The following is a 72,089-nucleotide window of genomic DNA, read 5'->3' on the forward strand; positions in this document are numbered from 1 at the left end:
GGGAGTTGGTAAACACATTCCCTTCCTGCAATGAGCTTACAGTCTACAGAAATAAGTCAGTCAATCAATGGCATTTATTGAGTGCTTATTGTGTGCAGAGCACTCCACCAAGCAGTTGGGAGAGTACAGTAGAACAGAGTTGGTTGATGCAATCCCCACCCACAAAGAGCTTACAGTCTATAGGGGGAGATGGACATTGAAATAAATTCCTGATAGGGGAAATGATCAGTTAGTCAATCATCAATCAAGTAATCCCTAAATCAACAGTATAAAAATCCACAACAAAAATAATCAATCAGTCGATGGTATTTAGTGAGCACTTACTGTGTTCCAAGTACTGTACCAAGTGTTGGGAAAAGTACAATACAAAAAAAGTTGATAGACATGATCCCTGCCCACAAAGAGTTTACAATCTAGAGGACAGCTGGGCAGGAGGAGAATAGGGAATGAGGACAGGATAGTGTATGAGAAGAGGGAGACGGACTATTCTGCCAACAAAGTAGTAGGGAAGATATGTCAATTTGCCTCACCTTGTGGCAAGATAATTTTCAGCCTTCAGGACGGATGATTGACCTCTTTCAGAAGAAAAGATCATTTTCTGTTAGAGAACCAATATGAGAAGGAGCATGATGTAGTGGATAGAGCACATGCTGTGGAGTCAGAGGTCATGGGTTCTAATCCCAGCTCTGCCACTTACTTACTGTGGGACCTTGGGAAAGTCCCTTCACTTCTCTGTGCCTCAGTTATCTCATCTGTAAAATGGGATTGAGACTGTGAGCCACACATGGGACCGGGACTATGCCTAACCCGATTTGCTTGTATCCACCCCGGCGCATAGTACAGTGTCTGTCACACAGTAAGCGCTTATTAGTATCGTTATTATTATCATTCTGGGCATAACATCCTCCCTAGAGCAGCTTTCATAGCCTGATTCCTCAAGCTGTAGATGACAGGGTTCAAAGCCGGGGGCACCATGGAATAGAAAATGGACAGAAGCAAGTCTAGACCTGATTGAAAATTGGAGGATGGAATTAGGTATTCAGAAACACCCGTGGAGATGAAGAAAATCACGACTATGATATGGGGCAGGCAAGTGGAGAAGGCTTTGGACCGGCCCTCTGCCGACGGCATCCTCAGCACAGCCAAGAAGATGCGGATGTATGAGATGACTACGTATGCGAAACAGACAGAAAAGGAACTGGCAGACAGGACAATGAGTGAATATTCACGTATGTTTCCTTGGGGACCAGAGAGCTTCAGAAGCTGGGGGATGCCACAGAAGAACTGGCGGATCACGATGGGCCCAGAGAAAGGTTCAGAGAAGGTGGCGACTGTGTGCATGAGACCGAAGAGGCCCCCCGCTGAGCCAGGAGGCGGCTGCCATCTTCCCACCAGGTCCTCTGTTCATGACCACCTCATAGTGCAAAGGGTGACAGATGGCAACGTAGCGGTTGTAGGACATCACCGTGAGCAGGGCAACCTCAGAGGCAAAAGTCAAAACAAAGAAAAACACTTGCAGAACGCAGCCCTGGAAAGAAATGGAATTGTTGTTGGTCACTGAATTGAAGAAAGATTTGGGGACGGTGATGGAGATGAGGCAGAGGTCGACGAAGGACAGGTTCCTGAGGAAGAAATACATGGGGGTGTGAAGGCGCTGGTCGAGGGTGGTGATGGCGACGAGAAGGAGATTTCCTGTCAGGGCCGCCAGGTTTACCAGCAGGAACAGTGTGGCATGGACCAACTGCAGCTCCCGGACCTCCGAGAAACCCAGGAGCAGGAATTCCATCACCTCGGTGCCATTGGCCACCTGAGTGAAATGAAGGTTTGGAGGAAACTTCAGTTTTGAGACACAACAAGAACATATAGTTTAATAAATGTTTGAAAACAGTTGTGACAAAGGTCCACATGTGGACAAAAGCTGCAAGGAAGCACAGGAGGTTTTGACAACTTTACTTCTCAAGCGCTTAGTACAGTGCTCTGCACACAGAAAGCGCTCAATAAATACGATTGATGATGATGATGATGACAAAGTTTGCCCTTCAATTTCCCCTTCCCATAACTCTCCTGATTAACCAGTTATTCTTCTTGGTCTCCTGGAGTGTAATACCTCTGGCCTCAGAGTCCTAGCACTAATAATAATAATTAAAATAATAATTGTGGCCTTTGTGAAGTGCTTACTATGTGTCAAGCACAGTCTTAGTGGTGGTTTAGATTCAAGATAATCAGGTCCCAACTGGGGCTCAAAGTCTAAGTAAGAGGGAGAGCAGGTATTGAATCCCCATTCTGGAAATGAGAGAACTGAGGCACAGAGAAATTAAGTGACTTGTTCGAGGTCACATAACAGGAGGTTTTGACAACTTTACTTCCCAAGCGCTTAGTACAGTGCTCTGCACACAGTAAGCGCTCAATAAATACGATTGAATAAATGAATGAATGAAAAGGAGCATAGAAAGGTACCACTGTTCCGGCTTAATATTCGCAAAATAGAACTTCCTCCATCTAGCTCCAAGCTAGATCCATCTAGCTCCAATCTAGCTTACTTTTTCCCTTCTGTTTGTCTAGAAAACCTACTTACTTCCGGTATAGTTAAGTAATGGTTTTAGAGAAATAGAAAATGCCTCCCAATACTAGTAGTTGATGCCTAGGATATCTAGTACAGTGCCTCGGCGCTTAGTTCTGTGCCTGGCACAAAGTAAGCGCTTTAACAACTGCCATTATTGTCCATAAGACGTTACTTTCTTTTGGGCCTGGTGGACACTGGTTTTGCCTACCTCAGTGTACCAAGAATGAGCTGTGAGGGTCATGCAGCTAGCCCCACATATAGAGGAAGTGGGAAGGAGGAACTAGGGAATTTGCTAAAAGACAAACTTTCTTCCTGACTTCTCGCTGAATCAAACAGTCAATGAGATTTGTTGATGCTTACTGTGTGTGGAGTGTGGTACTAAGCATTTGAGGAAATAATGGCAATAACTGGGGTATTCATAAAGCATTTACTATGTCCCAAGCACTGTACTGAGTGCTGGAACAGTTGGAAGAAAATCAGATTCTAATACAGTCCGACCTGATTTTCCTTTTTTTTCCTATTTAAGTGCTTACTATGTTCTAGGTACTGTACTAGCGCTGGGGTAGATACAAGTTTGGACACAGTCCATGTCTCACATGGGGCTCACATTGTTAATCCCCATTTTACAGATGAGGTAACTGAAACATAGAGGAGTAAAAGTGACTTGCTGTCCCAAGGTGAACCCAGGGTACCCATCACCTCAAGATCAAATACTATCTTGTGACTGCCCTAGTCAATCAATCAATCGTATTTATTGTGTGCTTACTGTGTGCAGAGCACTGTACTAAGCACTTGGGAAGTACAGGTTGGCAACATATAGAGACAGTCCCTACCCAACAGTGGGCTCACAGTCTAGAAGGGGGAGACAGAGAACAAAACCAAACATATTAACGGTACAAGTAAAATAAATAAATAAATACATAAATAAATAGAGTAATAAATACGTACAAACATATAAACATATATACAGGTGCTGTGGGGAAGGGAAAGAGGTAAGATGGGGGGGATGGAGAGGGGGACAAGTGGGGGAGAGGAAGGAGGTGGCTCAGTTTGGGAAGGCCTCCTGGAGGAGGTGAGCTATCAGTAGGGTCTTGAAGGGAGGAAGAGAGCTAGCCTGGCAGATGTTGGGAGGGAGGGCATTCCAGGCCAGGGGGATGACGTGGGCCTGGGGTCGACGGCGGGACAGGCGAGAATGAGGCACGGTGAGGAGATTAGCGGCAGAGGAGTGGAGGGTGCGGGCTGGGCTGTAGAAGGAGCCCAGCTTAATAGTCATTAAGGCAGAATTCAGAGGTGCGAGTGGGATACCGGCCCCTCAACCAAAACTGCTAGATTGACAGCCCAAATCGGGAGTACAGAAGGTGTTCCTCACCCCCGTGACAATCAAATTAGGTATGGAGGATGAGAGGGTGGCGGAGAGTGGATAAATTGATGCCAGAAGCTGGAATGGCCTAAGAGCACAGGTGAAAAATACTTGCAGCCTCTGACCTTCTGTGCAGAGCATCGAGACCTGCAACAGCCGGCTGCAGGTCACCTCTGCACAGAGCGTAAGAAGTGTGCTCTGCCTGCACCAAGTAAGGAGTTGTGGGATGGGTGAGTGTCCCATCCCACAGAACCCTCGTGGGGCTGGAAGCTAGGCACTTCGCCAAGGGTGGGTGATGCCTAAGTTTATTTATCCCAAGTGGGAAATGCATGTGGGTGGGAGCTAGTTGCCTCACCATGTGTGATCAAACCGTATGTGAATTCCTCTTGGGTGGGATCTGGTTGTTTTACCACGTGCGAGTAACATATACTTATATTCCTCCCGATAGGGAAGCTCTAATATCATTAAATGATCATATTCCTCCCAAAAGTGAGGTTCATTTCGCCGCGTCCAAGATGATCAAATAATTCAATTTGTCTCACTAAATAAAGTTTGTATAAAACTCAGCCTTTCCATCCCCGGTCTCTCTCACCAAGCTGATTCCTAAATGAACCCGTCCCAAGGCAAGGGGTGACACTTGCCCAAGGTCACACAGCAGACCAGTGGCAGGGCTGCGGTTAGAACCAAGTCCTTCTGATGCCCAGGGCCATGTCCTAACCACTAGGGCACGCTGTTTCTCCAGAACTATCTACCCCAGCTACCTACTGTATCTATCCCATCACTCAGTACAGTGCTTAACACATAGTAAATGCTTAACAGATACCATTATTCTATTATAACAAATACGATTATTATTATCATTACAAAAAGCCTCTATTCTTTCCATGTTTTTGATTATCTTGTATCTACCCTTAACACTTAGTCCAGTGCTTGACATGTAGGAATCGTTTAACAAATAACATTATTATATTATAACAACTATGATTATCATTACAAGACTGTCACTATTCTGTCCGTATGCTATTGGATGACAAATAGTTAACTTTATCAGTTTTCTGTCTTTGACTACTTTTCCCCATTCTGTTCCTACATATGGCAAGGGCCAAATTTGGGTCATCTTGGAACAAAAACCTTGAAATTATATTAATCAATCAGGTGAATCACTGGCCTTCAATGTCCACTCAATCACTCACTCAATCATGTTTACTGTGTCCAGAGTACTGTACTAAACACGGAAGAGTACAATATAATAGGATTGGTAGACATATTCCCTGCCTACAACGAGCTTGAAAGAGTTAAACAGAAGCAAGGTACATTTCTCTGACCTCAGGAGCCTTACTTCAGAGCTTAGCACAGTGTCTGGAACAATGTAGGCACTTAACAAATATCATATAAAAATCAAGGCACATGTTCCCTGCTCTCAAGGTTCTTTCAGTCTAATCTATTCATTCAATCAATCGTATTTATTGAGTGCATACTGTGTGCAGAACACTGTACTAAACTCTTGGGAAGTACAAGTCGGCAACATAAACAGACGATCCCTACCCAACAACGGGCTAACAGTCTAGAAGGGGGAGAAAGACAACAATACAAAACATGTAGACAGGTGTCAAAATCGTCAGAACAAATAGAATTATAGCTATAATGCACATCATTAACAAAATTAATACAATAGTAAATATGTACAAGTAAAATAAATAGAGTAATAAATCTGTACAAATATATATAAGTGCTGTTGAGGTTGGGGGGATGGGGAGGAGGAGAGGAAAAAGGGGACTTAGTCTGGGAAGTCATCCTGGAGGAGGTGAGTCTTCAGTAGGGCTTTGAAGGGAGGAAGAGAGCTAGCTTGGCGGATATGTGGAGGGAGGGCATTTTAGGCCAGGGGAAGGACGTGGGCCTGGGGTTAACTGTGGGACAGGCGAGAACGAGGCATAGTGAGGAGGCTAGCAGCAGAGTAGCAGAGGGTGTGGGCTGGGCTGTAGAAGGAGAGAAGGAGGGGAGGTAGGAGGCGGCGACGTGATGGAGAGTCTTGAAGCCGAGAGTGAGGAGTTTTTGTTTGATTAGTAGGTTGACAGGCAGCCACTGGAGATTTTGAGGACGGGAGTAACATGCCCAGAGCGTTTCTGTACAAAGATAATCCGGAGCAGAGTGAAGTATAGACTGAAGCGGGCAGCGAGGAGGCTGATGCAGTAATCCAGTTGGGATAGGATGAGAAATTGAAGCAGCAAGGTAGTGGTTTGGATGGAGAGGAAAGGCGGGACCTTGGCGATGTTGTGGAGGTGAGATCAGCAGGATTCCGTGACGGATTGGGTGTGTGGGGTGAACGAGAGAGCGGAGTCTAGGATGACACCAATGTTGTGGGCTTGTGAGATGGGAAGGATGGTAGTGCCGTCTATAGTGATGGGAAATCTAGGAGAGGACAGGGTTTGGGAGGGAAGATGAGATGTTCAGTCTTGGACATATTGAGTTTTAGATGGCGGGCAGATATCCAGATGGAGATGTTCTGAAGGCAGGGTCTGGAGTCTGGAGGGAGGGAGAGAGAGCAGGGGCGGAGATGTAGATTTGGATGTCGTCAGCGTAGAGATGATAGTTGAAGCCGTGGGAGCGAATGAGTTCACCAAGGGAGTGAGTGTAGATAGAGAACAGAAGGGGACCGAGAACTGACCCTCTAGAAACCCCTACAGTAAATGGATGGGAGGGGGGAGGGGACCGCAAAGGAGACTGAGAATGAACGGCCGGAGAGATGAGAGGAGAACCAGGAGAGGACGGAGTCTAAGCCAAGGTTGGATAGCGGTTTGTGGAGAAGGGGGTGATCCACAGTTTCGGAGGCAGCTGAGAGGTCGAGGAGGATTAGGATAGAGTAGAAGCCATTGGATTTGGCAAGAAGGAGGTCATTAGTGACCTTTGAGAGGGCGGTTTCGGTGAAGCGCAGGGGACGAAAGCCAGATTGGAGGGGGTCAAGAAGAGAGTTGGCGGTGAGGAATTCGAGACAGCGAGTGCAGATGACTAGTTCTAGGAGTTTGGAAAGGAATGGTAGGAGGGAGGTACTGCGATAACTAGCAGGGGAGGTGGGGTCAAGATAGTGGTTTTTTTAGGATGGGGGAGACATGGGCATGTATGAAGGCAGAGGGGAAAGAATCAGTGGAGAGTGAGCGGTTGAAAATGGAGGTTAAGGAGGGGAACAGGGAAGGGCCTAGAGATTTCATAAGATGAGAGGGAATGGGGTCTGAAGCACAGGTGGATGGAGTAGCACTTCAGAGGAGGGAGGAGATCTCATCTGAAGATACTTCTGGGAAGGATGGGAAAGTAGCGGAGAGGGTTCAGAGCGGGGATATGGAGAAGGGGGAGGGGTGACCTTGGGGACCTCAGACCTGATGGAGACAAACATTTTAGTCCCAAATGGAGATTTAGATCCTTTCCTGCTCTACCCCACCAGGATAATTATACCAAAGGCCACTGAATCTGTTTGAGTTCACAAACTCATCGCAGTCCCTTGACGCTTACCATATGGAAATGCAGATTTTTTTCTGAGACAAGGGCAGTCTGGAAGGATGACTGTCAGACAGGTGGAACAGGTTAATTTGAAATCCTATCCCAGCTCTTTTGCTGACTCGCTGGGAGACCCGGGCCAAGTATCAGCTTCTCCCTGTGCCTCAGGATCGTCATGGAAATGAAGAGGGTGGAGAGTGGAAGGAAGTTGTTTACAGGATCAGATCACCCAGCCTGAGGGATATTCTCCATCCATGAGGTGGTCAGTGTTTCATATCTTCTGCTGTCATTAAAACACCCTGAGACCCACAACGACACTCAAATGTGTGTCTGAAATGCTCTGACGCACAAATCCGTTTCATCATATCTCAGTGTATCAGAGGGACACTGGTGATATTTAATGACCTGAGGTGACTTTTGGAAGTGAGGTGACATTTAGGGAGATGAAGTCCCCGTGGGCACTGTTGTGGAGATGTAGTCTGCTGGGACAGGGAGAGGAGAAAGGAGGAGGCAAAACAGAATTTTAGTGCTGTTAGAAGTTCATATTTCTAGATTGTGAGCCCGTTGTTGGGTAGGGATTGTCTCTGTTGCTGAACTGTAAATTCCAAGCGCTTAGTACAGTACTCTGCACACAGTAAGCGCTCAATAAATATGACTGAATGAATATTTGCAGAGGCACAATTTTTGTTTAGTGGAAAAAGCATAGGTCTGGGTACTGGAGGTCCTGGGCTCTAATCCCAGCACTGCCACCTGCCTGTTGTGTTAGCACGGGCAAGTCACTCAACTTCTCTGTGCCTCAGTTTCCTCAGCTGTAAAATGGGGATTCAATACCTGTTCTCCCTCATACCGAGACTATGAGTTCCATGTGGGGCTACTTGTGAGGAGCAGCGTGGTCTAGTGGGAAGCGCATGGGACTGGGAGTCAGAAGACTCAGAGGCCATGTCCAAAACTGACCTTCGTATCTTCTCATCCAAACCTTGTCCACTCCCAGACTTTCCCATCACTGTAGATGGCACCACCATCCTTCCTGTCTCACAAGCCCATAACCTTGGCATTATCCTTGACTCCTCTTTCTCTTTCAACCCACATATTTAATCCATCACCGAATCTTGTCTGTCCCACCATCACAAAATCACTAATACCCACCCTTTCCTCTTCATCCAAACCGTTACCACGTTAATACAATCACTCATCCTATCCCCCTAGATTACTGAATCAGCCTTCTTACCAACCTCCCAACCCCCTGCCTCTCCCGACTCCAGTCCAGACTTCACTCTGCTGCCTGGATCATCTTTCTACCGAAACGTTCAAGACATGTCATCCCAACTCCTCAAAAATCTCCAGTGGTTGCCCATCCATCTCCTTATCATACAAAACTCCTCACCATTGGCTTTAAAACACTCCATCACCTTGCCTCTTCCCATCTCACCTCGTTTCTCTCCTACAACCCAGCCCACATACTTCACTCCTCTGGTGCTAAACTTCTCAGTGTGCCTCGATCTTGCCTGTCCCACTGTCGACCCCTGGCCAACATCCTACCTCTGGCCCGGAGCACCCTCCCTCCTTAAATCGACCAGACAATTACTTTCGCCAGCTTCAAAGCCTTACTGAATGCATATTTCCTCCAAGAGGCCTTTGCAGACTAAGCCCCACTTTTCCTCATCTCCCACTCCCTTCTCCATTTCCCTAACCTGTTCCCTTTGCTCTTCCCCCCTCTCTCAGCCCCACAGCATTTATGTGTATAAATGTAATTTTATTAATTTGTACTGATGTCTGTTCACTTTTACTATCTGTCTCACCCCTTCTAGACTGTAAGCTCGTTGTGAGCAGGGTTTGTCACTCTTTATTGTTGTATTGTACTTTCCCAAGCGCTTAGTACAGCGCTCTTCACACAGTGCGTGCTTAATAAATATGAATGAATGAATGAATGAATGAATGAATGAATGAATGAATGAGTCAAAGGACCTGGATTCTAATCCCGGCCCCGCCATTTGTCTGTGGAGTGATCTTGGGCAAGTCACTTTTTTTCTCTGTGCCTCAGTTCCTTTATCTGTAAAATGGGATTTAAGACTGTGAGTCCCATGTGGAACATGGACTAGGTCCAATCTGACGATCTTGTATTTGGAATCTTGAATCCAGCTCTTGGTACAGTGTCTGGCATGTGTAAATGCTTATCATCATCATCAATAGTATTTATTGAACACTTACCATATGCAGAGCACTGTACTAAGTGGTTGGGATAATTCAATGCAACAGACTTCGTAGACACATTCCCTGCCCACAACATGCTTACAGTCTAGAGAGGGAGAGAGACATTGACATAAATACATAATTCATAATGCTGATTGTATAGACATGTACGTATTTGCTTGGGGCTGAAGATGGGGTGAATACCAACTGACAATACCATAAAAAAGGGAATGGTGCCAACTTGATTAGCGTTTTAATCTACCCCAGGTCTTAGAACAGTGCTTGACAAGTAGTAAGTGCTTAAAAATTATCATTATTATTATTATCATTATTGTCATAATCAGTTCACATCTTCCAGAGTAGGGATAATACCACTTTGGTCTGACACTCTATGAAGCTGACTCAAATTCTCTCGAAGTCTATTGTCCTCAGCACTGGGATGATCTGAACTGTCTGGACCCTCATAGATCAAGGCCTTGGCCCAAACCACCCCCCAGGACTCCCCTGGGAGTAGACCAGGCTCAACGCCAGTGAGACAACTGTGCTCCCAAGGAGACCAGTCCCCTTCTGTGTGCAGGACACTGAACTAAGTACTTGGGAGGGTAAAATGCAACAGAGTTGTTGGCATGTTCCCTTGTCACAGTGACTCTATCTATTAATGGTATTTATTTATTAATTCATTCATTCATTCATATTTATTGAATGCTTACTGTAGGCAGATCACTGTACTAAGCGGTTGGAAAGTACAAGTAGACAGACATCAGTAGCATCAATATAAATAAATAGAATTATGGATATATTCACATAATTAATAAAATTAATAGAATAATAAAAATGTGCATATATATACAAGTGCTGTGAGGTGGGGAGGGGGGTAGAGTAGAGAAGGGAGTTGGAGTGAGGGGGGGAGGGGAGGGGGAGCAAAGGAAAAGGGGGGCTCAGTCTGGGAAGGCCTCCTGGAGGAGGTGAGCTCTCAGTAGGGCTTTGAAGGGGGAAAGTGTGCTAATTTGGCAGATGTGAGGAGGGAGGGCATTCCAGGCCAGAGGTAAGACATGGGCCAGGGTTCGGTGGTGGGACAGGCGAGAATGATGCCCAGTGAGGAGGTTAGTGGCAGAGGAGCAGAGTGTGTAGGCTAGGTTGTAGAAGGAGAGAAGGGAGGTGAGGTAGGAGGGGGCAAGGTGATGGAGAGCTTTAAAGCCAATTGTGAGGAGTTTTTTTCTGGATACGAAGATTGATGGGCAACCACTGGAGATTTTTGAGGAGGCGGGTGACATGCCCAGTGCGTTTCTCTATAAAGATAATCTTGGCAGCAGAGTGAAGTGTAGACTGAAGTGGGGAGAGACAGGAGGTTGGGAGATCAGAAAGGAGTACAGACCACTGTACTAAGAGCTTGGGAGAGTACAACAAAGCAGATTTGTTAGACATGCTTTCTGCCCATAATCAATCAATCAATCAATAATGTTTAATGAGTATTTACTCTGTGGAAGACACTGTACTAAGTGCTTGGGAGAATAAAACACAACTGTGCTATATATCATGTATTGTGTATATATATGCATATATATTCATTAAATCAAATGTATTGAGTTCTAACTGTGTACAGAGCACTGTACTAAGATCTTGGGGGAGTAAAATACAACAATAAACGGACAGATTCATACAATTGTATTTTTTCATTAATTCAATCGTATTCATTGAGCACTTACTATGTGCAGAACACTGAATAATAATGATGATGATAATAATAATAATAATGATAATGGTATTTGTTAAGCACTTACTATGTGCCAAGCACTGTTCTAAGCGCTGGGGTAGATACAAGCTAATCAGGTTGGAACACAATCCCTGTCCACATGAGACTCACACTCTTAAACCTCATTTTCCAGATGAGGTAACTGAGGCACAGAGAAGTTAAATGACTGGCCAAGGTCACCCAGCAGGCAAGTCGCAGAGCCAGAACTGGAACCCACGACCAAGCTCAGGCTCTTGCCATTAGGCCATGCTGCTTCCCAAGTGCAAGGAACAGTGTCCTGCACAAAGTAAGCCCTCAGTAAATACCACCAGTTGATGTATTATTGGGCGGGTAGGAAAAACCAGCAGCCCTCAGTTGTGGAGAGTCACGGGTTCTTAGTTGTGATTCCACTGCCCTCTGGCGTCTGATTGCAGGTTTTGCCCATGGCAACCGTAGCCTCCCCTGGGGTCTTCTTCCCAAGGAGACCGTTGTAATGATAATAACAATAATAATAGCAATAATAATAGTAATGGTATTTGTTAAGCGCTATGTGCCAAGCACTGTTTCTTATTTGTGACTCCACTGCCCTCTGGCGGCTGATCGGAGGTTTTGTCCCCGGGAAACTGTAACTCCCCACCGGTGTCTTCCTTTCAAGGTGACTCTTGCCATCATCATAATAATAATGATAATGGTATTTGCCCTGTCCACAATGAGCTTACAATCTAGAGGGTGTGAGAGAGATATTAATATAAATGAATAAATTACAAATATGGACATAAGTGTTGTAGGGTTGGGAGCAGGGATGGATAAAAGGAACAATTCAGGGTGACACAGAAGGGAGTGGAAGAAGAGGAAAGGGGGGCATAGTCAGGGAAGGCCTCTTGGAGGAGAAGTGCTCTCAGTAAGGTGGGGAAAGTTATTTTCTGTAGGGTGTAAGGAGGGAGGGCACTCCAGGCCAGAGCCAGGAAGTGGGTGAGGGTTCGCCGAGGTGATAAATGAGATAGAGGTACAGCGAGAAAGTTAGCATTAGAGGAGTAAACTGTGCATCACCAGGTTGGATTGTAGTAGGAGAGTAGAGAGGTGAGGTAGGAGGGACCAAGGTGATTGAGTGTTTTAAAGCCAATGGTATGGAGTTTTCATTTGATCTGGAGGTGGATGAGTGTCTACTGGAGTTTCTTGAGGAGTGGGGAAACATGTTCTGAACTTTTTTGTAGAAAAATGATCAGGGAATCAGAGTGAATTATGGACTTGAGTTGGGTGAGACAGGAGGTAGGGAGGTCAGCAAGGAGGCTGATGCAGTAATCCAGGAGGAATAAGATGAGTGATTGTATTAACGTGGTAGCAGTTTGAATGGAGGCGAAAGGGCTGGTTTTAGTGATGGTATGAAGGCGGGATCGACAGGATTTAGTGGTAGATTGAAAATGTGGGTTGAATGAGAGAGAGGGGTCAAGGATAACTCCAAGGTTACAAGCTTGTAAGACAAGAAGGATGGAGGTGCCATCTACAGTGATGGGAAAGTCAGGGAGAGGACAGGGTTTGGGAGGGAAGGAAAGGAAAAGAGTTCTGTTTTGGACATGTTAAGCTTGAGGTGATGAAAGTACATCCAAGTAGACATGTCTTGAAGGCAAGACGATATGCGAGCCTGCAGAGAGGGAGAGACATCAGGGCTGAAGATATGGATTTGGATGTCATCTGCATAGAGGTGGAAGTTGAAACCATGGGAGCAAATTTGTTCTCCAAGGGAGTGGGTGTCGGTGGACAATAGAAGGGAATCCAGAACTGAACCTTGAGGGATCCCTCCCCACAGTTAGGGGGTGAGAGGCAGAGGAGGAGCCAGAGAAGGACACTGAGAATCAGTGGACAGGGAGATAGGTGGAGAGCCAGGAGAGGACGGTGTCAGTGAAGCTGAGGTTGGATAATACTTCCAGGTGAAGGAGGTGGTCAACGGTGTCAAAGACATCCTAAAGTTAGTCAGTCAGTCAATTGCATCTATTGAGCACTTACATGTGCAGAGCACTGTACTAAGCATTTGGGAGAATACAATAGAATGATAAACAGACACATTCTCTGCCCACAGCGAACTTGCAGTCGAGGAAGATTAGGATGGAGTAGAGGCCACTAGATTTGTAAAGGAGATCATTGGTGACCTTTGAGAGGTCAGTTTCTGTAGAGTGAAGGGGATGGAAGCAGGATTGGGGGGGTCAGGGAGAGAATTGGAGGAGAGGAATTTGAGATAGCCGGTGTAGACAACTTGCTCAAGGAATTTGGAGAAGAATGGTAGGAGGGGAATGGGGCGGTAACTGAACAGAGACGCGGGGTCAAGAGAGGATTTGTTTAGGATAGGGGAGACATGGGCATGTTTGAAAGTAGTGAGAAAGAAGCCCTAGGCAAGAGAACAGTTGAAGACAGCTTTTAGGGAGGGAAGAAAGAGGGGCCAAGTGTTTTGATAAGCCACGAAGGAATGGGGTCGGACGTGCAGGTGGATTTTGAGAAGAGGCAGGAAATCTCCTCTAGAGATACTTCTGGGAAAGATACGATATGTATCTTTAAATTATATGTTATAAATGACATGTATTCATATTCATGTCTGCCTACATTTCTAGACTGCTACCTTATTATGAACAGGGTATGTGTCTGGAAATTCTTTTGTATTGTACTCTCCCAAGGGCTTAGTACAGTGTTCTGTACAATTGATTGATGGATAACTGAGTTGATAGTCACATTCCTTGCCCACAATGAGCTTACCGTCAAGAGGGCTATAAGCTATTTGGGTAACCCAGGCTCCACTTCCCCATTTGCTTCCAATTAATCCACCCAATGTATCTGGTGTCTATGGTGCTCAGAGCACTGTATTAAGCACTTAGGAGAGTATCAGAGTGATAATAAAAACATGATCCTTGCCGTTAAGAAGCTTACAGTCTAGTGAGGCTATCAGAAAGACATAACGTTGTTTTCAGTGAGGAGGTGATAGAGAGGTACAACTGGTGACAACAAAAAAATGGAAAGACAGGTAAGTGAATAAATGAGTGCTGAAATAGGAGAATGTATGTAAGTGGCTCTGAGGACGTAAGTGTTCATGTGACTATTTGGGGGACACAAAGAAAGTAGCATGGCCTAGTGGAAAAAGGACGGGCCTGGTAGTCAGGTGATCTGAGTTCTAATCCCTGATCCACTACTTGCCTGCTGTGTGAATTTGAGCAAGTCACTTCACCTTTCTGTGTTTCACTTATCTCATCCGTTAAATGGGGGTTCAATCAAAAAATCTATCATATTTATTGAGCACTTTCTATGTTCAGAGCAGTTTACTAGGAGAGTAATAATAATGACAATAGTTATTATTACTATGGCATTTGTTAAGTGCTTACTATATTCCAAGCACTGTTCTAAGTAATAGGTATCAGTTAATCAGTTTGGACACAGTTCCTGTCCCTCAGGGCTCGCAGTCTTGGTCCCTATTTTACAGATGAGTAACCAGAGACCCAGAGAACTTAAGTGACTTGCCCAAGGTCACACAGAATACACGGGCCAGATCCTTCTGACTCCCAGGCCCGTGTTCTATCCACTAAGCCACGCTGCTTCTCAGTATAACAGAGTACAATATAACAGATTTGGTAGACACATTATCTGCCCACAAGAAGCTTACAGTATAGAGGGGGAGACAGATGATAATATGAATAAGTAAATTAAAGTTATGTACATAATCAATCAATTGTATTTAGTGAGTGCTTACTGTGCAGAGCACTGTACCGAAGTGCTTGGGAGAGAACAACACATAATATAGACATATTTCCTGCCTCCAATGATCTTACAGTCCAGGGGTGTTGTGGGGCTGGGAGGTAGGGTGAATAAAGGGTTCAAGTGCAAGGGTGACAGAGAAGAGAGTGAGAGAAGAAGAAATGAGTGCTTAGTCGGGAAGGCCTCATGAAGGAGATGAGGTTTTAATAAGACTTTGAAGGTGGGGAGAGTGGTTGCTTTTTTGCTCTGTAGATGGACTAGCAAAGGGGTTAATCAAGTAATCAAGACTGAATGTATCTATTAAGTTCTTCCTCTCCTGGGATTCCAGGTTCTGATGCCAACTCTACCCATCCCCCTCCTACCTTGTCCTTATCAATCAATGGTATGCCTTGAGCGCTGACTGTGTGCAGAGCATTGTATTAAGTACTTGGGAGAGTACAATAGGTAGTCGGTCAATCGTATTTATAGAGATCTTATTGTGTGCAGAGCACTGTATTAAGTGCTTGGGAGAGTATAATGTACCAATAAGTGGACACGTTCCCTGCCCACAGTGAACTTATAGTCTAGAAGGAGAGACAGAGATTAATATAAATAAGTTACATATCTGTATGTAAGTGCTTTGGGGCTGGAGAGGGGATGAATAAAGGGAGTAAGTCAGAGTGTTGCAGAAGGGAGTGGGAGAAGAGTAGAGGAGGGCTTAGGGAAGGCCTTTTGGAGGAGATGTGACTTCAGTAAGGCTTTGAAGGTAGGGAGACTAGTTGTCTGTCGTATATGAGTCAGGAAGGCGTTCCAGCCCAGAGGCAGGATGTGGGCGAGAGATCGGTGCAGAGATATATGATAGAGTTGGTAGATATGATCCCTATCCATTGTGCAGCTCTATCCTGGTGAATATCACCACCGGTGTCTCTGGGGGCCACCCCAATCTCCAGAGGCGTCACCCGGAGAGGGAAAGCTTGTTAGAGCTCTCCCGTTGGAGTCATCCATACACTTCAAACTGTGATTTTTGGACACTTGATAGTCACCCCTACCCCAACCCCAGCACTTATGTATATATCTTTAAATTATGTATTACACATTACTCATTTATTCCTATTAATGTCAGTCTCCCCGTCTAAACTGTAAGGTCAGTATGGGCATGGATCATGTCTGCTACTTCTGTTGAATTATACTACCCTGAGCACGTAGTACAGTGCTCTGCATATAGTAAGTGCTCAAAAATACAATTGAGTGATTGATTAATCTACCCCAGTGCCTGATACTTAGTAAGCACTTAACAAATACTATTTTAAAAAATCAATCAATCGTATTTATTGAGCAACTTTGATTTAAAATTTACCTCTCATGCTTATTTTCTAGTGAGTTGTTACTTCTTTAGCATTTACTACTTATGCCTACTTACTCTACTTGTTGCTTTACAGAACAGTAGCACTGTGGTGTAGTAGATAGAACACAGGCCTGGAGGTCAGAAGGTCCTGGGTTCAAATCACTGTTCTGTATGCTGTGTGACCATGGGTAAGTCACTTCACTTCTCTGTGCCTCAGTTACCTCATCTGTAAAATGGGGATTAAGACTGTAAATCCCATGTAGAGCAAGGACTGTGTACAACTGTGTACAACCTGATTATCTTCTAGACTGTGAACCCATTGTTGGGTAAGGACCATCTCTACATGTTGCTGAGTTGTACTTCCCAAGCTCTTAGTACAGTGCTCTGCACACAGTAAGTGCTCAATAAATATGATTGAATGAATGAATTAGCTTGTATCTTCCCCAAAGCTTTGAACAGTGTCTAGCACATTGTCAGTGCTCACCAAATACCATAAAAAAGTTCTAGAGTTATCTTTTGGTTGGAAATGGTGCTGCCAGTGGTAAGAAGGATCTGTGGCTGTGAATGTATCCACCCCAAGGTTTAGAACAATGCTTGGCACATAGTAAGCACTTAACAAGTACCGTTCTTAATATTATTATTATTTTGAGAAGGAGAATGATGCTTTCTCAATAGAAGTTTTAGAAAGATGCTTTGAGCAGTAAAGAGTGGTCTGGACTGAAGACAGGAGAGAGATGGTGAATGAGATTCTGGTGGGGTCACTGGTGCCTGAAATAGCCTGAAATCCCCATGCCCCATAGTCTCTGGCAAAACTGCCAGACCACAGCTTTCTCCATCTTTAAAGCCTCCCATAATCAATCATGTTATTTGTTAAGCGGTTGGTGTGAGCAGAGTTCTATACTAAGCACTTGAGAAACTGCTATACAACAGAACTGGTAGACATGTTCCCTGCCCATAGTGAGTTTACAATCTAGAGGGGGAGACAGACATTAACATAAATGAATAAGCAATTGAATGATTCCGGTCAATCAATCATATTTATCGAGCATGTACTGTGTGCAGAGCACTGTACTAATCAATCAATCAGTCAGTCAATTGTATTTATTGAGCGCTGACTGTGTGCAGAGCACTGTACTAAGCGCTTGGGAAGTACAAGTTGGCAACATATAGATAAAGTCCCTACCCAACAGTGGGCTCACAGTCTAAAAGGGGGAGACAGAGAACAGAACCAAGCATACTAACAAAATAAAATAAATAGAATAGATATGTACAGGTAAAATAAATAAATAAATAAATAGAGTAATAAATATGTACAAACATATATACATATATACAGGTGCTGTGGGGAAGGGAAGGAGATAAGATGGGGGGATGGAGAGGGGGAAGGGGGAGAGGAAGGAAGGGGCTCAGTCTGGGAAGGCCTCCTGGAGGAGGTGAGCTCTCAGTAGGGCCTTGAAGGGAGGAAGAGAGCTAGCTTGGTGGATGGGTAGAGGGAGGGCATTCCAGGCCCGGGGGATGACGTGGGCCGGGGGTCGATGGCGAGACAGGCGAGAACGAGGTGCGGTGAGGAGATTAGCGGCAGAGGAGCGGAGGGTGTGGGGTGGGCTGTAGAAGGAGAGAAGGGAGGTGAGGTAGGAGGGGGCTAGGTGATGGAGAGCCTTGAAGCCCAGGGTGAGGAGTTTCTGCCTGATGCGCAGATTGATTGGTAGCCACCGGAGATTTTTGAGGAGGGGAGTAACATGCCCAGAGCGTTTCTGGACAAAGACAATCCGGGCAGCAGCATGAAGTATGGACAGTGAAAATAGTGGAGCTGGGATTGGAAGCCAGGTCTTGTAACTTCCAGTACCAGACTCTTTCCACTAAGCCACACTGCTTCTCTTGGGTGCATAAAGGAAGAATTTGGGATGAGTGCTAACTGCGACTACTTCTCTCCACAGTGCCCAGAGCAGCATACGGCTAGCCCCTATGCAAAATAACTGTTCTGGGCACCGTGGATATAAGACGTCCCAGTATCCCATGGATACTTATAACAGGGAAATGGGTTTGCCTAGGAAAAAGATCAGTTATTCAGTCGGGAGCCTTAGAGTCCTTGGTGTTCCTCTGAGGCAGTGGCAACATCCGGGCTGAGGGATCTTCCTTCCCTGGGGACAGACTCTCCCACCTGGGCACTGGGGAACAGGGTTCAGCCAATCTCCTGACATCCAGACTGCTGGGGGATGGAGATCTCAATGCAGCAATAGCACTGGCAGATAAAGTCATCTCTAGCCTCCCAAGTTGCCCACCTGTTGCTGGGCTCAATGAGACAGACAGAAGCTTGGCAATCAATCAATCAATCAATCAATCGTATTTATTGAGCGCTTACTGTGTGCAGAGCACTGTACTAAACGCTTGGGAAGTACAAGTTGGCAACATGTAGAGATGGTCCCTACCCAACAGTGCGCTCACAGTTTAGAAGGGGGAGACAGTGAACAAAACAAAGCATATTAACAAAATAAAATAAATAGAATAAATATGTACAGGTAAAATAAATAAATAAATAAATAGAGTAATAAATACGTACAAACATATATTCATATATACAGGTGCTGTAGGGCAGGGAAGGAGGTAAGGCGGGGGGATGGAGAGGGGGAGGAGGGGGAAAGGAATGAGGGGGCTCAGCCTGGGAAGGTCTCCTGGAGTAGGTGAGCTCTCAGTAGGGCCTTGAAGGGAGGAAGAGAGCTAGCTTGGTGGATGTGGGGAGGGAGGGCATTCCAGGCCAGTGGGATAATGTGGGCCGGGGGTCGACGGCGGGACAGGCGAGAACGAGGCACGGTGAGGAGATTAGCGGCAGAGGAGCGGAGGGTGCTGGATGGGCTGTAGAAGGAGAGAAGGGAGGTGAGGTAGGAAGGGACGAGGTGATCGAGAGCCTTGAAGCCGAAGGTGAGGAGTTTCTGCCTGATGCGTAGGTTGTTTGGTAGCCACTGGAGATTTTTGAGGAGGGGAGTAACATGCCCAGAGCGTTTCTGGACAAAGACAATCCGGGCAGCGGCGTGAAGTATGGATTGAAGTGGGGACAGACAAGAGGATGGGAGATAGGAGAGGAGGCTGATACAGTAGTCCAGACGGGATAGGATGAGAGCTTGAATGAGCAGGGTAGCGGATTGGATGGAGAGGAAAGGGCAGGGAAGAGAAATGACAGAGCTCCAGCAGGGATGGAGAAAGAGAGAGAGAGAGAGAGACAGACAGACAGACAGACAGACAGACAGAGACAGAGACAGAGACACAGAGAGAGAGAGACAGAGAGACCCTCACCTATCCTCACAGGCACTGTGGACCTGAGGTGAGGGGAAAGATGTATTCGTTTTGAGGGTGGCTAGAGGGAATGAATTGTACTTGTTAAGCACTTACTATCTGCCAGGCACTGTTCTAAGCCCTGGGGTAGATACAAGCTAATCAGGTTGGACACAGCCCATGTCCCACATGGGGCTCACAGTCAGTCAATCGTATTTATTGAGCACTTACTGTGTGCAGAGCACAGTGCTACGCACTAGGGAGAGTGCACTATAACAATAAACACATTCCCTGCCCATAACGAGTCTTAATCCCCATTTTACAGATGAGGTAACCGAGGCCCAGAGAAATGAAATGACTTGCCCAAGATCACACATCAGACATGTGGCAGAGCCAAGATTAGAACCCATGTCCTTCTGACTCCCAGGCCCTTGCTCTAACCACTAGGCCATGCTCCTTCTGTCCTTTGCAGCATCCAGAGAAGTGAGTTTTTGAGGGTTGGATAAAGAGGGGGAGGACTCCTTCATGAACATTTCTCCTTTAGTTTCAAAGATAATTCTACTGGAACCTGGTAGGCAGTTGTCAGTAGAATGCATGATCACAGGATACCAGGATACCTAGACAGCTTAACTGAAGGGCTCTGAGACAAGATTGAAAAAGGAGAAAGGAGCGAAGAAATGTACTGGCACAGTCTATTAAGGTAGAAGGGTAGAAAGGTAGAAGATATTCTGTTCACCTTTGAATGAATAAAACACAGCTGATCTCTCACTAGGTTTTTCAGTCACATTTGCATGTGTGAAAGACCTCTTTGAAACCCAAAGCCAGCAACGAAAGTACAGGCAGGAAATAGATACCCACACCTAGTCATAATAATAATAATAATAATGGCATTTGTTAAGTGCTTACTATGTGTGAAGCACTGTTCTAAGCACTGGGTGGGTGGGGGGATACAAGGTGATCAGGTTGTCCCATAGGGGGCTCACAGTCATAATCCCCATTTTACATATGAGGTAATTGAGGCACAGAGAAGTGAAGTGACCTGCCCAAAGTCACACAGCTGAAAGTGGTGGAGCCGGGATTAGAACCCATGACCTCTGACTCCCAAGCCCGTTCTCTTTCCACTGAGCCACACTGCTTCTCATAGTCATCTCTTCCTTCCACAGAGAGAGCATGTCACACAGGCTATCAAGCCCATGCATAGATTCAATCATATTTATTGAACGGAACACTTTAGAAAACACTTGGGAGAGTGCAATACAACAATGAATGGACACATTCTCTTCCCAAAATGAGCTTACTGTCTAGAAGGGGAGACGGATAGAAATATGAATAAATTAATTACATATATGTACTTAAGTGTTGTGGGGCTGGGAGAGGGGATGAATACAGGGAGCAAGGCAGGGAAATCAGAAGGGAGTGGTAGAAGAGGAAAGGAGAGCTTAGTCAGGGAAGGCCTTTTGCAAGAGATGTGTCTTTAATAAGACTTTGAAGAAGGGGAGAGTAATTGTCTATCTGGTATGAGGAGGGAGGGTTTCCAAGCCAAAGGCAAGACGTGGGAGAGAGGTGGGTGGTGAAATAGACAAGATTAAGGTACTGAGAAGGTTAGCATTAGAAGAACCATGTGTGCAGGCTGGGTGCAGTAAACGAGCAAGCGAGGTGAGGCAGGAGGAGCAAGGTGATTGATTGCTTTAAAGTCTATGGTAAGGAGTTTCTTTTAGATGTGAAGGTGGATGGGCAACCACTGGAAGTTTTGAGGAGTGGGCAAACATGGCCTAAACATTTCTGTAGAAAGAAGACCTGGGAAGCCCTCTGTCCAGTCTAGCCCTCTGCTCCAGGACCTGGAAAATCACCAAGATGGGAAACACCACTACTTCCCACCTACCCTGCTCCAGGTCTTTTTCATTCTTTTTCAAATCAGTGGGAATTGTTGAGCACTTGATGGGTACTGAGCAGAGTAGTGATAATTGTGGCATTTGTTAAGCAATTACTCTGTGCCAGCACTGTATAAGTGCTGGGGTAGACACAAAATAATCAGGTCCCACATGGGACCTGCAGTCTAATTAGGAGGGATATTGTTATATTGTATGCTTCAAGGCTCTTAGTACAGTGCTCTGCACATAGTAAGTGCTCAATAAATATGATTGAATGAATGAATAGTAGGCTCTAAATAAATAAGATTGACTAACTAAGGAAGAACAGTTATTAAAACCCCATTTTGCAGAGGAGGTACGTGAGGCACAGAGAAGTTAAATGACTTGCCTAAGGTCATTTAGAACCTAAGTGGCAGAGCCTGGATTTTTTTATGGCATTTGTTAAGCACTTACTATGTGCCACTGTTCTAAGGAATGGAGTAGATAAAAACTAATCAGGTTGGACAGAATCCATGTCCCATGTGGAGCTCAGAGTGTTACAGAATGAGATAACTGAGGCACTGAGAAGTGAAATGACTTGTCCAAGGTCACACAGCACCTAGGTGGTGGAGGCAGGATTAGAATCCAGGTCCTCATTTTGGAAACTCATTCATTCATTCAATCGTATTTATTGAGTGCTTACTCTGTGCACTGCACTGTACTAAGCACTTGGGAAGTGCAAGTTGGCAACATATAGAGACGGTCCTTACCCAACAGTGGGCTCACAGTCTAGAAGGGGGAGACAGAGAACAAAACAAAACATATTAACAGAATAAAATAAATAGAATAAATATGTACAAGTAAAATAAATAGAGTAATAAATACGTACAAACATATATACATATATACAGGTGCTGTGGGGAAGGGAAGGAGGTAAGGTGGGGGGATGGAGGGGGGAGGGGGAGAGGAAGGAGGGGGCTCAGTCTGGGAAGGCCTCCTGGAGGAGGTGAGCTCCCAGGAAATGACTCTACAGCATAAGACAAGCCCCATTCATTCACTCAATCTTATTTATTGAGCATTTACTGTGTGCAAAGCACTGGACAAAGCGCTTGGGAGAGTACAATACAACAAGAAACAGACATAGTCCCTGCCTACTACGAGTTTACAGTCTAGAGGATCTGTAGCCTATTTATGTGTGCTAATGTCTGTCTCCTCTTCTAGAACTTAAGCTCTTAGTACAGTTCTTGGCACCTAGTAAACACGTAACAAATCCCATTATTATTATGATTATTTTTATAATTATTATTATTGTCATTATTATCAGCAAACAACCACAACTCAACTGGTCCAGGGTGCCTCCACTGGGCCCTTTCAGGAGATCCCAGTAGAAGGTCCTGGCTGGGGTCCATTAGCTACGGAGAATCTCACCACAGTCACTGAGTTCATCCTCCTGTGGTTCCGAGGCAGGCCGTGGTTGCAAGGCATGCTATTTCTAACGTTCCTGGTCCTGTATGGTGTGACCGTGGTGGGCAATCTCGGAATCGTCACCATCATCAGCCTGGACCCCCAGCTTCACATCACCATGTACTCTATGTACTCTTTTTGTCTGTCTCTCCTGGATGGCAGCTATTCCTTTACTATCACCCCCTGGGCCCTGCTTAATTTCCTGTCAGAGCGGGCAGCCATCTACTTCCCTGGCTGCACCACTCAATTCTTCTTCCTCTCCTTCTTTGGGATGATGGAGGCTTTCCTCCTGGCCACCATGGCATATGATCGCTTCGTCGCCATCTGCGACCCCTCCTCCACTGTTCCGTGATCATGTACCATGGAATCTACCAGCTGCTAGTGGGGGGCTCGTACCTCTGGGGAGTGGTCAACTCTGTGACCCAAACCATCATGAGCTTCCAATTACCGTTCTGTGGGCCCAACGAAATCAACGGCTTCTTCTGTGACGTTCTCCCGATCCTGACCCTGTCCTGCTCTGACACGCTGACCAACCAGTTGGTTTTGCTCGCCCTGTGTGTCTCCATTATCGTGGGCACATTCTCCATCATCTCGATCTCCTATGTCCTCATCGTCTCTACCATCCTGAGGATCCGCTTGACAGAGGGATGGACGAAAGCCTTCTCCACTTGTGTCTCCCACCTTTTGGGGGTGGGTCTGTTCTATGGCTCTGTCTTCTTCATGTATGCCCAGACCGGTGCCATCTCAAACGTGGAGCAGAGCAAGGTGGTGTCCTTCTTCTACACCGTCATCATTCCAATGCTGAATCCTATCATCTACAGTCTGAGAACCAAAGATGTCAAGGAAGCATGGAAGAGGATCAGGAAGAAGCTCTCTCTGTGATCGTTTGATGACCCAGTGGACAGGGCTTGGGACATCTCTGGGTCAAAAATGTTCACTCCATGTTTCCCCACTCCTCGAGAACCTCCAATTTTTGCCCATCCACCTATGCATCAAACAGAAATTCCTTACCATAGGCTTTGAAGCAGTCAATCACCTTGCCCTCTCCTACCTTATCTGCCCGATTTCTTACTACATCCTAGCCCACACATTTCACTCCTTTGGTGCCCATCTACTCACTGTAACTCTATCCTGTCTATCTCATTTATTCATTTATTCATTCATTCCTTCAATAGTATTTATCGAGCATTTACTGTGTGCAGAACACTGTACTAAGCGCTTCGGAGAGTACAACTATAAACAGACACATTCCCTGACCACAATGAGCTTACAGTCTATAAGGGGGAGAAATGAATTACGTATATGCATAAAAGTTCTGGGGGGGGAGCTGGGAGGGAGGAAGAACAACGGGAGCAAGTCAGGGTGATGCAGAAGGGGGTGGTAGAAGAGGAAAGAGGGCGCTTAGTCAGGGAAGGCCTCCTAGAGGTGATGTGCCTTCAGTAAGGCTTTGATAGGGGAGATTAATTGTCTGTCAGATTTGAGGAGGGAGGACGTTCCAGGCTAGAAGCAGGACATGGGTGAGGGGTCAACAGCGATGCAGGAGAGATTGAGGCACAGTGAGATGGTTAACATTAGACGAGCAACGTGTGTGGGCTGGGTTGTAGTAAGAGAGTAGCGAGGTGAAGTAGGAGGGGGCAAGATGATTGAGTATTTTAAAGCTAATGGTGAAGAGTTTCTGTATGATGCAGAGGTGGATGGGCAATGACTGGAGTTTGGGGGTGAATGGAGTGACGAGTCCTGAACGTTTTTGTAGAAAAATGATCCGAGCAGCAGATTAAAGTATGGACTGGAGTCTCGCCACCAACCTCCATCTCATGCCCTGCCTCTGGCTTGGAATCCCCTCCCTCATCATATCTGACAGACAATCACTCTCCGCACCTTCAAATCCTTATTAAAAACACATCTTCAAGAGGCCTTCCCTGACTATGACCCCATTTCCTCTAAGCCCAGAGGATTTTCTCAGGTAGACAAAAATCCTATTCAGGTTAAATCTACCAGTAGGAAAAATCCCTCCTACCTTACCTTGCTGATTTCCTACTACAACCCAGTCCACATATTTCATTTTAATAATAGCGATAATAATTATGGAATAACCACTTTCTGTGTGTCAAGCACTGAACTAAGCATTGGTGCGGATACAAGATAATTAGGTCCCACATGGGGCTCTCAGTCGAAGTAGAAGGGAGAACAGGTACTGAATCTGAATTAAGCAGGTGAGAAAATTGAGGCACAGAGAAGTTAAGTGACTTTCCCCAGGTCACCCAGCCGGTAAGTGGTGGAACTGGTATTAGAACCCAGATCTTCCGATGCCCAGACCTGTTCAGTTCTTCTAATGTCAACCTACTCTCTGGACCTTAGTCTTGTCTATCTTATGGCCAACCCCTTGCCCATATCCTCCCTCTGGCCTGGAACTCGCTCCCACGTCATACATGACGAACCATCACTCTCCCTACCTTTAAAGACTTCTTAAAATTGTATCTCTGACCAAAGGGCTTCCCTAATTAAGTTTTCTTTTCCCCTATTCCTTCTCCCTTCTGCATCACCCTTGCACTTGGATCTTTATCCTTTAAACACTTGATATTCACCCCACCATCAACCCCATAGCACATATTCACATACCCATAATTTATCCATTTATTTTAATGTCTGCCTTCATCTCTAGAATGCGAGCTCCTTGTGGTTAGGGGACATGCCTACCAACTCTACTGCACTGTCTTCTCCTGAGTGCTTAGTACAACGCTCTGCACACAGTCAATGCCCAATAAATACCACTGACATTGATTAAGCACATGCCAGGTACTAAATGAAGGGTTGGACATAAATTAATCAGACTGGGCATAGTGTTCACTCAAAGTGAAAGGGGTCTGGGTATCATATTCTCATTTTATAAATGAGGAAACCAAGGTCCAGCGATGTCAAGTGACTTCCCAAAAGTCACAAAAGTTCAGGGGCAGAATTGGGATTAGAATTCAGGACTACTGAATCCCTGTCCATGTACTGTCCACTAGCCCATGCTGCACCACAGGTGGTCTACAGAGAAAGGAGTAGACCAAGGGGTTACACCATAGGCGTCAAAGAACCTCTTTTCAATGGGGGCAAAAGTGTGTCCTCTAGACAATAAGCTCATTGTGGGCAGGGAATGTGTCTGTTTATTGTTATATTGTACTCTCCCAAGTGGTTAGTACAGTGCTCTGCACACAGTATGTGCTCAATAAATATGACTGACTGAATGAATTCCTGGCACTTGTAACTTGTACTTGTAAAATGTTACTTGTAACATTTCCTGTGATTCTCCTCTCCAAGTGGCTTTGACCTAGCCCGCTCCATTTCTCATTCCCATGGCAGCCGGGCTCCTTGGGATTTCTTCCTGCTGCACCAATTCCTGGCTGATCATTCCCCAATAACCTCAGAGCCATCCCAACGTCTGTATCCAGGCAGCAATGAGCACTGTGGACCCCGGTTCCTTCGGATGAAATTCACCTGCCCCTGGGTGCATGATACCAGAATCAACTCACGGCATTAATAGCCTATGTGTCCCTGGCCCCTTTTACTGGGGCTATCAGTAGATACGATAAATGCGATTGATTGAAGGAATGACTGAATTCCCCCACGATCAGCAGTTGTGGGAACGGGGACTATGGAAAACAGAACCTTTCTTCCTCACAGTTGGTCTCTCCTGGAGATAAGAGATCCTGGCACTGACGTAGGGAGGGATGTTCCCCCTTGAACTCTTAATCATTTCTCACAAGGGGGAGAGAGCTGGCAACCAGAGCAGTTGAAGCTGACGACAGCTTGGGGCTGGATGCATTCAGGTGAGCCTTTCATTAAGCCTCCCAAACAGCCAATTCCCTCTAGACCGAAAGCTCATCTTCGGCAGGGAACCTATCTATCGAGTCTGTTGTATTGGACTCTTCCAAGCGATTAGTACAGTTCTCTGCCCACAACAGGTGCTCAATAAGTACCATTGATTGATTGATTGATTGATATATGTCTCCCCTGCTAGACTGTGAGCTTCTTGTGGACTGGGAAGGAGTCTACCAACTCTGCTGTGTTTACTCTCCCAAGTGCTTAGGAAGTACTCTTCAACTAGTAAGTGCTCAGTAAATTATTATTATGGACTGGGTTCTAATTCCATCTCTGCCATTTGTGTTCTGTGGTACCTTGAGCAAATCACTGAATTTCTCAGTGCCTCAGGTCTTTTATCTAAAAAATGGAGATACAATACCTGTATGATACCTCCTTCTTAGACTGTGAGCCCCAAGTAGCCCCAAGACCTGATAATTTTATATCTACCCCAGTGGTAAATACAGTGCTGGCACACAGTAAGTGATGAACAAATACCACAATTGGTATTATTAATAATGAATACCATTTATGGATTGGGGAAGACTCAAGATTCGTTCATTCACATGATCATCTTTATTGAGTGCTTACTGTGTGCAGAGCACTGTACTTAGTACTTGGGAAAATACAATAAAGCAATAAAGAGAACAATCCCTACCAAAAGCGTGCTCACAGTCTATGGGGGGGGGGGGGGAGACAGACATCAATACAAATAAAGAGACATCAGTATAAATAAATAAGATTACAGATATATACATAGATGCTGAGGGGCTGGCAAGGTCGGAGGAAGAGCAAAGAGGACAAGTCAGGGTAATGCAGAAAGAAGTGGGAGAGGAGGAAAAGTGGGGCTTAGTCTGGGAAGGCCTCTCGGACAAGATGTGATTTCAGTAAGGCTTTGAATGTGGGGAGAGTAATTGTCGGTTTTGAGAAAGGAGAGAATTTCAAGCCAGAGGTAGGATGTGGGCCAGGGGTCGGTAATGAGACAGGCAAGAATGAGGCACAGTGAGAAGGTTAGCACCAGAGGAGCGAAGTGTACAGGTTAGGTTGTAGATGGAAAGAAGTGAGGTGATGTAGGAGAGGGCAAAGTGATGGAGTGTGTTAAAGCCAATAGTGAGGAGATTTATTTGATATGGAGGTGGATAGGCAACGACTGGAGATTTTTGAGGAGTTGGGTGAGATGTCCTGGACTTTTCTGTATAATGATAATTCGGGCATAACAGTGAAATAATAACTGGAGTGGAGAGAGGCAGGAGGTTGGGAGGTCAACAAGGAAGTTAATGCAGTAATCCAGGAGGGATAGAATAAGTGACTGTACTAAGGAGTTACCAGTTTAGATGGAGAGGAAAGGTCGGATTTTTGCAATGCTGTGAAGGTAAAACCGACGGGATTTGGTGACAGATTGGATATGTGAGTTGAATGAGAGAGCGGAGTCAAGGATAACGCCAAGGTTACAGGCTTGTGAGACAGGAAGAATGGTGGTGCCGTCTACAGTGATGGGAAAGTCTGGGAGAGGACAAGGTTTGGGTGGGAAGATAGGCGTTCTGTTTTGGACATGTTAGGTTTGAGGAGCTAGGGGGACATCCAAGTAGAGATGTATTGAAGGCAGGAGGAGATGTGAGCCTGGAGAGAGGAATAGAGATCAGGGGAGGAGATGTGAATTTGGGTAACATCTGCCTAGAGATAGTAGTTAGAGCCATGGAAACGAATGAATTCTCCAAGGGAATGAGTGTAGATGGAGAATAGAAGGGGACTGAATCTCTCTCACTCCCAACTATCAGACCACCTACTTCATCAGGAAAATTAACACCATCAGATCTGAACTCCCCCAAATCACCCCTCCCCCTCCTCCATCCCCCTCTTCTCGACCCCCTTTTCTACTTTCCCATCCTTCCTTGCGTATCTTCAGAGGAGAGCTCCTCTCTCAAGTGTACCCTATCCACATGCACATCAGACCCTATTCCCTCCCACCTTATAAAAGCTATCACCCCTTCCCTCCTCCCCTCAAATTCCATCTTCAACTGCTCCTCCCCTCCTTAACTTCCATCTTCAACCTCTCACTCTCCACTAGTTCCTTCCAGTCTGCCTTCCAGTCTGCCTTCCCCCATCCTACAAAACCTCCCTTGACCCTACAGCCTCCTCCAGTTATCGCCCCATCTCCCTCCTACCCTTCTTTCCAAACTCTTGGAGTGAGTCGTCTACACTCACTGCCTAGAATTCCTCTCCTCCAACTCTCTTCTGCACCCCCTCTAATCTGGCTTCTGTCCCTTCCACTCCACTGAAACCGCCCTCTCAAAAGTCATCGATGACCTCCTTCTTGCCAAATCCAATGGCTCCTACTCCAACCTAATCCTCCTTGACCTCTCAGCTGCCTTTGACACTGTCGACCATCCCCTTCTCCTCAACATGTTGGCCAACCATGGCTTCACTGACTCTGTCCTCTCCAGGTTCTGCTCTTATCTCTTTGGCCGTGCATTCTCAGTCTCCTTCACCTGCTCCTCCTCCCCCTCCCATCCCCTAACTGTAGGGGTTCCTCAAGGGCCAGTTCTTGGTGCCCTTCTATTCTCCATCTGCACTCACTCCATTTGTGAACTCATTCGCTTCTCTGGCTTCAACTTTCATCTCTACGTGGATGATATCTAAATCTATATATCGTCCTGTTCTCTCTCCCTCCCTCCAGGCTCGCATCTTCTCCTGCCTTCAGGATATCTCTACTTGGATGTCCTCCTGCCACCTAAAACTCAGCATGTCCATGACAGAGCTCCTTATCTTCCCTAATACACCCTCTCCTCTCCCTGACTTTCCCATTACTGTGCACGGCACTACCATCCTTCCCGTCTCACAAGCCCACAGCCTTGGTGTTATCCTTGACTCCGATCTCTCATTCACCCCTCATATCCAATCTGTCACCAGGCTCGTCGGTCTCAACTTCACAACATCGCCAAGATCCACCCTTTCCTCTCCATTCAAACCGCTACCACGTTAATACAATCACTCATCCTATCCCTACTGGATTACTGCATCAGCCTCCTTTCTGACCTCCCAACCTCTTGTCTCTCCCCACTTCAGTTGTATACTTCATTCTGCTGCCCAGATTATCTTTCTACAGAAACATTCTGGGCATGTCACCCCCTCCTTCTTCAAACATCTCCCGTGGTTACCTAACAACCTCCTTATCAAGGAAAAACCCCTCACTATTGGCTTCAAAGCTCTCCATCACCTTGCTACCTCCTACCTCACCTCCCTTCCTTCCTTCTACGTCCCAGCATGCACATTCCGCTCCGCTGGTGCGAACCTTCTCACTGAGCCTCTTTCTTGCCTGTCACGCCATCGACCCCTGGCCCACGTCCTACTTCTGGCCTGGTTCGCCCTCCCTTCTCAAATCCACCAATCATATTTCCCCCCTTCAAAGCCCTACTGAAGGCTCACCTCCTTCAAGAGGCCTTCTCAGACTAAGCCCCCTTTTCCTCCGCTCCCCCTTCCCTTCCCATCGCTCCGACTCGCTGTCTTTGCTCTACCCCCCCACCCCATAGCACGTGTGCATATATGTACATATCTATAATTTTATTTATTCATATCAATGCCTGCTTATCCGTTTTGATGTGTATATATCCATAATTCTATTTATTTATATTGATACTATTTATTGATGCCTGTTTACTTGTTTTGATGTCTGTCTCCCCACTTCTAGGCTATAAGCCCAATGTGGGCAGGGACTGTCCCTCTTCATTGGTGAATTGTACTGTCCAGGCACGTGGTACAGTGCTCTGCACACAGTAAGTGCCCAATAAATACCATTGAATGAATGAATGAATGAATTTTGCTCTGCTGGTGCCACCCTACTCATTGTACCTCAATCTCATCTATCTCACCGCTGACCTCTCGCCCACATCCTGCCTGTGGCCTGGAACACTCTTCCTATTCATATATTACAGACGATCACTCTCCCCAACTTCAAACCCTTATTAAAACTACATCTCCTCCAAAAGGCCTTCCCCAACAAAGCCCTCCTATCCTCTCCACCCACTCTCTTCCACGCCACCCTTGTACTTTGATTTTCTTCTTTTATTCATCCCTTCTTCAGCCCCAAAGGAGCAATATCTGTAATTTTTTAAATTGACACTATTGTCTGTCTCCCTCTCTAAACTGTAAGCTCACTGTGGGCGGGGACCATTTCTACCAATTTTGTTATATTGTACTTTCCCAAGCACTTAGTATGGTGCTTTGCACACAGTGTTCAGTGAATGCAACTGATTGCTTAAGATATGTAAATTATATATTACAAATTATTTATGTATATTAATGTCTTTATCCTTCTCTATACAGTAAGCTCACTGTGGGAAGGGAACATGTCTACCCACTCTGCTGTACTATACTCTCTCAAGTACTTAATACAGTGTCCTGCAAACAGTAAGCTCTCAGATTGATTGATTGATTGACTGATGGTATATGCTTTGTGGCAATTAACATGCACCACATTTCAGGACTTTTTTCTTTGATTCCCATCTTGATATTTCATTCTTGGTACCACACAACTCTCATATACATACACAATATGTATATGATACACAATATCCCACCCCGCACCCTCCACTCCTCTGCTGCTAATCTCCTCACCATAACTTGTTCTCGCTTGTCCCGCCATCGACCCCCGGCCCACGTCATCACCCGGGCCTGGAATGCCCTCCCTCTGCCCATCTGCCAAGCTAGCTCTCTTCCTCCCTTCAAGGCCCTACTGAGAGCTCACCTCCTCCAGGAGGCCTTCCAAGACTGAGCCCCTTCCTTCTTCTCCCTCTCGTCCCCCTCTCCATCCCCCATCTTACCTCCTTCCCTTCCCCACAGCACCTGTATATATGTATATATGTTTGTACATATTTTTTTACTCTATTTATTTATTCATTTATTTATTTTACTTGTACATATCTATTCTATTTATTTTATTTCGTTAGTATGTTTGGTTTTGTTCTCTGGCTCCCCCTTTTAGACTGTGAGCCCACTATTGGGTAGGGACTGTCTCTATATGTTACCAACCTGTACTTCCCAAGCGCTTAGTACAGTGCTCTGCACACAGTAAGCGCTCAATAAACATGATTGATGATGATGATGATGACAATACATAACTAGCGTTGGTTCATTTTCTTTCCTACGTCTCCTTGAACACAGCTAGTGAATAAGACACCTTAAGAGATGAAGAATATCACCGCAGTGATGGAATTCCTGCTACTGGTTTTCTCAGAGGTCCAGGAGCTGCAGGTGATCCACACCACGCTGCTCCTTCTGGTCTACCTGACAGCCCTGTTGGGCAATTTCCCCATCGTCGCCATGACCCTCGACCGGTGCCTCCACACCTCCATGTACATCTTCCTCAGGCACCTGTCCGTCCTGGACCACTCCCTCATCTCCGTCACCATCTCTAAATCTGTCCACAACTCCCTGACTAATGACAGATCCATCTCTTTCCTGGGCTGTGTCCTCCAGTTTTTTTTTTTGCTCTTTTATTAGTTATTACAGAACTGATCATCCTCACAGTGATGTCCTATGACGACTACGTGGCCATCTGCCACCCCCTGAGCTACGAGGGTGTCATGAATCGAGGGGCCTGTGTGAAGATGGCCGACGCTTCATGGCTGAGTGGGGGGCTGTCTGCTGCATTACACACAGCCAGTACCTTCTCCTTCTCCTTCTGTGGGTCCAACGCTGAAGGCCACTTCTTCTGTGACATCCCCAGTTATTCACCATCTCCTACTCTCCTGACCACCTCAGGGAGGTGATGCCCATCTGCGTCAATGTGGCTTTCGATTTCTGTGTTTCAAATCGAAACCCTCTCCACCCCTCGCACCCTTCCCCCTCCCTCCCCTCCCTCCACAGCTGCTGCCAAGTGTGGCCTTTGAAACTCCTGCTCCATTATAGGTAAGCTCCCTTTCATCCATGACCTGCTCCTTTCCAGCTCTCTCCTCCACCTCGCCCTAACCGAAACATGGCTCACTCTGTATGACACGGTCTCTTCTGCTGCCCTCTCAAGCGGAAGCTTCTACTTTTCCCACTCCCCCAGACTCACCTAAAAGGAGATGTCGGCTTCCTTCTTACACCCCAATGTCGCTTTCGCACTATCCCTTCTCCCCTTCCCTTTCCTTCCCCTACTGTGAAGCTAATATTATTCGCATCTACCAACCCCTCCAGATACTTGTAGCCGTCATATACCGCCTCCCTGGCCCCACCTCCAACTTTTTTTTAACGATTTTGTCCCCTTTCTCACCTTCCTTCTCTCCTTTCCCATGCCCACTCTGATCCTCGGAGACTTCAACATCCACATGGATGTCCCTGGTGACTCCTCTGCCGACCGCCTTCTATCTCTGCTTGACCCTGCCAACCTCCTGGTCCACCCCACTTCGCCCACTCACCAACTTGGTCACAACCTCGACCTCATCATCACCTACCGCTGCACTATCTCCAACCTCACCAACTCTGAAATCCCTCTCTCTGATCATAACCTTCTCACCTGCCTCCTTACTCACACTCCTCCCTTGAATATGTATGTTACTACCCCACAGAGAACTCTGCTCTCTCGACCCTATCCATCATTCTGAGCGCCACACACCCCACCTCGCCTCCCTATCCTCTCTACCCAATCTTGATGACCAGATTACCGCTCTTAACTCCACCCTGTGTACTCAACTCAACTCTCTCACTCCCTTTTCCCTTCGCCGCTCTTGTACCACTAATCCACAGCCTTGGATCACTGCCACTGTCAACCTCCTTCGCTCTTATGCTTGAGCTGCTGAATGCTGCTGACGAAAGTATGAACACCAAGCCAACCTTGTTCATTATAAGTTTATCCTTTCCTGCCTTAACTCTGCCCTCTCTTCTGCCGGGCAAAACTATTTCTCCTCATTCATTCATTCATTCATTCAATCGTATTTATTGAGCTCTTTCTGTGTGCAGAGCACTGTACCAAGCGCTTGGGAAGTACAGGTTGGCAATATATAGAGACTGTCCCTACCCAACAACGGGCTCACAGTCTAGAAGGGGGAGACAGACAACAAAACAAAACATGTAGACAGGTGTCAAGTCGTCAGAACAAAATCAACCAACACTTCTTCTGTTATTGACACCCATGCCCATCATCCCCGTCAGCTGTTCGGTACAATTAACTCCTTTCTTAGGCTCCCCCTCCTCCATCCCTCACCCCCAGAGAACTGGCCTACTACTTCATTAGTAAAATTAACTCCGTCAGTTCTGAGCTCCCTAAAGTCACCTCACCCCTTCTCCATCCCTTCCACTCTCAACCCTCTCCGCTACTCTCCCAACCTTCCCAGCAGTTACTTCAGATGAGATCTACTCCCTCCTCTCAAGTGCTACTCCATCCACCTGTGCTTCAGACCCCATTCCCTCTCATCTTATGAAATCTCTCGCCCCTTCCCGATCACTGCCACTGTCCGCCTCCTTCGTTCTTATGCTCGAGCTGCTGAACGTTGCTGGCCAAACTTGTTCACTTCACGTTTATCCCTTCCCGTCGAAACTCCGCCCTCTCCCCTGACAGGCAAAACTATTTCCCCTCCCTTATTGACACTCATGCCCCTCATCCCCGTCAGCTCTTCCGTATATTTAACTCCCTTCTCAGGTCCCCTGTTCCTCCCCCTCTTCGATCCCTCACTCCCAAAGATCTGGCCTCCTACTTCATTAGTGAAATTAACTCCATCAGGTCTGAGCTCCCCAAAGTCACTCCTCCCCATTCTCCAACCCCCCCCCGTTCTAAACCCTCTCCGTTACTCTCCCATCCTTCACAGCATTATCTTCAGATGAGATCTCCTCCCTCCCTTAAAGTGCTATTCCATCCACCTGTGCATCAGACCCCATTCCCTCTCATCTTATGAAATCTCTCGCCCCTTCCCTCAACTTCCATCTTCAACCGCTCAGTCTCCACTGGTTCTTTCCCCTCTGCTTCACACATGCCCACGTCTCCCCCATCATAAAAACCCCTCTCTTGTCCCCACTTCCCCTTCTAGTTATCGCCCTATCTCGCTCCTACCATTCCTTTCCAAACTCCTAGAACTAGTCATCTACACCCACTGCCTCGAATTCATCAACGCCAACTCTCTCCTTGACCCCCTCCAATCTGGCATCCGTCCCCTACACTCCAACGTAACTGCCCTCTCAAAGGTCACTAATGACCACCTTCTTGCCAGGTCGAATGGCTCCTACACTGTCCTAATCCTCTTCGACATCTTAGCTGCCTTCGACACTGTGTACCACCACCTTCTCCTCAACACGCTATCCAACCTTGGCTTCATAGAATTCGTCCCCTCCTGGTTCTCCTCTTATCTTTCCGGCCGTTCATTCTCAGTCTCCTTTGCGGGAGCCTCCTCTCCCTCCCATCTCCTTACTGTAGGGGTTCCTCAAGGGTCACTTCTTGGTCCCCTTCTGTTCTCTATCTACACTCCTCTCTTGGTGAATTCATTCGCTCCCACGGCTTCAACTATCGTCTCTACGTTGATGACACCCAAATCTACAACTCTGCCCCTACTCTCCCTCCCTTCAGGCTCGGGTCCCCTTCTGCCTTCAGGACATCTCCATCTGGCTGTCTGCCCGCCATCCAAACCACTAACTTGCAGATTCAATCTCTCATCTTATCCCGACTGGATTACTGCATCAGCCTCCTCTCTGATCTAACATCCTCCTGTCTCTCCCCCCTTCAGTCTATACTTCACGTTGCTGCCGGAATCATCTTTGTGCAGAACTGCTCTGGGCATGTTGCTCCCCTCCTCAAAAATCTATCTCCAGTGGCTGCCTGTCAACCTACGCATCAAGCAAAAGCTCCTCACTCTCGGCTTCAAGGCTCTCCATCACTTCGCCCCCTCCTACCTCACCTCCCTTCTCTCCTTCTACAGCCCAGCCAGTACCCTCCACACCTGTTCTGCTAACCTCCTCACTGTACCTCTCTCTCACCTGTCCCGCGGTCGACCCCTAGCCCACGTCCTTCCCCTCGCCTGGAATGCCCTCCCTCCACGCATCCTCCAAGCCAACTCTCTTCCTCTCTTCATTCATTCATACATTCAATCGTACTTATTAAGCGTTTTCTGTGTGCAATGCACTGTACTAAGCGCTTGGGAAGTACAAGTTGGCAACATATAGAGACGGTCCCTAAGCAACAGCGGGCTCACAGTCTAGAAGGGGGAGACGGACAACAAAACAAAACATATTAACAAAATAAAATGAATATAATAAATATGTACAAGTAAAACAAATAAATAAATAGAATAGTAAAGGTGTGAAAACATATATACATATATACAGGTGCTGTCGGGAGGGGAAGGAGTTAAGGTGAGGGGATGGGTAGGGGGAGGCGGAGAGAGGAAGGAGGGGGCTCAGTCTGGGAAGGCCTCTTGGAGGAGGGCTTTGAAGGGAGGAAGAGAGCTAGCTTGGTGGATGTCCGGAGGGAGGGCATTCCAGGTCAGGGAAGGACGTGGGCCAAGTGTTGACCGCGGGACAGGCGAGAACGAGGTCCAGTGAGGATATTAGCAGCACAGGAGCGGAGGGTTCGGGCTGGGCTGTAGAAGGAGAGAAGGGAGGCGAGGTCGGAGGGGGCGAGGTGATGGAGAGCCTAGAAGCCGAGGGTGAAGAGTTTTTGCCTGATGCGTAGGTTGAGTGGTAGCCACTGGAGATTTTTGAGGAGGTGAGTAACATGCCCAGAGCGTTTCTGCACAAAGACGATCCAGGCAGCGGTGTGAAGTATGGATCGAAGTGGAGAGAGACAGGAGGATGGGAGATCGGAGAGGAGGATGATACAGTAATCCAGTCGGGATAGGATAAGAGACTGAACAAGCAGGGTAGTGGTTTGGATGGAGAGGAAAGGGCGGATCTTGGCGATGTTGCGGAGGTGAGACCAGCAGGTTTTAGTGTTGGATTGGACATGAGGGGTGAACGAGAGAGCAGAGTCGAGGATGACACCACGGTTGCGGGCTTGTGAGATGGGAAGGATGGTAGTGCCGTCAACAGTGATGGGAAAGTCAGGGAGAGGGCAGGGTTTGGGTGAGGGCAGGGTTTGGGAGAGAAGATAAGGAGTTCAGTCTTGGACATGTTGAGTTTTGGATGGCGGGCAGACATCCAGATGGAGATGTCCTGAAGGCAGGAGGAGATACGAGCCTGGAGGGAGGGAGAGAGAGCAGGGGCAGAGATGTAGATTTGGATGTCATCAGCAAAGAGATGATAGTTGAAGCCGTGGAGCGAATGAGTTCACCAAGGGAGTGAGTGTAGATCGAGAACAGAAGGGGACCAAGAAGTGACCCTTGAGGAACCCCTACAGTAAGGGGATGTGAGGGGGAGGAGGAGCCCGCGAAAGAGACTGAGAATAAAAGGCCGTAGAGATAAGAGGAGAACCAGGAGAGGACAGAGTCTGTGAAGCCAAGGTTGGATAGCGTGTTGAGGAGAAGGGGGTGGTCCACAGTGTCGAAGGCAGCTGAGAGGTCGAGGAGGATTAGGATAGAGTAGGAACCGTTGGATTTGGCAAGCAGGAGTTCAGTGGTGACCTTTGAGCGGGCAGTTTCGGTGGAGTGTAGGGGACGGAAGCCAGATTGGAGGGGGTTGAGGAGAGAGTTGGCGTTGAAGAATTCGAAGCAGCGGGTGTAGACGACTCGTTCAAGGAGTTTGGAAAGGAATGGTCGGAGGGAGATAGGGCGATATCTAGAAGGGGAGGTGGGGTCAAGAGAGTGTTTTTTAGGATGGGAGAGACGTGGGCATGTTTGAAGGCAAAAGGGGAAGGAACCAGTGGAGATTGAGCGGTTGAAGATGGAAGTTAAGGAGGGGAGAAGGGACGGAGCGAGGGATTTCATGAGATGAGACGGAATGGGGTCAGAAGCACAGGTGGCCGGAGTAGCACTTGAGAGGAGGGAGGATATCTCATCTGAGGATACTGCTGGGAAGGATGGTAGAGTAACGAGGGTTGAGATCCTGGGGGGTGGAGAAGCGGGGAAGTGGCTTCGGGGAGCTCAGACCTGATGGATTTAATTTTATTAATGAAGCAGGATGCCAGATCGTTGAGGGTGAGGGAAGGAGGAGGGGGAGGAACAGGGGGCCTGAGAAGGGAGTTAAATGTACGGAAGAGCTGACGGGGATGACGGGCATGGTTGTCAATAAGGGAGGAGTTTTGTCTGGCAGAGGAGAGGGCAGAATTAAGGCAGGAAAGGATAAACTTGTAGTGAACGAGGTTGGCATGGTGTTTAGACTTTCGCCAGCAGCGTTCAGCAGCTCGAGCATAAGAGCGAAGGAGTCGGACAGTGGCAGTGACCCAGAGCTGTGGGTTAGTGGTACGAGGGCGGCGAAGGGAAAGGGGAGCGAGTGAGTCGAGCTGAGTAGAGAGGGTACAGTTGAGAACAGTTTTCTGATAATCAAGATTGGGTAGAAAGGAAAGGGAGGCGTAGTGGGGTGTGAGGCGCTGGGAAAGATGGATGGGGTCGATAGAGCGGAGGTCTTTGTGAGGTAGTAATATAGATTTACAGGGGAGAGGAGTGTGAGTGAGGAGGCAGGAGAGAAGGTTATGATCAGAGAGAGAGAGATTTCAGAGTTGTTGAGGGTGGAGATAGTGCAGCCGTAGGAGATGATGAGGTCGAGGGTGTGACCAAGTCGGTGAGTGGGCAAGGTGGGGTGGAGCAAGAGGTTGGCAGCGTCAAGGAGAAATAGAGGGCAGACAGTAGAGGAGTCACCAGGGATAACCATGTGGATGTTGAAGTGTCCGAGGATCAGAGTGGGCATGGAAAAGGAGAGAAGGAAGGTGAGAAAAGGGTCAAAATCGTTAAAGAAGTTGGAGGTGCGGCCGGGGGGGGGGCGGTAGATGACGGCTACAAGAATCTGGAGGGGGTGGTAGAGGCGAATAATGTGGGCTTCAAAGGAAGGGAAGGAAAGGGAAGGGGGAGGAGGGATAGTGCGAAAGCGACATTGGGGTGCGAGAAGGAAACCGACACCTCCTCTTTTTCTGGTAAGTCTGGGGGAGTGGGAGAAGAAGAGGCCTCCACTGGAGAGAGCAGCAGAAGAGACCGTGTCGTCCGGAGACAGCCATGCTTCAGTTAGGGCGAGGAGGAGTAGAGACCTGGAAAGGAATAGGTCCAGGATGAAAGGGAGCTTACCTATAACGGAGCGGGGGTTTCCAGAGGCCACACTTGGCAGCAGCTGTGGAGGGAGGGGAGGGAGGGGAGGGAGGGGGAAGGGTGCTAGCGGTGGGAAGGGTTTGGATTGGGATGAGTTGGCGGGGGTTCAGTCGGGGAGAGTGGGAAGAGGGGTGGCGATGGGAAAGGAGAACTGGGATAGGGTCGCGGCGAGCAGGAGGGGAGGGAGGAGGCTGGGAGGGAGGAGTTGAGAGTTGGCGCTGGTACAAAGGGATTCTGGGTAGGGGGTGAGGGGGAGCGGTGGGAGTGGGAAGGGAGGGAAAAACCTGGGTGGGAGAGGGGAAGAGGAAGGTAAGGAATGGGAATGGCAGTTGGGAGCAAGGGAATTGATAGTTCATGGTGAGGTCAGCAGGGTAAATGACAGCACAGCGGGAGGTTAACAATTGAAATGCAGAAGCGATAAAACAGTAGCAATGATATAAGTAGGCGATGGCATCACAGAGGGTAGTTAACAATTAACATGCTATGGCAATAATAAAATAGGCCGATGATGATGTCACAGAGAGCAGATAACAACTACTATGTGATGGCAAAAAATAAGCAGAGGATGATATCGCAAACAACGGTTAACAATTAACATACGATGGCAGTAAAATAAGTAGGTGATGGAGGAGCTCTCCTCCCTCCTCTCAAGTGCTACTCCGGCCACCTGTGCTTCTGACCCCATTCCCTCTCATCTCATGAAATCTCTCTCTCCATCCTTTCTCCCCTCCATAACTTCCATCTTCAACCACTCACTCTCCACTGGTTCCTTCCCCTCTGCCTTCAAACATGCCCATGTCTCTCCCATCCTAAAAAACCCACTCTTGACCCCACCTCACCTTCTAGTTATCGCCCCATATCCCTCCTACCATTCCTTTCCAAACTCCTTGAACGAGTTGTCTACACGCGCTGCCTAGAATTCCTCAACAACAACTCTCTCCTCGACCCTCTCCAGTCTGGCTTCCGTCCCCTACATTCCACGGAAACTGCCCTCTCAAAGGTCACCAATGACCTCCTGCTTGCCAAATCCAACAGCTCATACTCTGTCCTAATCCTCCTCGAGCTCTCAGCTGCCTTTGACACTGTGGACCACCCCCTTCTCCTCAACACGCTATCTGACCTTGGCTTCACAGACTCCGTCCTCTCCTGGTTCTCCTCATCTCTCCGGTCGTTCTTTCTCAGTCTCTTTTGCAGGCTCCTCCTCCCCCTCCCATCCTCTTACTGTGGGGGTTCCCCAAGGTTCAGTGCTTGGTCCCCTTCTGTTCTCAATCTACACGCACTCCCTTGGTGACCTCATTCGCTCCCACGGCTTCCACTATCATCTCTACGCTGATGACACCCAGATCTACATCTCTGCCCCTGCTCTCTCCCCCTCTCTCCAGGCTCGCATCTCCTCCTGCCTTCAGGACATCTCCATCTGGATGCCTGCCCGCCACCTAAAGCTCAACATGTCGAAGACTGAACTCCTTGTCTTCCCTCCCAAACCTTGCCCTCTCCCTGACTTTCCCATCTCTGTTGACAGCGCAACCATCCTTCCCGTCTCACAAGCCCGCAAACTTGGTGTCATCCTCGACTCCGCTCTCTCATTTACCCCTCACATCCAAGCCGTCACCAAAAACTGCTGGTCTCAGCTCCGCAACATTGCCAAGATCCGCCCTTTCCTCTCCATCCATACCGCTACCCTGCTCATTCAAGCTCTCATCCTATCCCGTCTGGACTACTGCATCAGCCTTCTCTCTGATCTCCCATCCTCGTGTCTCTCTCCACTTCAATCCATACTTCATGCTGCTGCCCGGATTATCTTTGTCCAGAAACGATCTGGGCATATTACTCCCCTCCTCAAAAATCTCCAGTGGCTACCAATCAATCTGCGCATCAGGCAGAAACTCCTCACCCTGGGCTTCAAGGCTCTCCATCACCTCGCCCCCTCCTACCTCACCTCCCTTCTCTCCTTCTACAGCCCAGCCCGCACCCTCCGCTCCTCCGCCGCTAATCTCCTCACCGTACCTCGTTCTCGCCTGTCTCGCCATCGACTCCCGGCCCACGTCATCCCCCCGGCCTGGAATGCCCTCCCTCTGCCCATCCGCCAAGCTAGCTCTCTTCCTCCCTTCAAGGCCCTGCTGAGAGCTCACCTCCTCCAGGAGGCCTTCCCAGACTGAGCCCCTTCCTTCCTCTTCCCCTTGTCCCCCCTCCATCCCCCCCATCTTACCTCCTTCCCTTCCCCACAGCACCTGTATATATGTATATATGTTTGTACATATTTATTACTCTATTTATTTATTTATTTTACTTGTACATATCTATTCTATTTATTTTATTTTGTTAGTACGTTTGGTTTTGTTCTCTGTCTTCCCCTTTTAGACTGTGAGCCCACTGTTGGGTAGGGACTGTCTCTATATGTTGCCAATTTGTACTTCCCAAGCGCTTAGTACAGTGCTTTGCACATAGTAAGCGCTCAATAAATATGATTGATGATGATGATGATGATCATCGAGAGAAGTTAGCAATTAACATTCGATGGGAATAATGAAATAAGCAGACGATGACATCGCAGAGAGCAGTTGATAATTAACCTGCAGAAGCGACAATGAATTGGCCATAGGTCAGTCAAATCAGGTCAAAGTGGTTAATGGCAAGCAGAATCCCGGGCATCTTGGCAAACATGTCTCGGATGTGGAGGAGGATGGGGTCCTGTGGCTGGCAGTCCTAGAGTAGGGTGGAACTATAAAGGGTGGTCAGGGAGTGGAGATGCTTGGGGAGAGGAGTGAACAGCAAAATAGTATGGGAGAGCTGAGTAGGTGCAAATGAGGTTGTCGTTAATGTACGTTGGTGATAACAAGGGCGTTTTTCCCGTTTGAGGGGGACAAATCAGTCAGGTCCGGACTGGAAGGGGGGTATTGGGGGGCTCTTCAAGGATGGTCGCTTAAGCGGTGGAGGGGTGTGGAAGCAGGGGGACACAGTGATTCACGGACAAGCAAGGGGATACAATGCTATGTGAACAAGCAGGGGGACACAATGCCCACCATCTAGCAGCGGGACACAATGTCTCGCGATCTCAGTTGGCTACTTGGACAGAGTGGAGGTGGCTTATAGGGTTGAGTGTAGCGATGATGGGGGTTTCGGGGCCCAGCCCAAGGGCCTCAGTGTGGTCGGGCGGGGATGCAGATGTCCGGGTGGGGCGCCGCCAGGAGCCCGGCCGCGGGGCATAAGCACCATATAGCAGGCTGCTGGGGGACGGACAGATGGAGGGAGGGAGGGTGGGGGAGCCTCGGCCCTCGCGGCGGCGTCCGGAGGACAGGGTCCTTCCGGGAGCAGCGGGGCCACGCGGTGTGATGGCGGGCGGGCCTCTCGGGAACGGAGTCCCGGGCGTCTATGGCGGCGCTCTGAGGAGAGGATCCTTCCGGGAGCAGCAAGGCCACGCGGTGCGATGGCGGGCGGGCCTCTCGGGAACGGAGTCCCGGGCTTCTAAGCCCGGCCTTTAAAGCCCTACTGAGAGCTCACCTCCTCCAGGAGGGCTTCACAGACTGAGCCCCCTTTTTTCTCTCCTCCTTCCCATCCCCCCGCCCTACCTCCTTCCCCTTCCCCACAGCACTTGTATATATTTGTACAGAGTTATTACTCTATTTATTTTACTTATACATATTTACAATTCTATTTATTTTGTTAATGATGTGCATTTAGTTTTAATTCTATTTGTTCTGACGATTTTGACACCTGTTTACATCTTTTGTTGTCTGTCTCCCCCTCTAGACTTTGAACCCGCTGTTGTGTAGGGAGCGTCTCAATATGTTGCCGACGTGTACTTCCCAAGCGCTTAGTACAGTGCTCTGCACACAGTAAGTGCTCAATAAATACGACTGAATGAACGAATGAATTGCCATCTCCTATGTCCATAGCATGGTGACCGTGCTGAGGATGCCAGTCACAGAAGGCTGGACCAAAGCCTTCTCCTCCTGCCTGCCCTACCTCATCGTCATCATCATTTTCCTCTCCACGGTGTTCTTTGCCTACCTCAAAGCACCCTCGGGCTCCCCCTCAGTTACGGACCTTCTGGTATCTATTTTCTACACAGTGGTGCCCCCTACCCTGAAGCCCCTCATCTACAGACTGAGGAACAGGGACATGAAGGTCACAATGGGAAAAATTTTAAAGGGGAAATTTTGCACAAGAGAGAAATCTCTGCACAACTCCCATTTGACTTAGAATATTCCCAAAGGCAAAATGTATACACATTTTCATCATTTGTTATCATCACACTTCATTCCTTACTCTGTGCCAGGCACTGTACTCAGCAATGGGGTAGATATAAGCAAATCAGGTTGGACACAGTCTATGTCCCAAATGGGGCTCACAGCCTTAATCCCCATTTTACAGGTGAGATAACTGAGGCACAAATAAATTAAGTGATTTACCCAAGGTCACACAGACTATAAGTTCGTGGTAGGCAGGGAATGGATCTGTTATATTGTACTCTTCCAAGTGCTTAGTACAGTGCTTTGCATGCAGTAAGCTCTCAATACAATTGACTTACTGATTCACTTGCTGACTGACAAGAGGTGGATTAGAATACAGGTCCACTGACTCCCAGGCCTGGGATCTTTCCACTAGACCCAGTTACCCACTAACTGCCCCCAATTACCTCATCTTTAAAATGGAGATTAAGACTTCGAGCCCCTTGTGGGACATGGACTGTATCCACACTGATTATCTTCTATCTACCCCAGTGCTTAGTGCAGTGCCTAGCACATAATTGGAACATACCAAATACCATTCAGTAAATGTTATTACTACTATTACAATCACTGCTGTTGCTACTATTATCAATCAATCAATCAATCGTATTTACTGAGCACTTACTACGTGCAGAGTACTGTACTAAGCGCTTGGGAAGTACAAATTGGCAACACAATATTACACAATGTTGTGTTGTATCCCTATTAATACTTATGGTATTCCTTAAGTGCTTAGCATGTTCCAGGCACTGTTCTGAGCACGAGGGTAGATACAATATAATCGGGTTGGACACAGTCCCTGTCCCACACAGGGCTCACGGCCTTAACCCCCACTTTAAAGATGAGGGAATGAGGCATAGAGAAGTTAAGTGATTTCCCCAAAGTCGCACAACAGACAAGTGTAGAGTTGGAATTAGAACCCATGACCTTCTGACCCTCAGGCCCATGCTCTATCCACTAGGCCATGCTGCTGCTTACTACTACTATTACTTTCCCTTTGGGCCCTCTCCCTTCTGTCATTAAACACTGACCCCAGTCTCATTCACTTACTCTCCTTGTCCATGGTAAGTGCCCAGTAAATATGATTAATTGATTTGTCTCCCAGGTCATTAATTCATTTTGACTCTCCACCAGTGAAGCTTACTTTCATGGGGTTGGGTGGAGCAAAGGGGTCAACCGTTAGAATACAGGGGTGATTATCCTGGGTACCTCCACCAAGGACTCCCATATTCATTATACTGCAGTGGTATTGTCCTTTTTGTCTCCAAAGTGCTAGACTCCCCTGCTGCTACTATAACCCAGCCCACACACATAATAAATGCCACTGATTGATTGACTGACATAGTAAGTGCTCAATAAATACCACCGATAGATTAGCTGAATGCTCTGCACACATTAAGCACTCAATAAGTAGCATTGATTGATTGATTGATGGGTGTGCAATCTGAGTTTTTCAGTATCCACCACAGGTCACGGCACATAGTAAGGGTTAAATATTATGATTATTACTGCTGTTTTTGTTTTTATTATGATAACCCTTTAGGGTAGGTAAAAGCGGTTGGTTGTATCCTTGAGATATTCAGGCCACCAAGATGTAGAAATGGTGAAGCCTCCCAGAGGGAGAGGTGGAGGACAGAGCTGGGACTAGAACACAGGTCTACTGATTCCCACTATTCCCCGTTGCCTCCCTACCAGCTGGCAATTTGCCAACTCTCCCTCTGAATGTGACTCCAAAGATTGTTTTCCAGGGCAGGTGACTTGGCCTCATGGGAGAATGTCAGGAGTGACAAAGCGAGTTACTTTCTCACTAACGTTGCCACGATCACCATCTGGACTAGAGGAAAGCCACGTTTATGTCAACTCAGCATCCAGATGGGCAGGAAAAGAGGTTGGCATGCAGGTGGCATCCTACCCACCAGTAAATGTGATCCTCCCAATGTGTGACCCTCTCCATCCAGATGGAACACAGCTAATAGAAGCAGCAGGGCATAGTGGATAGAGCACAGGCATGGGAGTCAGGTCCTGGGTTCTATTCCTGGCTCTTCCACTTGTCCGCTGTGTGACCTTGGGCAAGTCACTTCACTTCTCTGAGCCTCACTTAACTCATCTGTAAAATGGGGACTGAGACTGTGAGCCCCATGTTGGACAGGGATCGTATTCACCCCGATTTGCAGGTATCCACCCGCGTGCTTAGTACAGTGCTTGGCACAAAATAAGCACTTAAAAAGTACCATACTTGTTAATAGTCCGTTTGAGGGGAGATGGTGGCTTTATGATACTGGCTTTATCAGAGTGACTCCGAATATCCCTTTTTGATATCCTCGTTTCTCCGGTTCAGTTATGCAGCCCCAGAAGGAATCATTCCCTCTCCTCCAACTGCTTTTGCGTTGCACCTCTGCATTTGGCATCCCTTTTCTAAAGGTTCTTTTAAGATATGGATAGACAAGAAGCAGGTAGTCTCCACAACACTGTTTTCCATCAGTCAACTAACAGGGAAGGTCGATACTTGACTCTTCCCCTATTTGACTGTAAGTTGCTCGTGGGCTGGGAACACAACATATGTTTTTGTTGCACTTTTTCTAGTGCTTTAGTAACGTGAATTGCAAGTAGTAATGTGTATTATAAGTAGTGTGAGTTTTTTAATGGTATTTGTTAAGTGTTTACTATGTTCCAGACACTGGATTTAGCGCTGGAGTAGATAGAAGTTAACCATGTTAGACACAATGCATGTCAAACTTGGGGATCGCGGTCTTAATCCCTATTTTACAGATGAGGTAACTGAGGCTTAGAGAAAGTAAATGACTTGCTCAAGGTCACGCAGCCGACTAGTGGCAGAGCCAAGATCGTCTTGTCTCTTCTTGTGCTGTCTCCGACCCAAAGTGACTCCATGGACACATCTCTTCCAGAATTCCCCACTCTCCATCTGCAATCATTCTGTGAGTGTATTCATACAGTTTTCTTGTTAAAAAATATGGAAGTGGTTTACCATTGCCTTCTTCCATGCAGTAAAACTGAGTCTCCACCCTCGACTCTCTCTCTCATGCCGCTGCTGCCCAGCAGCACAGGTGAGTTTTGACTTGTAGCAGACTGCCTTTCACTCGCTAGACACTGCCCAAGCTAGGAATGGAAAGGGTAGGCCTCTGCTTGACTCTCCTTCCCATAGCTGAGACTACTAGAATACTGGAAACTCTCCAGGTGCGATCCTGAGAGGGGGGAATCCAAGATTAGAGCAGAATAAAGACCATTACTACTACGACAACACAGTGTGCTCTCATGGAACAAGCATGGGCCTGGAAGTGAGAGGACCTGGGTTCTAATCCTGGTTCTGCCACTATCCTGCTGGGTTAGTCACTTAATTTCCCTGTGCGTCAGTTCCCTCATCGGCAAAATGAGGATACAATACGTGTTCTCCCTCCTACTTAGACTGTGAGCTCCACGTGGGACAACCTGATCACCTTGTATTCCCCCAGCTCTTAGGACAGTGCTTTGCATATAGTAAGTGCTTAACAAATACCACTATTATTATTATTATTATTACTATTACTATTATTATTATTATTATTATTTATCCTACGGTGTAGCAGTGCTTGACACATAGTAAGTGTTTAATGAATATCATTACAATTATTACTGCTACTACTACTATCTTCTATCACTGCTTGTTACCTCCTTAAATGAAGGCACCACAGATGGTAAAATTTATCTACGAGTGCTCATTTAACTGAAAAGGACAATGTAAAATCCACAGTCCACATTGTACACACAAAAAGACTTTCCCTGAATGTGTTGTCATGCTTAGTGCTTGCAGTGCCTGGCGCCGTTTTCTCATTTGCATTCTTGTCTCTCATACTTTATGAAGTTTTGGTTTGAAGGGAGCAACTCCTTGATTGCAAGATTCTGTTCTGTTATATCTTCAGTAGCAGACTCCCAGTTTTCAGTTGGGATGCAATATTGTCTGAAGCTTGGTTTTGCCGTGTCCTTAAAACATTTCTTTTGCCCTCCTTGTTCTCAGTTTCTCAATTACCTTTTCACCTGGCAACTCTTTGGATATTCTGCTATTGTCCATTCTCCTCATATCGTCTGTAGCTGTTTTATGATGAACAGAGCTTTGATGCTCAGAGACTTCTTTTAAATAGCTTTTGAGAAGCAGTGAGGTCTGGGAGCCTGGGAAAGAGCCTGGGCTTGGGAGTCAGAGGACCTGGGTTCTAATCCTAGCTTGGCCACTTGTTTGCTTTGTAACGGGTAAATCACTTCACTTTTCTGTGCCTTAGTTTTCTCAACTGTAAAATGGACATTCAATACCTGTTCTCCCTCCTACTTAGACCGTGAGCCCTACGTGGAACAGGGACTGTATCCGACCTGCTTAACTTGTATCTTCCCTAGTGTTTAGAACAGTGTTTGACACATATCAATTGCCTAACAAATACCATAAAAAGTAAATCTGCCACTAGGAACACTTGATGCTCAAGAGTTGATCTACACTTCTGCTTTCTTTTCTTCTGCAGGGAGAGATTCAGATCTCCGAGGAAATGAGCAATCACAATGCAGTGATGGAATTCCTCGACCTGGGGTTCTCAGAGGTCCGGGAGCTGCAGCTTGTCCACACCGCACTGTTCCTTCTGGTCTATCTGGCGGTCCTGGCGGGAAATCTCCTCATCGTCGCCGTTATGGCCCTTGACCGGTGCCTCCACAACCCCATGTACCTCTTCCTCAGGAACCTGTCCGTCCTCGACCTCATCATCATCTCAGCCACCATCCCCAAATCCATCATCAACCTGTTGGCTGACACGAAGTCCATTTCTCTCTTAGGCTGCCTCTTTCAGGTCTTCATTGTGCTTTTCTCTTTGCCTGCAGAGCTTTTTCTCCTCACAGAGATGTTCTTCGACCTCTATGTGGCCATCTGTCACTCCCTGTGCTATGATGTCATCATGGACCGGTGGACCTGTGAAAAGATGGCCGCTGCCTCATGGCTCTTCGGGAGCCTGGCGGCAGTGATACACATACCCAGCACCTTTTCTCTCTCCTTCTATGGGTCCAATCACATCCATCTGTTCTTCTGCGACATTCCTCAGTTGCTCCTCATATACTGCTCTCAAGGCACTCTCAGAAAGGTTGCGCCCATCATCAAGGGTATTGTTCCAGACTTCTGGTGCTTTCTGGGCATTGATGTTTCTTATACCTGCATCTTCTCTGCCGTCCTGAAGATGATAACTATAGAAGGTCGATCCAAAGCCTTCGCCACCTGTCTGCCCCACCTTGGCGGGTCTACCAAGTCCGTTGTAATGTAATCTCTGAGGCACTTAATACAGTGCTCTTCATGCAGTAACTGCTCAATAAATACCATTGATGATGATGATTTACTGTGTGACTATTGAGGGCTAGTCACTCAAATAAACACTTGAGATAGTACAGCAGAAGCAAAATACACATTTTCTGCCCTCAAGGAATTTACCATGTAACAGAGAAGATGCACAGACAAAAATAATTCACGACAGTGAAAGCTGGACAAAAAAAGGATAAAGTGGGAAGCTGCCCCCAAAAAGACTTCGGGAGGAAAGAGCTGATGTATTCAGATTAATAGATAAGCTAAAATATTCATAAAATAAAAATGTATGTAGAGAAGTGTTGAATCTTGTCTCTTTCTTTTTTCTTTTTTGCATCCTCATTCTTTCCTACACACTCTTTCATCTCATCTCCTCTCCCGTCTTCTACCTCCTTTCCCCTCTTCTATTGAACTCCTCTACTTCTCTTCCCTCTTCTGCCTTTCCTTCACTGGCTTCTGTCTCCTTCACTCCACAGAAACCTCACTCTCAAAAGTCACCAATTAACTCCTTCTTGCCAAGTCCAACGTCCACTACTCCATTCTAATCCTCCTCTACCTCTCGGTGCCTTCGACGCTGTGGACCATCCCCTTCTCCTGGAAATGTTTATCCAACCTTGCTTTCACTGACTCTATTCTCTCCTGGTTCTCCACTTATCTCTGTGGCCATTCATTCTCAGTCTCCTTTGTGGACCCCTCTTCTGCCTCCCACTCCATTACCGTAGAGGTCCCTCAAGATTCAGTTCTGGGACCCCTTATGTTCTCCGTCTACACCCACTCCCTCGGAAAACTCATTCGCTCCCATGTCTTCAACCAACACGTCTATGCAAATGATACCCAAATCTGCATCTCCAGCTCTGATCTCTCTCCCACTCTGCAGTCTCACATTTCTGCTTGCCTTCAAGACATCTCTCCTTGGGTATCCTCCCATCCCCTCAAGCTTAACATGTCTATAACAGCACTCCTTATCTTCCCACCCAAACCCTGTCCTCCCCCTCTTTACCATCACTGTAGATGGCACCACCATCCTTCCTGTCTCACAAGCTTATGTTATCCTTAGTGTTATCCTTGACTCAACTCTCTCACTCAACCCACATATTCAATCCATCACTAAATCCTGTCAGTCCCACCTTCAAAACATCACTAAAATCCACCTTTTCCTCTCCAGCCAAACTGCTACCACGTTAATACAATCAATTATTCTATCCTGCCTGGATTACTGCTTCAGCCTCCTTGCTGATCTCCCAACCTCCTGTCTTTCCCCACTCTCCAGTTCTTATTTTACTCTTCTGACCAGATCATTGTTCTATAAAAACATTCAGGATACGGCACCTCACTCCTCAAAGAACACCAATGGTTGCCCATCTACCTCCACATCAAACAAAAACTCCTCACCATTGCCTTTAAAGCACTCAATCACCTTGCCCCCTCCTACCTCACCTTGCTACTCTCCTACTACCACCCAGCCCACACACTTCACTCCATTAGTGCTAACCTTCTCACTGTGCCTTGATCTCTCCTGGCTCGCTGCCGGCTGCTAGCCCACAAGCTGCCTCTGGGCAGAAACACCCTCCCTCCTCAAATCCAACAGACAATTACTCTCCCCAGCTTGAAAGCCTTATTGAAGGCACATCTCCTCTAAGAGGCCTTCCTTGAATAAACCCCGCCTTTCCTCTTCTCCCACTCCCTTCTGCGTTGCCCTGAGTTGTTCCCTTTATTTTTCCCCTCTCCCAGCCCCCAGCGCTTATGGTCACATCTATAATTTATTTATTTAGTACAGCTTAGTACAGTGTCCTACACACAGTAAGTGCTCAATAAATATGATTGAATTGAATTGAATTCCTTCTCCTTTGCCGCCACAGACGCCCGGGACTCTGTTCCCGAGAGGCCCGCCCGCCATCACACCGCGTGGCCTTGCTTCTCCCGGAAGGATCCTCTCCTAAGTGCGCCGCCATAGACGCCCGGGACTCCGTTCCCGAGAGGCCCAACTGCCCGCCATCACACCGCGTGGCCCCTGCTGGTCCGGGAAGGATCCTCTCCTCAGATCGCCGCCAGAGACGCCCCGGACTCCGTTCCCGAGAGGCCCGCCCGCCATCATACCGCGCGGCCTTGCATCTCCCGGAAGGCTCCTCTCCTCAGAGCGCCCCTATAGACGCCCCCTGCTTCCACCCCTTTCTCCACTTAAGAGACCGTCCTTAAAGTACCCCCCATCCCCCCCTTCCCGGTCCTGTCCCGACTGACTCTACCCCCCCGCCCCTCCCCCGGGAAAAAGGCCCTTGTTATCACCAAGTTACATTAACGACAACCTCATTCGCACCTACTCAGCCCTCCCATGCTAGTTGGCTGTTCACTCCTCTCCCTAGGTATCTCTGCTCCCTGACCCCCTTAACAGGTCCACCCTACTCCAGCACATAATAGTTTGTATCTGCTTTCTGTGACTTCATTATCTGCCAATTTTATTATTGCCATATCATGTTAATCGTTAATCACCCCCGTGATGCCATCGCCTATTCATATCATTGCTACTGTTTTATCGCTTCTGCATCTCAAGTGTTAACCTCCCACTGTACTGTCACGCGCCCTGCTGACCTCACCATGAACTTTCAATTCCCTTGCTCCCAACTGCCATTCCCATTCCCCACCTTCCCCTTCCCCTCTCCCACCCAGCTTTTTCCCTCCCTCTCCCCCACCAAGACCACTCCCCCTCACCCCATACCAAGGATCCCTGTGTACCAGCGCCAATCCTCAACTCATCCCTCCCAGCCCCCTCCCTCCCCTCCTCCCCGCCCCCACCCCATCCCAGTTCTCCTTTCCCATCGCCACCCCTCTTCCCACTCTCCCCGCCTAGGCCCCTGCCAACTCATCCCAATCCAAACCCTCCCCACCCCTCGCACCCTTCCCCCTCCCTCCCCTCCCTCTACAGTTACTGCCAAGTGTAGCCCCTAGAACCCCCGCTCCGTTTTAAGCAAGATCCCTTTCATCTTGGACCTATTCCTTTCCAGCTCTCTACTCCTCCTCGCCCTAACTGAAACATGGTTGTCTCCGGACAATACGGTCTCTTCTGCTGCTCTCTCCAGTGGTGGCCTCTTCTCCCACTCCCCCAGACTCACCGGAAAAGGAGGTGTCAGTTTCCTTCTCGCCTCCCAATGTCGCTTTCACACTATCCCTCCTCCCCCTTCCCTTTCCTTCCCTTCCTTTGAAGCCCACATTATTCGCCTCTACCACCCCCTCCAGATTCCTGTACTCGTCATCTACCGCCCCCCGGCCCCACCTCCAACTTCTTTAACGATTTTGACCCCTTCCTCACCTTCCTTCTCTCTTTTTCCATGCCCACTCTGATCCTCGGAGACTTCAACATCCACATGGATATCCCTGATGACTCCTCTGCCACCCGCCTTCTATCTCTCCTTGACGCTGCCAACCTCTTGCTCCACCCCACCTCACCCACTCATCAACTTGGTCATACCCTCGACCTCATCGTCTCCTGCCTCTGCACTGTGTTCACCCTCACCAACTCTGAAATCCCTCTCTCTGATCATAATCTTCTATCCTGCCTCCTCATTCACACTCCTTTCCCCGTAAATCCATATTACTCTCTCACAGAGATCTCCGCTCTCTTGACCCCATCCATCTTTCTGAGCGCCTCACACCCAACCTCGACTCCCTCTCCTCTCTACCCAGTCTTGATGATCAGATTACTGCTCTCAACTCTACACTTTCTACTCAGCTAGACTCACTCGCTCCCCTTTCCCTTCGCCGCTCTCGTACCACTATCCCACAGCCCTGGATCACTGCCACTGTCCGCCTCCTCTTATGCTCGAGTGGCCGAACGCTGCTGGCGAAAGTCTAAAGACCATGCCAACCTCGTTCACTCAGGTTTACCCTTTCCTGCCTTAACCCAGCTCTCTCCTCTGCCAGACAAAACTATTTCTCCTCCCTTATTGACACCCATACCCATCATCCCTGTCAGCTCTTCCATACATTCAACTTCCTTCTCAGGCCCCCTGTTCCTCCCCTTCCTCCTTCCCTCACCCCCAACGATCTGGCCTCCTACTTCATTAACAAAATTAAATCCATCAGGTCCGACCTCCCCAAAGTCACTCCCCGCACTTCTCCAGCCCCTCGGTTTTCAACACTCTCTGCTACTCTCCCATACTTCCCAGCAGTATCCTCAGAGGAGCTCTCCTCCCTCCTCTCAAGTGCTACTCCGGCCACCCGTGTTTCTGACCCCTCTCCCTCTCATCTCATGAAATCTTTCGCTCCATCCCTTCTCCCCTCCTTAACTTCCATCTTCAACTGCTCACTCTCCACTGGTTCCTTGCCCTCTGCCTTCAAACATGCCCATGTCTCTCCCACCCTAAAAAAACCCTCTCTTGACCCCACCTTACCTTCTAGTTATCGCCCCATCTCCCTTCTACTATTCCTTTCCAAACTCCTTGAACGAGTTGTCTACACACGCTGCCTCGAATTCCTCAACACCAACTCTCTCCTCGACCCCCTCCAGTCTGGCTTCCGTCCCCTACATTTCACGGAAACCGCCCTCTCAAAGGTCACCAATGACCTCCTGCTTGGCAAATCCAACGGCCCATACTCTATCCTAATCCTCCTCGACCTCTCAGCTGCCTTCGACACTGTGGACCACCCCCTTCTCCTCAACACGCTAACCAACCTTGGCTTCACAGACTCCGTCCTCTCCTGGTTCTCTTCTTATCTCTCCGGTCGTTCATTCTCAGTCTCTTTTGTATGCTCTTCCTCCCCCTCCCATCCCCTTACTGTGGGGGTTCCCCAAGGTTCAGTTCTCGGTCCCCTTCTGTTCTCGATCTACACTCACTCCCTTGGTGACCTCATTCGCTCCCACGGCTTCAACTATCATCTCTACGCTGATGACACCCAAATCTACATCTCTGCCTCTGCTTTCTCCCCCGCTCTCCAGGCTCGCATCTCCTCCTGCCTTCAGGACATCTCCATCTGGATGTCTGCCCACCACCTAAAACTCAACATGTCCAAGACTGAACTCCTTGTCTTCCCTCCCAAACCCTGCCCTCTCCCTGATTTTCCCATCACTGTTGACGGCACTACCATCCTTCCCGTCTCACAAGCCCGCAACCGTGGTGTCATCCTCGACTCCGCTCTTTCCTTCACCCCTCACATCCAAGCCGTCACCAAAACCTGCCGGTCTCAGCTCCACAACATTGCCAAGATCCGCCTTTTCCTCTCCATCCAAACTGCTACCCTGCTCGTTCAAGCTCTCATCCTAACCCGTCTGGACTACTGCATCAGACTCCTCTCTGACCCCACTTCAATTCATACTTCACGCCGCTACCCAGATTGTCTTTGTCCAGAAACGCTCTAGGCATGTTACTCCCCTCCTCAAAAATCTCCAGTGGCTACCAATCAATCTGCGCATCAGGCAGAAACTCCTCACCCTCGGCTTCAAGGCTCTCCATCACCTCGCCCCCTCCTACCTCACCTCCCTTTTCTCCTTTTCCAGCCCAGCCCGCACCCTCCGCTCCTCCGCCGCTAATCTCCTCACCGTGCCTCGTTCTCTCCTGTCCCGCCATCGACCCCCGGCCCACGTCATCCGCCGGGCCTGGAATGCCCTCCCTCTCAACATCCGCCAAGATAGCTCTCTTCCTCCCTTCAAGGTCCTACTGAGAGCTCACCTCCTCCAGGAGGCCTTCCCAGACTGAGCCCCCTCCTTCATCTCCCCCTCGTGCCCTTCTCCATCCCCGCTGTCTTACCTCCTTCCCTTCCCCACAACACCTGTATATATGTATATATGTTTGTACATATTTATTACTCTATTTATTTATTTATTTTTCTTGTACATATCTATTGTGTTTCTTTCATTTTTTTTAATATGTTTGGTTTTGTTCTCTGTCTCCCCCTTCTAATCTGTGAGCCCACTGTTGGGTAGGGACCGTCTCTATATGTTGCCAACTTGTACTTCCCAAGCGCTTAGTACAGTGCTCTGCACACAGTAAGCGCTCAATAATTACGATTGATTGATTGATTAACTTATATCTACCCCCAGAACATAGAACAGTGCCGGGCACATAATAAGGCCTTAGCAAATACCATAAACAAAACACGCAACATCAAAGGCAGGGCTTAACTGAAAGCAAACTGACATTCTGGTGACTGTTCCATTTCCCAGCAGAGCCACCGGGACATGGCTTGGGGGTTCTCCAGAGAAATTCACCTGCATAGCTCTTCCGTGACTTGCCAGTAATGAGGTCCCAGTCCCATCGCTCAAAGAGCTCCTTCCCCCAGGGAATCCTGGCTGCTCCTAATAATGGGAAGTTAGAAGCAGTTGTTGATTCTTTTGCCGTAGGTGAGCTAAGGTGAGTGGGGATCAAGAGGTCTGGAAATCCTCTTCCTCCTCACCAAGGGTTTCCAGGCTCTAAAGAAGCTAGAGATGTCAACCAACATTAACACTGAAGCCAAGGCCTGACGCTGTGAGTCCGAATGGGAGATATAGGAGGAAAGCAGGCCAGAGAGGGAGTTTCACAGGAGGACTGTGACTGGGGAAAATGAAAATAGGAATCTCTCCCATTTCCTTGCAGAAGACAAGGCAAATAAATCCATACTCCCCGTCTTCATCCTCCTCATTAATAGTTACGATTTTTATTGAATGCTTCCTATGTGTCAAACACTGTCCTAAGCCCTGAAGTAGATGCAAGATAATCAGGTTGGACAAGGTCCCTGTCCCACATGGGTCTCACAGTGTAAGTCCAAAGGAGAACAGGTATTGCATATCCGTTTTCCAGATGAGGTAACCGAGGCAGAGAGAAGTTAAGTAACTTGCTCAAGATTACACAGTAGACAAGTGGCAGAGTTGGGATTAGAACCCAGGCCCTCTGACTCTCAGGCTTCTACTCTTTACACTAGGCCTTGCTGCTTTCCAGTATTTATCTTCTTCCTCTTCTTTTTCCTCTTTTTTCATTTTTAACGATATTTGTTATGCACCTACTATGTGTCAAGAACTGTTCCAAGTGGCTGGGGTAGATTCACGGTAATCAAGTCAGACACAGTCCCTTTACCACGTTTGCCTCACAATCGAAGTACTCTATCCCCATTTTACAGTTGAAGAAACTGAGGAAAAGATAAATTAAGTGACTTGCCCGAGGTCACACAGCAATCAAGTGGTAGAGGTATGTTCAGGAATGTGACTCCTAAAGGCTTTGAATATGAGACAGAGTAATTGTCTGTCGGATGTGAAAAAGGAGGGATTTCTAGGTCAGAGGCAGGACATGGGTGAGGGTTCAGAAGTGAGGTAGATGAGATCGAGACATAATGAGTTGACAGAAGAGGAGCGAAGTGTGAGTGCTGGGTTGTGGAATGAGAGCAGCGAGGAACGGTAGAGGGGTCAAGGTGATTGAGTGTATTAAAACTGATGGTGTGATGTTTCTTTTTGAAGCAGATAAGATCCACTGTCCAGGTGGACCAATGAGAGAGGGAGAAATATTGAACACTGAAATGTACATTCCAATGAATGGTGAAGGGAAACTTGACTCAACTCTCCTTTAGACTGTAAGATCATTATTTGTTAGGGGACATGTCTACCAACTCTGTTGTATTGTACTCTCCATGTGCTTAGTACAGTGCTCTGCAGACAGTAAACACTCAATAAATACAATTGATTGATTCATTGATCGACTGGACTGAGGATGTAGTCTGACTTCTGGGGTAAAGTTTTACTTGTGGAGTAAGGTTTCTGACCAAAGTACCCTCTGGGGCCTTGTGGGTAGGAAACCTGTCTATCAACTATGTTTTTTTTTTTAATGGTATTTGTTAAGTGCTTACTATGTACCAGACACTTCACTAAGCACTGGGGTAGATACAAGATAATCAGGTTGGACACAGTCCCTGTTCCAACTCGGGGTTCAGTCTTAATCACCATTAATACCCAAGGTCACACAGCAGACAAATGGTGGAGCCAGAACTAAAACCCATGTCCTTCTGATTCCCAGCCCCATGCTCTATCCACTAGGCAATGCTGCCTTTCAACGTAATCAAACAATCATAGGTATTGAGCACTTACTGTGTGCAGAGCTTCTCTGCTATATTGTACTTTCCCAAGAGCGAAGTACAGTGTTCTGTACAAAGTAAGTACTCAATAAATACCATTGATTGCTTCCACGAGGTTCAACTGTAATCTTAATTAGGAGTGAGTTAATGTGAGCAGAGAAGAACAAAACTTTTGTCAAAGCAACTACCAGTTATATCATGGCACCTTGGCACCAAGAAAGAAGTGTGACCTAGGGGGAAAAAAGAACACAGTCCTGGGAGTCAGAGGCCCTGGATTTTAATCCCAGCCCCACCACCTGCCCGCTGGGTGACTTTAGCAAGTCACCTCACTTTTTTGTGCTTCAGTTTCCTCTTAAAAATAATCTGAGCAACTGAGTGAAGTATGGTTTTGAGTGTGGAGAAATAGGAGATAGGGAGGTCAACAAGGAAACTGATACAGCAATCAAGGCAGGAGAAGGCAAGTGCTTGGATTAGGGTGGTAGCAGTTGGGATGGAGAGGAATGGGCAGAATTTAGCAAAGTTGTTAAGTGACAGGATTTGGTGACACTGAATGTGAGGGTTTAATGAGACAGATGAGTCAGGGATGATATTAAGGTTATGGGCTTGGGGGGCTGGGAAAATAGTAGTGCTGCCTACAGCGATGGGAAAGATAGGCGAAAACAGGGTTTGGATGGGAAAATGGGGAGTTCTGTATTGGATGTGTTAAATCGGAGGCATCAGTGGGACATCTAAGTAGAGATTTCCTGAAGACAGGAGAAAATACAAGACCGCAGAGAAGAAGAGAGGCCAGTGCTGGTGATGTAGATTTGGAATCATCAGCATAGAGATGGTATTTGAAACCATGGTAGTCAATGAGCGCTCCAAGGGAGTAGGTGTAGATAAAGGATAGAGGCTAAATAAGTATGTTTGAAAGCAGTGGGGAAGGAACCACTGGAAGGTGAATTGTTAAGGATCAAGGTGAGGAAGAGAAGAAAGGAGAGGGCAAGTGATTTTATAAGGTTCGAAATGATGGAGTTGGAGGTGCAATTGGAGAGGGTGAATTTTGAGAGGGCTCAGGAGATTTCCCTGAGATACTCCTGGGAAAGATGGGAGAGGCAATGGATCCTTCAACATCCTTCATCCTTCATCATCTTTCATCGTCCCTTCTCACCTCCCCTTGTTAACTTCCATCTTCAACCGCTCACTCTCCACTGGTTCCTTCCCCTCTGCCTCCAAACATGCCCACGTCTCCCCCATCCTAAAAAAACCCTCTCTTGACCCCACCTCCCCTTCTAGTTATCACCCTATCTCCCTCCTACCATTCCTTTCCAAATTCCAAGAACGAGTCGTCTACACCCGCTGCCTCGAATTGCTCAACGCCAACTCTCTCCTTGACCCCCCAAAATCTGGCTTCCGTCCCCTACACTCCACCAAAACTGCCCTCTCAAAGGTCACCAATGATCTCCTTCTTGCCAAATCCAACAGCTCCTACTCTATCCTAATCCTCATCGACGTCCCAGCTGCCGTCGACACTGTGGACCACCCCCTTCTCCTCAACAGACTCCGTCCTCTCCTGGTTCTCCTCATCTCTCTGGCCGTTCATTCTCAGTCTCCTTTGCAGGGTCCTCCTCCTCCTCCCGTCCCCTTACTGTAGAGGTTCCTCAAGGGTCAGTTCTTGTTCCCCTTCTGTTCTCTATCTACACTCACTCCATTGGTGAACTCATTCACTCCCACGGCAACAACTATAATCTCTACCCCGATAACACCCAAATCTACATCTCTGCCCCTGCTCTCTCTCCCTTCCTTCGGGCTCGGGTTTCCTCCTGCCTTAAGAACATCTCCATCTGGATGTCTGCCCGCCATCTCAAACTCAGTATGCCCAAGACTGAACTCCTTATCTTTCCTCCTAAACCCTGCCCTCTCCCTGACTTTTCCATCACTGTTGACAGCACTACCATCCTTCCCGTCTCACAAACCCGCAACCTTGGTGTCATCCTCGACTTCGCTCTCTCGTTCACCCCTCACATCCAATCCGTCACCAAAACCTGCCGGTCTCACCTGCGCAACATCGCCAAGATCCGCCCTTTCCTCTCCAACCAAACTGTTACCTTGCTCGTTCAATCTTTCATCTTATCCCGATTGGAGTACTGCATCAGCCTCCTCTCTGATCTCCCATTCTCCTGCCTCTCCCCTCTTCAGTCTATACTTCACTCTGCTGCTCGGATTATCTTTGTACTGAAACACTCTGGGCATCTCACCACCCTCCTCAAAAACCTTCAGTGGTTGCCTGTCAACCTACAAATCAAGCAAAAAACCCTCACTCTCTGCTTCTAGGCTCTCCATCACCTCGCCCCCTCCTACCTCACCTCCCTTCTCTCGTTCTACAGCCCAGCCCGCACCCTCTGCTCCTCTGCGGCTAACCTCCTCACTGTACCTCGTTCTCGCCTGTCCCACCGTCGGTCCCTGGCCCACGTCCTCCCACTGGCCTGGAATGTCCTCCCTCCACACATCCGCCAAACTAGCTTTCTTCCTCCCTTCAAAGTCCTACAGAGAGCTCACCTCCTCCAAGAGGCCTTCCCAGACTGAGCCCCCTTTTTCCTCTCCTCCTCCGCATCCCCCCGCCCTACTTCCTTTCCCTTCCCCACAGCACCTGTATATATATTTGTACAGATTTATTACTCTATTTTACTTGTACATATTTACTATTCTATTTATTTTGTTAATGATGTGCATCTAGCTTTACTTCTATTTATTCTGATGACTTGACACCTGTCCACATGTTTTGTTGTCTGTCTCCCCCTTCTAGACTGAGAGCCCCTTGTTAGGTAGGGACCGTCTCTATATGTTGCCACCTTGCATTTCCCAAGCGCTTAGTACAGTGCTGTGCACACAGTAAGCGCTCAATAAATACAATTGAATGAATGAATGAATGAATGAATGAATGTTTCCTGCCAACAATGAGCTGAAAATCCAGAGGAAACAGTGTCCAGTTTCTCTTTCAACTTCTGTTTCCTCTCAGACCCTGTTGTAATCTTCCCGCCACTCGTCGCCCCGGCTTTTCTGAGATGGTCACCAGCACTTTCATCTGGGGCATCTGCTTCCTCTCCCAGACTTCAGTGGGACTGGTAGGGAACTCCCTCCCCCTCACAGTCCACGTCATTCTGCTCCCCCTGATCCATGAACCTAAGCCCACAGACTTGATTATCACCCACATGGCCCTGGTCCACGCCATGATGCTCTTCACCAGGGTGGTCACAAAGGCAGCGTCAGCCCACGGTCTGCAGCTGCTACAGACTGACATCAGGTGTAAGGTGTTAGAATCTGTCTACCGCGCTACACGTGGCACATCCATGGGCACCACCAACCCCCTGAGCGTGATCCAGGCCATCACCATCAGCTCCAGCCACCCCTCCTGGGCCCGGCTCAATGCCCAGTTGGCCAAGCATGTCTTCCTGGCCTGTGTCATCATCAGGCTCATCAACGTGCTCGTGGAAGCCACCCTTCTCATGAAGATGGTTTCATCCCCCAACGTGACCAGCAGAGAAAACAGGTTCCATGACAACTACTGCATGGTGTCCCAGATCATCACGTCCATTAGCGCTCTGCTCCAGGGGTTGTTTCTGACCCTCATGACAGTCAGTGATGTCCTCTCTTAGGGCTCATGGGAAGCTCCAGCGGCTACATGGTCCACCTACCGCTCTGCCACAGCTGGAGGGTCCGCCATCTCCATGGCCACTACCTGGCTCCCAGGACCTCGCCGATGACCCAGACCACCCAAACCATCCTGCTGCTAGTGAGCTGCTTTGTGGCTTTTTACTCTGGAGACTTTGTCCTCTCTCTCTTCCTCGGAACAACCCGGAGAAACGATCCCTTCCTCTTGGTGATTTCACACTTTATGTTCAGTGGTTACACGACCGTCAGCCCCTTTGTGCTGCTCAACCATCACGACCAGATCACCAAATTCCTGGGTTCTTTTTTTGGGAAAAAATGACCCCAGCCCTCAAAGGACTCCATTACTTGAATGAGAATTATCGCCCTCCCCACCATGGAAGAGGCTTAAACTTTCTGTGCCTCAGTTTCGTCATCTGTAAAATGGGAGTGCAATCCCTACACTCCCTCCTACTTGGATTGTGAGCCCCAGGTGGGACAGGGACCCTGTCTGACCTGATTACCCCAGCACATAGAACAGTGCTTGACAAAGTGCTAGATCAATCAATAGCATTTATTGAGCCCTTACAGTGTGCAGAGCAGCATACTAAGCGCTTGAGTGAGTACAGTACAAGAAAATTCACAGACATGTTGCCTGCCAATAACAAGTTTACAGTGTAGAGGGGAAATCAACAATTACCGCAATCATTACAATTATCATTCAGTTATCTTTCAGTCAATCAGTGGGATTTGTGGAGTATGTACTATGGGCAGGCAGGTACTATGGGTGGTAGCGATAGAATTTGGTGACGGATTAAAAATATGGGTTGAATGAAAGTGCAGTCAAGGATAACGCCAAGGTTACGGACCTGTGAGATGGGAAGGATGGTGGTGCCATCTACAGTGATGGAAAAATCAGTACAACAGAATCACAGTTTGGAGAAGAATACACAGAACTCAGTGACAGATGGCTCTCCTTCCTGAAACCCCCACCATGGGAGTGGGGTGGTCTCCCTCGCCCTCTCACTCCCTCTCCTAACCAATCATATTTATTGAATGCTTACTGGTTGTGTAGCCCTGTACTAAGCAATTGGAAGAGTGCTCCCCCCACCCCACCCCACCCCACCGTCCACTCTCCTCATTGTGGGCAGGGAATGTGTCTGTTCATTGTTGTATTGTACTCTCCCAAGCACTTGGTACGGTGTTCTGCAAACAGTACGCACTCAATGAATACAACTGAATGAATATGATTGAATGAATGAATGAAGAATACAGCACAACAGGTGGTAGACATGTTCTGTTTCCACAGGGACCTTACAGGCTAGAGGGGGAGACAGAAATTAATAGACATAAATCAATTCCAGATACATACATAGGTGCTGTGGGGTCAGAGAGGGTGTGAATAAAGGGAGTAAATCCAGATGCAAGGATGAAACAAAAGGGAAAGGGAAAAGAAGAAGTGAGGGCTGAAACTGGGAAGGCCTCTTGAAGAAATGTATCTTCAATGAGGCCTTAAAAAGGCGGGGTGGGGGGGAGGAGAGAATGATTGTTGGATATGAAGAGTGAGGGAGTTCCAGGCCAAAGGCAGGATGTGGGCAAAATGTTGGCGACGAGATAGATGAGATCGAGGTGCAGTGAGGAGGTTGGCATTAGAGGAGCGAAGTGTGCAGGCTGGGTTGTAGAAAGGAGGCAGCTATGTAATGTAGGAGGGGGCAAGATGATTGCTTTAAATCTGAGAGTGAGGTGTTTCTGTTTGATGCAGAGGTGGATGGGCGATGAATGGAGGTTCCTGAGGAGTGGGGAAACGTCGACAGAATGGTTCTGTAGAAAAGTGATCCTGGCAGCAGAGAGAAATGTGGACTGAAGTGGGGAGAGACAGGAGGCAGGGAGGTCAGCAAAGAGGCTGATGCAGTAATCAAGGTGAAAAGACTCAGTGCTCTTCCTTCCCACTCTCCTCTTCTCCCCCTTCCTCACTCAATGGCCTCCACTCTCCCTCTCCTCCTCCACCCTGTCTTGCCACCACACCCTAGTAACCAAATAGTAACCAAATCCCAGATGAGAGGTCTTAGGCAACCTCTCTCAATACAGCAGAGTCAGAACTCTTCCAGGCAGAGTAATCAGGGAAATCTGAATAGCCTGCTTCCTGACGGAGGTGTACGTGGAGAGGGCAGGGATTGGATGAATCTGCCTCGCAAGGAAATTGGTCACGGGTGGTGGAAGGTAATGCGACTTCCCATACTTCATTTCATACCTGTACTTCATTTCATAATTTATTTCCCACTAGGTTGTAAACCCCTGGAGGGCAGGTATCATGTCTACCTAGTCTGTTGTATTCTCCCAACTGTGTACCACAGTGCTCCACATACAGTAAGCTCTCAGGAAATACCATCCGTGGCCTGATTAATGTGCTTTTGGAAAGGAAATAATAATCGTGGTATTTGTTAAGGGCTTACTCTGTGCCAAGCTCTGTACTAAGCCCTGGGGAAGATACAAGAGAAACAGTCTTATTTGGAGCTCACAGTCTAACTGTGAGGGAGTACAGGTATTAAATCCCCACTGCAGACAAGGGAACAGAGGCACAGAGGAGATAAATCCAAGGTCACACTCCCAAAAAGTGGCAGAGCTTGTTTTGGAACCCAGGTACTTCTGACTCCCAGGCCCGTGTTCCATCCACTAGCCCACACTGCTTACACCCTCCTTCTTGCCTGGAACTCCTTTTCTTTTCATCATTCAATCAATCATAGGTATTTACTGAGCGCTTACTGGATGCAGAGCACTATATGATGCACTTGGGAAAGTAAGGTATAACAGAGTTGGTAAACACATTTCCTGCCCACAACGAACTTCCAGTCTAGAAGTATCGATTGTCGTGTAATGTACTAAGCACTTGGGAGAAGGTCCTATAAAAAAGTTGGTAGACAAGTTTCCTGCGTACAGTGTGATGGCAGTCTAGAAGGGAGACAGCACCACCCTCCTTTCTATCTCACCAACCCGGAACCTTGGCATTATCCTTGACTCTTCCTAATCAATTAAACAATCAATTGTGAGCACTTTCTGTGTGCAGAGCACTGCACTAAGTGCCTGGGGGAGCAAACTATAACAATATAATAGAAACATTCCCTGACCACAAAGAGCGTACAGTCTAGCGGGCACTTACAGCCTCTCTCTCATTCGACCCACACATTCAATCTATCACTAAATCCAGTAGGTTCATTCTTCATAACAGCTAAAATGAGCCCTTTAGTTGCCTTCAAACTACTACGATCCAAGCATTTATCCTAACCTTTCTTGATTACTGTGTCAGCCTTCTCACTGACCTTCCTGCCTCCTGTCTATCCACTCCATTCCATAGTTCACTCGGCTGCCCGGATCATTTTCCTACAAAAACGTTCAAGCCATCTTTCCCCATTTCTCAAGAACCTCCAGTGCAGGATCGACCTCTGCATTCAAAAGCAATTCTTTATCATCAGCTTTAAAGCACTCCATTGCCTTGCCCCCTTCTACCTCACCTCACTGATCTCTTACTACAACCCAGCTCCCCCACCCCCACTCTGCTCCTCTAATGCCAACCTACTCACTGGACCTCGATCTCATTTAACTCATGGCCAATGTCCTGCCTCTGTCCTCCCTCCCTCCGCATATCCAACAGATGATTACTCTTCTCCACTTCAGAGCCTTATTGAAGAGGGCTTAATTAGAGAAGCTCTCATTTCCTTTCCTCTCACTCCCTTCTTCATCTCACTGATTTGCTCCCTTTGTTCATAATCTCCCTCCAACCCCATAGCACTTATGTACATACCCATAATTCAATCATTTGTATTCATGTCTGTCTTCTCTAGCCTGTAAGCTTGTTGTGGGTAGGAAATGTCCTTTATATTGCTCGAGTGTACTCTTCCCAGTGCTTGGTACAGTGCTCTGAATGTAGTAAGTGCTCAGTAAATTCACTGATCGATTGAGAGTGATCTACGGGTGAGGTAATTCGCACACTGTTGCAGTGATATAAAGCTCTCTAGTTTCAGGCCCAACGTTGCATTTCTATTAGTCTGACGTTGGGGCCCTGGTTTGGAAGGAATGGAAACCAGAAATTACCAATCCAGCCATCAATATAATCCAGAGTGGCAAAAACAGCAGTATGGAGCTGCTGAAGCAGCTTGGCTTAATGAACACAGCAAAGGGCTGGGGAGGTAGAGGACCTGGGTTTTAAACTCTGCTCCACTACGTTACTGCTGGGTGACCTTGGGAAAGTCACTTCGCTTCTCGGGGCCACAGTTTTTTCAGCTGTAAAATGGAGATCCAAAGTCTGTTCTCTCTCGTAATTAGAATGCGAGCCCCATGAGGGACAAAGACTGTCTGACCTGATGAACCTGTATGTACCCCACGCTTAGAACAATGCTTGACACATAGTAAGCGCTGAACAATTATAACGATAACAATGATACTAATAATGATATGAATAATAAAGAAGCAGCATGGCCTAGTTGATACAGCCTGGACCTGGGTGTCAGAAAGACCTGGGTTCTAATACCCTCTTCTCCACTTGCCTGCTATGTGACTTTAGGTAAGTTTCTTAATTTAACTATGCCTCAATTACCTCATCCGTAAATTGAGGATTAAGACTGTGAGTCCTATGCTGGACAAGGATGGTGTCCAAACTGATTAACTTGTACCTACCCCAGCACATAGTACAGAGCTTTCAACAAGTGAGCACTCAATAAATATGAATGAATGAAATACCATTAATACTACTACTACTAATACTACTGCTACTAATGATACTAATAATGATTATAAATCATTTAACAAAGTACAACCCGTAAATCTGTCCTGGGCAGTTCATTCTTAAAGATTTCAAAATCTCCAGTTGTTGCCTATCAACTGCCATATCAAGCAAGAACTACTCACTATTGGCTTCAGAGCTCTCCATCACCTTGTTTCCTCCTACCTCACCTCCCTTCTCGCCTTCTACGTCCCAGCCCGCACACTCAGCTCCTCTGGTGCTATCCTTATCACTGTGCCTCGTTCTCGCCTGTCCTGTCGTCGACCTCTGGTCCACGTCCTACCCCTGGCCTGGAATGCCCTCCCTCCCCAAATCAGCCAATCACACTTCCCCGTTTCAAAGCACTACTGAAGACTCACCTCCTCCAGGAGAACTTCCCAAACTAAGCCCCCCTTTTTCTCAGCTCCCCCTGCCCACCATCTCCCTGACTCACTCCCTTTTCTCTCCCTCCCCCAGACCCACAGCACTTGGTTATATATGCATATAGCTATAACTCTATTTATTTAAATTAATGCCTGTTTTACTTGTACTGATGTGTATATATACCTACAATTCTATTTATTCTATTGATGCTATTGATGCCTGTTTACTTGTTTTGATGTCTGTCTCCCCCCTTTTTAGACTGTGAGACCGTTGTGGGCAGGGATTGTCTCTATTTCTTGCTGAATTGCACTTTCCAAGCTCTTAGTACAGTGCTTTGCACACAGTAAGCGCTCAATAAATACGATTGAATGAATGAATGAATAAGTGGTTCCCATTAGGTGGACTCATTACCACTATTCATGTGGAATAGCTATAGCCAATGTGCCCACTAGGTTTATCTAGGAGAAGGAAGTCAAGAGTCTGGGTTTTACTCTCTCAGGAAAATATCTGGAATGGACACAGGATAATCCAGTCAGACACAGCCCCTGTCCTACATGGAGCTCTCAGTCTCAGGGAGGAGAACAAAACAGCTCTCTAAACTTTGAGCTCATTATGGACAGGGAATGTTTCTGTTTATTACTATATTGTGCTCTCCCAAGCACTTAGCACAATGCTTTGCACACAGTAAGTGCTCAAGACATACGATTGAATGAAGCTATTTCTTCCCCATTTTACAGATGAGGAAACTGGGGCCCAGAGACGTGAAACATTGTGCCCAAGATCACACAGCAGGCAAGCAGCAGAGTCGAGATTAGAACGTGATGAGAAGCATCATGGCCTCATGGAAAAAGCATGGGCCTGGGAATCAGGGGGTGTGGGTTCAAACCCCAGCTCAACTACAAAGCTGCTATGTGACCTTGGGCATGTCACTTCACTTCCCTGTACCTCATTCCCACAACTTCAAGAATGGGGATTCAATACCTGTTCTCCTCCCTTCTTAGACTGTGTTACCCATGTTGCACAGGGGCTGTGTCTAACCTGATGATCTTTTATCTACCCTAGCGCTTAGTACAGTACCTGGCACATAGTTCGTCCTTAACAAATACCACAATTGTCATTATTAGGTTATCTGATTCCCAGGCTCGTGCTCTTTCCACTAGGCCACACTGCTCAGTCCTTGACACTGGAGAAGCTCCAGAGAACACAAGGGCTTATTGGCCAAGGGACATACAGCCTGAGGACACTTCGTGGTTTTCTACTTGAAGAAGTGTCTGACTCTTTTTAGAGACCTGCTTCCCTTGATATCCCAGGGTCTTGGGCCCCTTCTGGGTGTCCTGCATACCATTCATGTAAGGGAATGCATCTTTATTGTTTTGTTATACTCTCCTAAGGGTTTTGTACAGTGTTTTGGCCACAATAAGTGCTGAATACATATGATTGAATGAATGAATGAATGGTATTTATTGAGGGCTCACTGGGTCCAGAGCACTGTACTAAGCTCTTGGGAGAGTCCACTACAACAGAGTTGGTAAACACATTCCTTGCCCACAATGAATCCATGGAATGTATTACATTCCTGCATGCCCTATTGTCTCCTACCCTAAAAAAATACGAAAACCCTCTAGACCCCACTGTATCCTTCAGCAACTACCTCAATACTCTCTTAGGATTTCTGTCCAGTTGTTTAATATCATTGCCTCCACTTCCTTTCCTCCATCTCACATCTTTCCTCATCTTTCCTCGACTCTCCAAAATCCAAAGTCTGCCCTCTGTCTGCTCTGGTAGAAATCATTCTCACCCAGGTCTTCGGTGACTTCCTCCTCACCTAATCGAACTGGCTGCCATCCATCCTATTCCTCTTTGACCATTGGCAGCCACTGACACTGTGGACCTCCCCCAACTTTCTTCTGGAAATAGTCACCGGGGTGTCTCTGACATGGTCCTCTCCTTGTTCAGGCCTGTACAAGAGCCTCTACTCCCTTCTCTGCACTTAGGAAGCAATCCAGAAATACCAGTGATTGGTCGATTGATTAGTCCTGTGTGGTATGAGATGGAGGCTTTCGCAGACAGGGACTATTCATTCATTCATTCAATTGTATTTACTGAGCGCTTACTGTGTGCAAAGCACACGCTTGGAAAGTACAATTCAGCAATAAAGAGATTCAATCACTGACCAAAACGGGCTTACAGTATAGAAAGGGGGAGACGGACATCAAAACAGGTAAACAGGGATCAATAGCATCAGTATAAATACATAGAATTATAGATATATGCACATCAAAACAAGTGAACAGGCATTCATATAAATAAATAGAATTATATATATGTACCTATATACACGAGTGCTGTAGGGCGGGGAGGGGTTAGAGAAAAGAGAGTGAGTAAGGGGCGATGGGGAGGGAAGGGGGTGCTGAGGAAAAGGGGGCTTAGTCTGGGAAGGCCTCTTGGAGGAGGTGAGCTTTCAGTAGGGCTTTGAAGGGGGGAAGCGTGACTGTTTGGTGGATTTGAGGAGGGAGGTAGAATTTGGGCCAAGGTTCGACAGTGGGACAGGCATGAACGAGGCTAGCACCAGAGGAGCAAAGTGTGAGGCCTGGGATGTAGGAAGGAGAGAAGGGAGGTGAGGTAGGAGGGCACAAGGTGATGGAGAACTTCGAAGCCCATAGTGAGGAATTTTTACTTGATTCAGAGGTTGATAGACAACTACTGGAGATTTTTGAGGAGGGGCCCAGAACTTTTCTCTAGGAAGATAATCCGGGTAGCAGAGTGACGTATAGACTGAAGTGGGGAGAGACAGGAGGTTGGGAGGTCAGAAAGGATGCTAATGCAGTAATCCAGTGGGTACAGGATGAGTGATTGTACTAATATGGTAACATTTGGATGGAGATGAAAGGGAGGTTCTTGGCGATGTTGTGAAGGTGAGACAGGCAGGGTTTGGTGATGGATTGGATCTGTGGGGTGACTGGGAGATCGGGGTCAAGGACGACGCACAGGTTGTGGACTTGTGAGATGGGAAGGATGGTAGTGCCGTCCACAGTGATGGGAACATCAGGGAGAGGACAGGGTTTAGGAGGGAAGATAAGGAGCTCTTTCTTGGACATGTTGAGTTTTAGGTGGCGGGAGAACATCCAGATGGAGATGTCCTGAAGGCAGGAGGAGATGTGAGCCTGGAGGGAGGGAGAGAGAACTGGGGGGAGATATAGATTTGGATATCAGCCACGTAGAGATGACAGTTGAAGCCGTGGGAGCGAATGAGTCACTACGGGGGTGAGTGTAGATGGAGAATAGAAGGGGACCAAGAACTTGGGAACTCCTACAGTTAGAGGATGGGAGGGGGAGGGGGAACCCGTGAAGGAGACTGAGAATGTATGGCCAGAGATGAGGAGAACCAGGAGAGGACGGAGTCAGTGAAGCCAAGGTTGGATAACGTTTTGAGGAGAAGGTGTCAAAGGCAGCTGAGAGGTCGAGGAGGATTAGGATGGAGTAAGAGCCATTGGATTTGGCAAGAAGGAGGTGTCTGGTGACCTTTGAGAAGGTGGTTTCATTCGAGTGGAGGGGATGGAAACCAGATTGGAGAGGGTTCAGGAGAGAGTTGGAGGAGAGGAATTCGAGGCAGCGAGTGTAGACGACTTACTCCAGGAGTTTGGAAAGGAAGAGTAGGAGGGAGATGTGGTGATAACTGGAGGAGGATATAGGGACAAGGGAGGGTATTTTTTTAGGATGGGGGAGATGTGAACATGTTTGAAGGCAGAGAGGAAGAAGCCATTAGAGAGTGAGCGGTTGAAGATGGAAGTTAAGGAGGGGAGGTGGGAAGGGGTGAGATTTTTTATACAGTGGGAGGGAATGGGATCCGAAGCACAGGTGGAGGGGGTGGCACTTTAGAGGAGGGAGATCTCCTCTTAAGATACTTCCGGGAAGGATGGGAAAGTAGAAGAGGGGGTCGACAGGAGGGGAGATGGAGGAAAGGGAGGGGTGATTTTGGGGAGCTCGGACCTGATGGTGTTAATTTTCCTAATGAAGTAGATGTCTAGATGGTTGGGAGGAGGAATGGGGGAGGGGGAGGGACGGGGCCTGAGGAGGGAGTTAAATGTCCGAAACATCTGACGAGGGGGATGAGCATGGGTGTCAACAACGGAAGAGAACTAGTTTTGCCGGGCAGAGGGGAGGGCAGAGTTAAGGCAAGAAAAGACAAACTTGAAGTGGACAAGGTTGGCCTGGTGTTTAGATTTCTGCCAGCAGCGTTCAGCGATTGGAGTATAAGAGCAAATGAGGTGGAAATTGGCAGTGATCCAGGGCTGTGGGTTAGTGGTGCTAGAGTGACAAAGCTTTACACCCAATAAGCACTTAACAAATGCCATCATTATTATAGGGGAGCGAGTGAGTTGAGTAGAGAGGGTGGAGTTGAGAGCATCTATTTGGTTATCAAGAGTGGGTAGAGTGGGTAGGGAGGCTTGGTGGGGTGTGATGCACTGAGATGGATGGGGTCGAGAGAACAGAGGTCTCTGTGGGGGAATGGTACAGATTTACGGAGAGGAGGGGTGTGAGAGAGGAGGCAAGTGAGAAGGTAATGGTCACAGAGAGGGATTTCAGAGTTGACAGACCTATTTTTGTTGTGTGTCTGTTTCATCTAATTCATTTCATGCCAGATTTTGTATCTTCTGTTTATTCACTTTACTTTCTGCTTTGTTAGCATCACTAATAATCTTTATTTATCTATCCATCCATATTTATTGTATACTTGTATAACTATAATACACATACATACATATATTACTGTCACATATGTCGTAACATACATCACTATATAAAGGGCAATGATATATAATATTTGTGATATATATCACAATGAGTATATAATAAATGAATGAATGAATGAATGAATAATGAATATATATTTGTAGTGATATATGATATTAGGGATATATATATATAGAGAGAGAGAGAGATAGATAGATAGATACATATGTCTACATAGCTAACACTTATTTCCACATTCAAATAAGACACCACTGACAATGGGGTTTTTTACGATATTTGTTAATCAATCAATCAATCATATTTATTGAGCGCTTACTGTGTGCCGAGCACTGTACTAAGCGCTTGGGAAGTACAAGTTGGTAACATATAGAGACAGTCCTTACCCAACAGTGGGCTCACAGTCTAGAAGCACTATATGCCAGGCACTGTACTAAGTGCTGGGGTAGATACAATCTCATCAGGCTGGACACAGTCCATATCCCACGTGGAGCTCACAGCCTTAATCCCCATTTTACAGATGATGTAACTGAGGCACGGAGAAGTTCCAGCCACTTACCTGAGGTCAAACTGCAGACAGGTGGTGGAACCAGGATAAGAACCCACGCTCTCTAACTCTCAGGCCAGTGCCCTAGCCACTAGATCAAGCTGCTTCTCTATGACATCAAGGCACCGATCGGGCTTGTTGCCAAGGAAAAGAATTTCAGAGCATTCCTCTGGGGTTGTCTTTGTCAGAAGTGCATCGTCTCCCCAGGCACCCCACCCCGACGCCTCAACCAACATCCTGCTCCTAACCTTGCTGACCCAAAACTCCCAGAAGGCATGAGAAAGGGAATGAAAAATATCTGAGCCGATTGGACAAAAGTGCCGATCCTGAGGGCAGCGATTATTCTAGGAATGAGAGTTAGCTCTGCTCAGGGGAAGGAGTGGGGGCTGAGGGAGAGGGAGAGAGAGGAGAGGTCAAAAACGAGGGGCCCCCACGTGGCCAATAACAAGGGGGACACCTGCTGTAAGAGCCAGGGATTTTTGAATCAGGACTTGCCCGACTTTTAATTATGGCCACTAGTGGCTGACCGCAGACCTCTCTCCTCCACCAATCAGGAGGACTCATGAAATCCCACGGTACAGAATTGACACTGTCGTTAAGGAAAATTAGATTCCGTAGCCCCGAGACCAGTTATCAAAAATGGAAAGCATCTCCCTGAGTGGATGTCATCACAGGTGCCAATTCTCAGGTGGAACCTTGCAAAGCTGTGACAGTGAGAAGCAGCGTGGCCTAGTAGAAAGAGCCTAGATCTGGGAGTCAGAGGACCTGGGTTCTAATACCTGCTCTGCCACGTGTCTATGGTGTGACCTTGGGCTTACTGTTTCAGCCTCCTTGACTCCTTTCTCTCATTCAACCCACATATTCAATCCACCACTAAATCCTGCCGGTTTCACATTCAGAACGTAGCTAAAATCTGACTTTTTCTCTCCATCCAAACTGCTACCACGTTAATCCAAACTCTTATCCTATCCCACATAGATTATTATATCAGCCTCCTTGCTGACCTCCCTGTCTCCTTCCTCAACACACTGCAGTCCATACTTCACTTTGCTGCCCTGATCATTTTTCCACAAAAATGTTCAGGCCGTGTTTCCCCTCTCCTCAAGGACCTCCATCCACCTCCGCATCCAATCACCTTGCCCCTTCCTACCTCACCTCACTACTCTCCTACTGCAGCCCAGCCTGCACACTCTACTCCTCTAATACTAATCTTCTCACTGTGCCTCAATCTCATCTATGTCACCGCTGCCCCCTCGCCCACATCCTGCCTCTGGCCTAGAATTCCATCCCTCCCCATCTCTGCCCCCTCCCTTCATAACCGACAATTACTCTCCCTCTCTTCAAATCTTTATTGAAGGCATATGTATTCCATGAGGTCTTCCCTCATGAAGCCTTCTTTTCCTTTACTTCTACTCCCTTCTGCTTGCCCTGCCTTGCTCCCTTTATTCTTCCCCCTCTCAGCCCCACATAATTTACGTACATA

The 72,089-nt window shown here is 47.5% G+C and overlaps 2 protein-coding genes and 1 pseudogene across 2 annotated transcripts; all 3 read left to right on the forward strand.

Moving 5' to 3' along the window:
- Positions 1-1,150: 1,150 nt before the first annotated feature.
- LOC119947616 lies at positions 1,151-23,859 on the forward strand (annotated as a pseudogene).
- An 8,145-nt stretch (positions 23,860-32,004) lies between these two features.
- On the forward strand, positions 32,005-48,477 carry LOC119947617 (olfactory receptor 1G1-like). Its single transcript, XM_038769199.1, has 5 exons — positions 32,005-32,153; positions 32,390-32,584; positions 45,528-45,642; positions 47,695-47,769; positions 48,013-48,477. Exons 1-5 carry the CDS (start codon positions 32,005-32,007, stop codon positions 48,475-48,477), a joined length of 999 nt encoding a protein of 332 aa, XP_038625127.1.
- An 11,107-nt stretch (positions 48,478-59,584) lies between these two features.
- LOC119947618 (putative vomeronasal receptor-like protein 4) lies at positions 59,585-60,175 on the forward strand. Its single transcript, XM_038769200.1, has one exon. It carries the CDS (start codon positions 59,585-59,587, stop codon positions 60,173-60,175), a length of 591 nt encoding a protein of 196 aa, XP_038625128.1.
- The last annotated feature ends 11,914 nt before the right edge of the window (positions 60,176-72,089 follow it).

The sequence above is a fragment of the Tachyglossus aculeatus genome, chromosome X5, assembly GCF_015852505.1.
Source record: "Tachyglossus aculeatus isolate mTacAcu1 chromosome X5, mTacAcu1.pri, whole genome shotgun sequence".
NCBI classification, from domain to species: Eukaryota; Metazoa; Chordata; class Mammalia; order Monotremata; family Tachyglossidae; genus Tachyglossus; species Tachyglossus aculeatus.

Bases quoted from the DNA above. Each gene is read 5' to 3' on its own strand.
- LOC119947618 (XM_038769200.1), top strand. From the start codon at position 59,585: ATGGTCACCAGCACTTTCATCTGGGGCATCTGCTTCCTCTCCCAGACT.
- LOC119947617 (XM_038769199.1), top strand. From the start codon at position 32,005: ATGAAGAATATCACCGCAGTGATGGAATTCCTGCTACTGGTTTTCTCA. The intron at 45,643-47,694 runs GTAGTCTCCACA...TTTCTTCTGCAG, and splicing joins TATGGATAGACAAGAAGCAG to GGAGAGATTCAGATCTCCGA. The intron at 47,770-48,012 runs GTCCGGGAGCTG...TGCCTCTTTCAG, and splicing joins TCGACCTGGGGTTCTCAGAG to GTCTTCATTGTGCTTTTCTC.